Source organism: Pseudophryne corroboree, chromosome 4 (genome assembly GCF_028390025.1).
Source record: "Pseudophryne corroboree isolate aPseCor3 chromosome 4, aPseCor3.hap2, whole genome shotgun sequence".
NCBI lineage: Eukaryota > Metazoa > Chordata > Amphibia > Anura > Myobatrachidae > Pseudophryne > Pseudophryne corroboree.
The window spans coordinates 94,564,957-94,637,045 of record NC_086447.1 but is presented as its reverse complement, the minus strand read 5'-3'; the positions used below and the strand labels follow the sequence as shown (position 1 = coordinate 94,637,045).

General features: G+C 46.2%; 1 protein-coding gene across 1 annotated transcript; it reads right to left on the bottom strand.

The window, feature by feature from the left end:
* Positions 1 to 38,221: 38,221 nt before the first annotated feature.
* LOC134910844 (WD repeat and coiled-coil-containing protein-like) lies at positions 38,222 to 68,965 on the bottom strand. The gene is made up of 3 exons (XM_063919228.1): positions 67,112 to 68,965; positions 61,086 to 61,200; positions 38,222 to 38,382 (listed from the first exon to the last, which is right to left on the bottom strand). Exons 1-3 carry the CDS (start codon positions 68,963 to 68,965, stop codon positions 38,222 to 38,224), a joined length of 2,130 nt encoding a protein of 709 aa, XP_063775298.1.
* Positions 68,966 to 72,089: the final 3,124 nt, after the last annotated feature.

The window sequence follows — 72,089 nt, the reverse complement described above, 5'->3', positions numbered from 1 at the left end:
ATAGAATCCGAATCTCGCGAGAATCCGACAGCGGGATGATGATGTTCGGGCGCGCTCGGGTTAACCAAGCCATACGGGAGAATCCGAGTATGGCTCGGACCCGTGTAAAAAGAGTGAAGTTCGGGGGGGTTCGGTTTCCGAGAAACCGAACCCGCTCATCACTACTAGCTACTGTATGACCTCCACGGCGATAGCCACACTCATGGCACAGACCACACCCCCTATTTATACCAAACTGGTCACATCACTAGTCACACCACCGCAGCGCTTGTCACACCTCCTTCCGAGGCACACAATAGGCCCTTCATAAGTTTCAGCTCCAGGCCCATGTGGACCTTAATCTGGCACTGGATGTAGTTCAGCATGTAGGAAATGTAGTATAGTGATGTAGTGTAGCATATATGGTATGGAGTACAGTGCATAGGGGCGTGTAGTGATGTATTATAGTGATGTAGTGCAGTGGATAGAGGAATGTAGTGCAATGATGTGGTGTTATTATGATATAGTGCAATGTATGGGGACACACAGAGGAGCATGTAGTTGAACACGCTCGTCGGGCATGTAACACATAGGGCATCTGAGGCACATAGGGGAATAATGTCCAGTAGTATACCCTTTTTTCCAAATTTTTGATAATCTGATCATTTTAGTATGATAGGTTTTTTTTTTCCTGTGCTTTGTTTTCGTTTGTTTTTGTTTTTTGGGGGGGTGGGGGTGCGCGCCAAATTACTGCCTTGCCCCGGGTGACGAAAATCCTAGTTTCGGCCCTGTTTCCAGTTGACGCCAATATAACCCAGTCACTGGAAAACTCTCATTATCTCCCACATTGATTATTGCAATTACCCTGACCAGACTGTCACCTCTACAATCCATTTTCAATGCAGAGGCTAGACTGATTTTCCTCGCGAAAACATTCTTCTGCAGATCTGCTCTGTCAGTCCTTACATTGGTCGCTGGTATCTTATCGAATCCAACATAAAATACTTCTAACGTACAATGCCATATACAACACTACACCAACATACATCTCTTCACTCATCTCCAGATATCTTCCAGGTTTGCTCCCATTCATGGTTATGCTGTGGAATGCCTGCCCACACACAAAGAGACTGTCTTCTAGCCTCCAAACCTTCAAGCATTCCTTATAAACAGCCTCTCATATTCCAGAGTAGAGATGTGCAGCGGGCATTTTTCGGGTTTTGTGTTTTGGTTTTGTATTCGGTTCCGCGGTCGTGTTTTGGATTTGGACGCATTTTGGCAAAACTTCCCTTTCAAATTTTTGTCGGATTCGGGTGCGTTTTGGATTCGGGTGTTTTTTTCCAAAAACCCCTCAAAAACTGCTTAAATCATAGAATTTGGGGTAATTTTGATCCTATAGTATTATTAACCCCAATAACCATAATTTCCACTCATTTCCAGTCTATTCTGAACACCTCACACCTCACAATATTATTTTTAGTCCTAAAATTTGTACCGAGGTTGCTGGATGACTAAGCTAAGCGACCTAAGTAGGCGACACAAACACCTGGCCCATCTAGGAGTGGCACTGCAGTGTCAGACAGGATGGCACTTCAAAAAAATAGTCCCCAAACAGCACATGATGCAAAGATAAACAAAAAAAAAAAGAGGTGCAAGATGGAATTGTCCATGGGCCCTCCCACCCACCCTTATGTTGTATAAACAGGACATGAACACTTTAACAAACCCATAATTTCAGCGACAGGGTCTGCCACACGACTGTGGCTGAAATGATTGGTTGGTTTGGGCCCCCACCAAAAAAGAAGCAATCAATCTCTCCTTGCACAAACTGGCTCTACAGAGGCAAGATGTCCACCTCCTCCTCATCGTCCGATTCCTCACCCTTTCACTGTGTACATCCTCCTCCTCACAGAGTATTAATTTGTCCCCACTGGAATCCACCATCACAGGTTCCTGTGTACTTTCTGGAGGCAATTGCTGGTAAATGTCTCCACGGAGGAATTGATTATAATTCATTTTGTTGAACATCATCTTCTCCACATTTTCTGGAAGTAACCTCCTACGCTGATCGCTGACAAGGTTACCGGCTGCACTAAACACTCTTTCGGAGTACACACTGGAGGGGGGGCAACTTAGGTAAAATAAAGCCAGTTTGTGCAAGGGCCTCCAAATTGTCTCTTTTTCCTGCCAGTACACGTACGGACTGTCTGACATGCCTACTTGGATGCTGTCACTCATATAATCCTCCACCATTCTTTCAATGGTGACAGAATCATATGCAGTGACAGTAGACGACATGTCAGTAATCGTTGGCAGGTCCTTCAGTCCGGACCAGATGTCAGTTATCGCTCCTGACTGCCCTGCATCACCGCCAGCGGGTGGTTTTGGAAATTTTATCCTTTTCCTGGCAGCTTTAGTGGCGGGAGAAAATGAAGGAGTAGCTGTTGGCGGGTCACGTTCAGCTTGACTTGACAATTGTCTCACCAGTGGGTCTTTGAACATCTGCAGACTTGTGTCTGCCGGAAAGAGATATAACGTAGGCTTTAAACCTAGGATCGAGCACGGTGGCCAAAATGTAGTGCTCTGATTTCAACACATTGACCACACGTGAATCCTGGTTAAGCGAATGAAGGGCTCCACAAGTCCCACCTGCCTAGCGGAATCGCTCCGTTTTAGCTCCTCCTTCAATCTCTCCAGCTGCTTCTGCAAAAGCCTGATGAGGGGAATGACCTGATTTAGGCTGGCAGTGTCTGAACTGACTTCACGTGTGGCAAGTTCAAAGGGTTGGAGAACCTTGCACAACGTTGAAATCATTCTCCACTGTGCTTGAGTCAGGTGCATTCCCCCTCCTTTGCCTATATCGTAGGCAGATGTATAGGCTTGAATGGCCTTTTGCTGCTCCTCCATCCTCTGAAGCATATAGAGGGTTGAATTCCACCTCGTTATCACCTCTTGCTTCAGCTGATGGCGGGGCATGTTCAGGAGTGTTTGCTGGTGCTCCAGTCTTCGGCACGCATTGGCTGAATGCCGAAAGTGGCCCGCAATTCTTCGTGCCACCAACAGCATCTCCATTATGCCCCTGTCGTTTTTAAAAAAATTCTGCACCACCAAATTCATTGTATGTGCAAAATATGGGAAGTGCTGGAATTTGCCCACATGTAATGCACGCACAATATTGCTGGCGTTGTCCGATGTCACAAATCCCCAGGAGAGTCCAATTGGGGTAAGCCAATCTGCGATGATGTTCCTCAGTTTCCGTAAGAGGTTGTCAGCTGTGTGCCTCTTATGGAAAGCGGTGATACAAAGCGTAGCCTGCCGAGGAACGAGTTGGCGTTTGCGAGATGCTGCCAATGTTGCCGCTGCTGCTGTTGTTGCTGCGGGAGGCAATACATCTACCCAGTGGGCTGTCACAGTCATATAGTCCTTAGTCTGCCCTGCTCCACTTGTCCACATGTCCGTGGTTAAGTGGGCACTGGGTACAACTGCATTTTTTAGGAAACTGGTGACTCTTTCTGACGTCTGTGTACATTCTCGGTATCGCCTGCCTAGAGAAGTGGAACCTAGATGGTATTTGGTACCGGGGACACACTACCTCAAGCAATTCTCTAAGTCCCTGTGAACTAACGGTGGATACCGGACGCACGTCTTACACCAACATAGTTGTCAAGGCCTGAGTTATCTGCTTTGCAACAGGATGACTGCTGTGATATTTCATCTTCCTCGCAAAGGACTGTTGGACAGTCAGTTGCTTACTGGAAATAGTACAAGTGGTCTTCTGACTTCCACTCTGGGATGATGATCGACTCCCAGCAGCAACAATGGCAGCGCCAGCAGTAACAACACCAGCAGTAGGCGTTCGACTCAAAGATCCATCGGAGGAATCCCAGTTAGGAGAGGACTTGTCAGACTTGCCAGTGACATGGCCTGCAGGACTATTGGCGTTCTTGTCTAAGGAGGAAATTGACATTGAGGGAGTTGGTGGGGTGGTTTGCAGGAGCTTGGGTACAAGAGGAAGAAGGGACTTAGTTGTCAGTGGACTGCTTCCGCTGTCACCCAAAGTTTTTGAACTTGTCAATGACTTCTGATGAATGCACTCCAGGTGACGTATAAGGGAGGATGTTCCTAGGTGGTTAACGTCCTTACCCCTACTTATTACAGCTTGACAAAGGCAACACACGGCTTGACACCTGTTGTCCGCATTTCTGTTAAAATAATTCCACACCGAAGAGGTGATTTTTTTTTGTATTTTGACCAAGCATGTCAATGGCCTTATTCATCCCACGGACAACAGGCGTTTTCCCGGGTGCCTGACTTAAACAAACCACCTCATCATCAGAATCCTCCTTGTAAATTTCCTCCCCAGCAACAAACATATCCTCAGCCTGGTGTACTTCAACAGTGACATCTTCAATTTGAATATCAGGAACTGGACTGTGGGTGCTCCTTCCAGCACTTGCAGGGGACGTGCAAATGGTGGAAGGAGCCACCTCTTCCCGTCCAGTGTTGAGAAGGTCAGGCATCGCAACCAACACAATTGGACTCTCCTTGGGGATTTGTGATTTAGAAGAACGCACAGTTCTTTGCTGTGCTTTTGCCAGCTTAACTCTTTTCATTTTTCTAGCGGGAGGATGAGTGCTTCCATCCTCATGTGAAGCTGAACCACTAGCCATGAACATAGGCCAGGGCCTCAGCCGTTCCTTGCCACTCCGTGTCGTAAATGGCATATTGGCAAGTTTACGCTTCTCCTCAGATGATTTTAATTTAGATTTTTAAGTCATTTTCCTGAACTTTTGTTTTTTGGATTTTACATGCTCTTGGCAGATGACGTTGATGGCATTTCATTGTCTCTGCCATGACTAGTGGCAGCAGCATCAGCACTAGGTGGAAGTGGAACTTGATCTCTCCCTATTTTACCCTTCAATTTTTTGTTCTCCATTTTTTAATGTGTGGAATTATATGCCAGTAATATATCTGGAATTAGACGGCAGTAATGTGTGGAATTAGATACCACTAGATAGATACCAGATACCACTGTGACTGGAATGAAGATGACCTATGCACAGTGACAGGACACTACCACAGCACCCTACAGCAGCAAGATGCAGCACAAGACACTGGACTTTTATCAATGTACTGTAGTATACTGGTCACCACAATGCAGCACTGATACTGAGCACAGATATTGAGCACTGATGAGGATACTAGAACTGACACGGAGCAGCAAGATGCAGCAATGGACTATTGTACTGTAGTATTATATACTGGTCACCACAATGCAGCACTGATACTGAGCACAGATAATGAGCACTAATGAGGATACTAGAACTGACACGGAGCAGCAAGATGCAGCAATGGACTATTGTACTGTAGTATTATATACTGGTCACCACTATGCAGCACTGATACTGAGCACAGATATTGAGCACTGATGAGGATACTAGAACTGACACTGAGCAGCAAGATGCAGCAATGGACTATTGTACCATAGTAGTATTATATACTGGTCACCACAATGCAGCACTGATACTGAGAACAGATATTGAGCACCGATGAGGATACTAGAACTGACATGGAGCAGCAAGATGCAGCACTGGACTATTGTACTGTAGTATTATATACTGGTCACCACAATGCAGCACTGATACTGAGCACAGATATTGAGCACTGATGAGGATAGTAGAACTGACATGGAGCAGCCAGATGCACCAATGGACTATTGTACTGTAGTAGTATCATATACTGGTCACCACAATGCATCACTGATACTGAGCACAGATATTGAGCACTGATGAGGATACTAGAACTGACACGGAGCAGCAAGATGCAGCAATGGACTATTGTACTGTAGAATTATATACTGGTCACCACAATGCAGCACTGATACTGAGCACAGATATTGAGCACTGATGAGGTTACTATAACTGACACGGAGCAGCAAGATGCAGCAATGGACTATTGTACTGTAGTATTATATACTTGTCACCACAATGCGGCACTGATACTGAGCACAGATATTGAGCACTGATGAGGATACTAGAACTGACACGGAGCAGCAAGATGCAGCAATGGACTATTGTACTGTAGTAGTATTATATACTGGTCACCACAATGCAGCACTGATACTGAGCACAGATATTGAGCACTGATGAGGATACTAGAACTGACCTGGAGCAGCAAGATGCAGCAATGGACTATTGTACTGTAGTAGTATTATATACTGGTCACCACAATGCAGCACTGACACTGAGCACAGATATTGAGCACTGATGAGGATACTAGAACTGACACGGAGCAGCAAGATGCAGCAATGGACTATTGTACTAGTATTATATACTGGTCACCACAATGCAACACTGATACTGAGCACAGATATTGAGCACTGATGAGGATACTAGAACTGACACGGAGCAGCAAGATGCAGCAATGGACTATTGTACTGTAGTAGTATTATATACTGGTCACCACAATGCAGCACTGATACTGAGCACAGATATTGAGCACTGATGAGGATACTAGAACTGACCTGGAGCAGCAAGATGCAGCAATGGACTATTGTACTGTAGTAGTATTATATACTGGTCACCACAATGCAGCACTGACACTGAGCACAGATATTGAGCACTGATGAGGATACTAGAACTGACACGGAGCAGCAAGATGCAGCAATGGACTATTGTACTAGTATTATATACTGGTCACCACAATGCAACACTGATACTGAGCACAGATATTGAGCACTGATGAGGATACTAGATGCAGCAATGGACTATTGCACTAGTATTATATACTGGTCACCACAATGCAGCACTTATACTGAGCACAGATATTGAGCACCGATGAGGATACTAGAACTGACACGGAGCAGCAAGATGCAGCAATGGACTATTGTACTGTAGTATTATATACTGGTCACCACAATGCAGCACTGATACTGAGCACAGATATTGAGCACTGATGAGGATACTAGAACTGACAGGGAGCAGCAAGATGCAGCAATGGACTATTGTACTGTAGTATTATATACTGGTCACCACAATGCAGCACTGATACTGAGCACAGATATTGAGCATTGATCAGGATACTAGAACTGACACTGAGCAATAAGATGCAGCAATGGACTATTGCACTAGTATTATATACTGGTCACCACAGTGCAGCACTGATACTGAGCACAGATATTGAGCATTGATGAGGATACTAGAACTGACACGGAGCAGCAAGATGCAGCAATGGACTATTGTACTGTAGTATTATATACTGGTCACCACAATGCAGCACTGATACTGAGCACAGATATTGAGCATTGATCAGGATACTAGAACTGACACTGAGCAATAAGATGCAGCACTGGACTATTGCACTAGTATTATATACTGGTCACCACAATGCAGCACTGATACTGAGCACAGATATGGAGCACTGATGAGGATACTAGAACTGACACGGAGCAGCAAGATGCAGCAATGGACTATTGTACTGTAGAATTATATACTGGTCACCACAATGCAGCACTGATACTGAGCACATATATTGAGCACTGATGAGGTTACTATAACTGACACGGAGCAGCAAGATGCAGCAATGGACTATTGTACTGTAGTATTATATACTGGTCACCACAATGCGGCACTGATACTGAGCACAGATATTGAGCACTGATGAGGATACTAGAACTGACACGGAGCAGCAAGATGCAGCAATGGACTAGTATTATATACTGGTCACCACAATGCAGCACTGATACTGAGCACAGATATTGAGCACTGATGAGGATACTAGAACTGACCTGGAGCAGCAAGATGCAGCAATGGACTATTGTACTGTAGTAGTATTATATACTGGTCACCACAATGCAGCACTGACACTGAGCACAGATATTGAGCACTGATGAGGATACTAGAACTGACACGGAGCAGCAAGATGCAGCAATGGACTATTGTACTAGTATTATATACTGGTCACCACAATGCAGCACTGATACTGAGCACAGATATTGAACACTGATGAGGATACTAGAACTGACATGGAGCAGCAAGATGCAGCAATGGACTATTGCACTAGTATTATATACTGGTCACCACAATGCAGCACTTATACTGAGCACAGATATTGAGCACCGATGAGGATACTAGAACTGACACGGAGCAGCAAGATGCAGCAATGGACTATTGTACTGTAGTATTATATACTGGTCACCGCAATGCAGCACTGATACTGAGCACAGATATTGAGCACTGATGAGGATACTAGAACTGACATGGAGCAGCAAGATGCAGCAATGGACTATTGTACCGTAGTAGTATTATATACTGGTCACTACAATGCAGCACTGATACTGAGCACAGATATTGAGCACTGATGAGGATACTAGAACTGACACGGAGCAGCAAGATGCAGCAATGGACTATTGTACTGTAGTATTATATACTGGTCACCACAATGCAGCACTTATACTGAGCACAGATATTGAGCACTGATGAGGATACTAGAACTGACACTGAGCAGCAAGATGCAGCAATGGACTATTGTACTAGTATTATATACTGGTCACCACAATGCAGCACTGATGCTGAGCACAGATATTGAGCACTGATGAGGATACTAGAACTGACACGGAGCAGCAAGATGCAGCACTGGAGTATTGTACTGTAGTATACTGGTCACCACAATGCAGCACTGATACTGAGCACAGATTTTGAGCTGATATCCAGCTTTCTACTCGGAGAACGTAGCCACGTCCTCTCCGCTCAATCTACAATGCACGAGTGAAAATGGTGACGACGCGCGGCTCTTTATATGGAATCCGAATTTCGCGAGAATCCAACAGCGGGATGATGAAGTTTTCCCTCGTTCGGGTTTTCTGAGCAAGGCGGGAAGAACCGAGGCTGCCTCATCCGGTGTAAACCACGTGGAGTTCGGGGGGGGGGGGGTTTCGGTTCTCGGAGAACCGAACCCGCTCATCTCTATTCCAGAGCCACCCATATAACCTCCATAAGCTATTCTACCCAATTACATCCCCTTTGTACAGTGCACACATAACTATACGCACTGTATTTTCTCTTTCTACACGGACACATTCCGTACCGTGAAGCCACGACCCCTTTAGGAACCTGCCGCACCGGGTGTCCAAGGGGTAAGTGACGCCCCTTGTATATCAATGCCTTTTTCCCTATAGACTGTAGAGCATGGCCCTCTTAACTGTATAGGGGAATTCAATTGGGCGCAAGGTTTTGTGAGGTAAAATACCTTGAGTATCTCCCGCCCAATTTTTAACCACTATTTTATATCTACCGTATATACTATATGAAGCTTTAAAAAAAAAAAAAAAAGAAAACAGTGGGAAGCAGCAGCTTCTTTTAGCAGCCGTGCAAACGCATAGTCGCCGCCCACTGGGGAGTGTATTTTTGCTTTGCAAGTGTGCGAACACGTGTGCAGCCGACTGGGACGAAAAAGTTTTTTGCAGTTTCTGAGTAGCTCTGGACTTACTCAGCCCTTGCGATCACTTCAGCCTGTCCGGTCCCGGAATTGACGTCAGACACCCGCCCTGCAAACGCTTGTACACGCCTGCGTTCCTCCAAACACTCCCAGAAAACGGTCAGTTGACACCCATAAACACCCTCTTCCTGTCAATCTCCTTGCGATCGGCTGTGCGAATGGATTCTTCTTTAAATACATCGCCCAGCAATGATCCGCTTTGTACCCGTACGACGCGCCTGCGCATTGTGGTGCATATGCATGCGCAGTAGTAACCTGTTCGCTGTGCTGCGAAAAACGTCAGCAAGCAATCAACTTGGAACGACCCCCTTTACCATAAAGCGGACATAGGTCAGCATGACTAATGTACCCCTGACTGTAACACGAGGGCCACAAAGTCTATAGGCCACATAGCTGTGTATCCGCTGCAGATCAGAACTCATCAGAACCCCAGGAGATTTATTTTCACAGGATTTAATGTGTTAATGCAGCAATTGCCAATGTCCTTTGGTGAAGATAGATCAATAGAAAAGATAACAATGCAGAGATAATACTAATGCATAGTAATTCTATATATATGCATACAATTCTACTCAGTAGAAAGTAGAGTTATGAGGCTGTATAATGACTTCTATTGTATTCTTATGATTTTACCTTGAAACATTCAAAAAACATTCAACTGAACATAAAGTAATAGTACCAGTATAAAGTAACTAGGATTGATACGCTGCTGCTGCAATTTAATATAAGTCTATGTAAAGAATTTATCTTGTATTATTTTTCTCTTCAGTTTTGGCATCGCGAATCCAACCTCCACACATGAAATTTCAAAACATGAAATAAGAATATACTGAGTCCCTTTGGATAAAAAAGTTATAAATATAACATGAAAACATATTTATTTGGAAGATGGGTGCAATCTCCTGTTCATTTATCTCAGACATAACGGTTGCGGTTGCCCTTTTCTGATCACAAAAACAGCACCCCCCCCCAAGAATTTTCTATAGGGGATGCTAAATTGCAGGATTTACCAAGTTCCGGAATGTGAAGCCTTCCAGAACTTGGCCTTGGTGGCTAGCTCCATCTTAGATGGTCGATAGCCCTAGGACTACTCCACCTTATGTGGGACCCAATGGCTGCGCATGTACACTAGGCCCACCGGAGTCCGAACCCAGACAGCAAAGTTATAGCAATAACTATGACTTTGCTTCTGATCCTTCGCCGGGCACGGACTTGATGGCACTCAAAGGTTAATAAGTGCAAGCGGTAATTTACATCATCTCTGTCACAACGCTGGAATTTGATTGACCATGTCAGGCACCCTAGGGTTGGCTCCCTTAATAGACGAGTGAATGAAGCTGGAAGACTTAATGAGACTCTTCCACATGCAGACTGACTACTGGAGAATAACATGGGAAAGTGTGAAGAGCAGACTTGAGTGGCTGACATATCTGGAGACAGTGGAAGCTAATACTGGATCAGATACCGGTAGAGATGGAACAAACAGTCTGGCAGAAAATATCAGAGGCAGAAGATTGGTCCAGAAGGATTATAGAGGACAACTAAAGATAGGTGTCTTCCCACTGGAAGCCAGCTCTCTGCTAATCGCAGCCCAGTCTGACAGTCCAAGAGGGAGTAAACACCTCCCAATGCGACTGCCTGTCCTGTGGGTGACTGGCAGATGGGACATCCAATAGGAAGTCACTGCCAGTCACAGTGAAACCAGTGCAGTCACGGACTGGATCTGGCTCACTGATATGAGCTGAGGTGGCGGATTTTACCTGGGGGGCTGCAGCGCTGCAGCTCATAGGTACAATCCGCCACTGGATATCTGTGTGCACTGGTGCCTTCTCATTGGATATCTGTTTGCACTGGTGTCTTCTCATTGGATATCTGTGTGCACTGGTGTCTCCTTATTGGATATCTGTGTGCACGGGTGTCTCCTTATTGGATATCTATGTGCACTGGTGTCTCCTTATTGGATATCTGTGTGCACTGGTGGTAATGTTGGTGGTGGTGGTGGGGCACGCCAAACTACTGCCTTGTCCCGGGTGGCATAAATCCTAGTTTTGACCCTGCAAAGAAGAACTGGAAACTAGATCCGCTAGGAGAGGGATGCTGATCCTGCATGCAGTGTAGCAAACACCCCCCCTCAGGGATCCCCCGCTTAGCCTGGACGGACTCGGACAGCATTCAGGATGCTCCGCTGGATCAGGTCATGGAGACTACATCCCAGATGTGTGACAATCTCATTGTGATTATGGGTGATATTTTAACATTTCGACCATGTGGGATGGGATAAATAAGCCCCTAAACCCTTTCATTTTTTGCAATTCTAACACAGGGGAAAATGTAATAGCCTGCAAGAGGCAGGATGTTCGGGGATTCCTGTGAGTTTACCTATATTTTAAAGCGCCAATTATTTACAAGGCAAAACCAGTTCGGTTTTGCCTGGTAAATTATTGCCGCTTTAAAAACACTCAGGAATTCCTGAGCAGCCTGCTTCTCACAGGCTATAAAATTTTGCCCCAGGTGTCATTAGGTATAAATAAATCTCTGGAATTCTCTGTTCTGATAAACGTGTAGTCCTACAAGCGATCACCCACACTGCATTGGTTAGACTACAAACCCTGCATTTAATAGCGTTTAAAATTAGGGTGAAGAACTCTGTGCAATGGAGGAGGTATTTTATAGAATAATCCAACATTTTATTTTACTGTGTTCACTTGTGGTCCCTAGTGAGGAAATAATAGGTCTATAAGGGCGGAGGTGGTAGTGGGATCAGTTGTGGGATGTGCTTAATCATTGCACCGTTTATTACTTTTGTAATACCCAAATAATGAGAAGTTAAAAGCGCACACGATATTGCTCTGCTGCATTGCTCTCCTGTGGTTCTGCCTAGCACCACATTCAGAGTTAATGTTTCTGCTTATCATCACAGCAGTTACGTATAAAGCAAAATAAAGCTACAAGACTCTCCTCTGCCTGCAGTAAAGCGGCGGGGCTGTAGTACCGGAGTGCTACATATAGGTCACCTCTCAGCAGGCCGCCGCCGCTGTCAGCCGTTGCTGTTCCGCTCAGCATATGGAGTTCACGTTTCACATAACCGTCCTGACACCACTTTATAAGAACCCTCCAGGATCGATGTCAATCACTCTCGGAAATTCCTGGAAGCACTTCCCAAAAAAGACACAATGTAGCCCTGCGGGGTCTTAATTATATGGCTGTTTTTCATGGAAGCAGGAGATGTACGCGGCAAGCATAATTGTAACAACTGTAGGGTGTTTAAACAGAGAGAAAGGCACCTTAAAGGAATTCAGAAGTACCCTTTGCCTGCAGGATTGTTTGTAAAGCGCAAAGAAGTATGCCGGCGCTATATAAACAAATGTGATTAATAATAATAATTATAGCGCTGCATTGATTCCATTATTGCCTAGCAGTTGAAAGGACGCTTATTCTCCCACATTTGGCTACATGCTGATCCTTATTTCAAAAGTGTGATGCCTGCTAGAAAAGCACAATGCGTTCCTGGAGAAGGCAGTTAGGGGGATATTTTTCAAAGTTTGTAGAGCGATAAAGTGGAGAGAAAGAACGCGCCAGCCAATCAACTCCTGCCATGTTACAGGCTGTTTGAAAATGGCAGTTAGAAGCTGATCGGTTTGTACTTTATCTCTCTCCAAGCCTAGATAAATATCAGTTATATATGCTAATTTATCAATGAGTGATAAATTTCACTGTGATTGATAAATTGCACCAGCCAATCAGCTCCTAACTGCCATGTTACAGACTGTTGCCCTTATTTATCAATGAGTGATACATTTCACTGTGAGTGATAAATTGCACCAGCCAATCAGCTCCTAACTGCCATGTTACAGACTGTTGCCCTTATTTATCAATGATACATTTCACTGTGAGTGATAAATTGCACCAGCCAATCAGCTCCTAACTGCCATGTTACAAGCTGGGTTTGAAAAAAGACAGTTGGGAGGTGATTGGCTGGTGCAATTTATCACTCACAGTGAAATGTATCTCTTATTTTTAAATAAGGGCAATAGTTATCAGTCAAGAGTAGCATCTAGCCAGTGACGTATGACACTCGCCAAGATGCAACCCAACCCCTGGCCCTCACTTCAACTTTGTCCAAGTGCCAGAAGTTAATGAGGTAGATTAATGTATACAACACAGCCCACAACAGCACTGCAAGATACCCCCACCCAAAATACTATCATATTATTTTGTACCTGATAGAAGAGATCATATTGGAGGGTATGGCACACTGCCAAATACTGGAGTACCCCCTTAAAGAGTAATACAGTTAAGCAGCATTAAGTGCCACCAGTATGACATGATAGTCCTTTGAGCAGGGGTATCCGCCACTGCTGTAGAGGACAGTATTTGTAAGCAGTAGTCTTCAGCATTAAATGCCCCACACCTGCTTCAAAGCACTGTGAGATGTGTTGTCAAGTTGTGTGGGGGGCATTTAGAGCCACTATAAATTTTGAAGACATCTTATCCTTTAAAAGAACATATACACCCCAAACTTTATTTATTTCACACTTGCCGAAAGGGAAGATCATTCTTGTAATAAACCTCTTTATACAATTGTGTGGTAAAAGCAGAAGAATCTGGTGTAACTATCTTACTTTGGCCAAGGCACACTGATGGGGAAAATACTTATTTTACAGTTTGGCTAAATATGTCTCCTTACTCTCATTTGCATACTGGAGTCACTGGCTCCAGCTGATTGGTTGGTATTTCACCTCTCTCCACGATCTCTCCCTTAATCAGTTTTGGAACAAATGGCAAGGTTGTTACGGAGGCATAAGCTAAGATGAATAACACATGTAAAGTGTGTTGCAACACACAAAACAGTCACCCGCCAATTTAATGGCTTTCTGGCAGCATTGCCAGCGCAACAAGTGTCCCAGATTTACATCCTAGACGCTGGAATGACAGAAGAGTTCTCAGCATAGATGCAGGAATATAGTGTTAAGTGTACTTGTCTCCTCTCCAAGAGAAGCTAGGGATAGCCATTGGCCATCGATGTTTGCAAACATTGATTGTTGACAGCTGATGTCAGATCATTTTGCCATCGATGCTGGAGAACCTATGGTTCTCCTCCATTGATGGTACAGATCCCCCTGATGTTTCATTTTCTTCTTAATGCCGGGACACAGTGCCTAGTTCCGCCTCCCTGACACACCAACAAAGACCTCCGCCCCCCTCCTGGTTCTGATTGAACGGTGGCCCAGCATGTCATAGAGCAGGGATTACCATCTGTGGGGGAAACCATTGATGGTTTCTCTGTGAATGGGTTTATATCGATGGTAGCCACTGATGGAACCAATGGACGGTTAATCCACTGATGGCCATCCCTAGGAGAAGCCTGGAGAGGAGATGCTGCTGGGCACTTTGACAGGTGGGCTCTGACATTATCTGCGTCATTTAGCCCCTCCACCTCCCCACGGCTCTGCGATTGCCAGTGATCATTATCTTCCCATCCTGCCGCATCACTAGGAAGCAGGTGGGATGCGGGAGATCTGCCTTCTCTTCCAGGGATGTTGGCGACTATGTTGGAAGAGTTGCCAACTACAGTATGGTGTACATATCACCTTACCACAACAGAGGCAGACACTTTTGTGGGCTGAATTCAGCCTATCCATTCACTTGAAATTTGTGACATCACTGAGGCATGAGGCATAATGTGCCTCACGCCCTGGCAATGCCACAATCCGCAAGTGAATAGACAGAATAAAATTCAGAGTGTGATAAACAGCCTGGATATTGGTTGAGCCTCCACCGTGTATAGGCGACAGATACGCCATAATGAATTCTAGTACTGGTAACCTCCAATCTCCATTTACAAAGGGGATCACGTTAGTCGTTAGCATGTAGACAGCTTTCCGCTTTAATTTATTTCCAAGGAGATAAAACAATGACATCTGCTAAGGTTTTACAAGCTCTGGCACCTGCTTATGTATTATACAAGAGTCAAGGAGAAGATTAGAAAAATGCAGAAGCATGCCTAGCAATCATTCACCCTCATTGCAAGCTGCCTTTTATAAGAAACATTACATTCTAATTGCAGATAGGAATGTTATCATTTCTGGACATGCTGAATGTATACTATCAGAAGAATCATTTGTTTATTGAAAGAAGACATTCTCTCTCTCTCTCTCTCTCTCTCTCTCTCTCTCTCTCTCTATATATATATATATAATTATCACTAAGCAGTCTAGGTTTTATTTCTCTATAAAGTTATGCTCAGTCCACTTTTACGGGGTTTTGCCAAAAATATTTTCTTGACAGCTTTTTTTTTATTTTAAAAAGTGAAAAAAGTGGTGAAGAGCAGAGAGGTTGCCCATAGGAAACAATCAGCTTCTACCTATCATTTTATAGAGTGTACTAGATAAATGCTACCTTAAAGTTAGGATTTTAAAGAGGAGATAAAGGGGCAGACGCCACTAGTGCCACTTCTCGCAGAACGGCGCACAGCCATTTTCACTAGCGTAGGGGATTGTCCGATACCTTTAATAGGACTCATTTTACATTGCTATGCATTGGGAGGACTATGTAAGTACACTGTTGAATAGCAATGCATCTTGTGGTGTGTATCTAACGCACTGATGAGACATGTTGTGGAGTTTTATATTCACCATTCAGCAACCTATCACTTCACCTGCCTGATCACTGGTTCCTAGTGAATATCTAGGCAGTACGGACGGGGTAATGGTTAGCATTACTGCCGCACAGCACTGAGGTCATGGGTTTGATTTCCACCATGGCCCTAACTGTGTGGAGTTTGTATATTCTCCCCATGCTTGCGTGGGTTTCCTTCGGGTGCTCTGGTTTCCTCCCACACTCCAAAAATATACTGGTAGGTCAATTGGCTCCCAACAAAAATTAACCCTAGTATGGTTGTGTGTGTACGTGGGCTGATCAGATGGGCCAAGTGGTTCTTATCTGCTGTCAAATTCTATGAAACCTCACAAAAATCCGCGCAGCCCACAAAATGTCTGTCTCAGTTGTGGGTAAGTGACTGGGGCACTTCAAACAAGCATAAGACCTCCTCTCAGGTTCCACACTACAATAAAGGGGAGATAATTTACACAACCTCCTCTCAATGGCTTTATGTGGATCAAGTGTCCCTCTGCACAAAGCCTGGAGTCAGATAACACCAGAGTTACAAAGCTGATGTATGCCATTTCTAGGGTATGCCAGCTCCGCAGGCTATAAAGCAGAGAGGTCGGCGACTTTGCTGTCACGGTGACACATGTATTGGACTTGTAAGGTGCCTGGAATGGCACCTGGCAGCCTGGAGAGCCACCTTAAGACACACATGACACTCATATTTTCTGGTCCCAGCCCCGTCATTGTGATGTCATGATGTTACATTCGTGGTGTGGAGGTTCCAGCCCAGGGTGCATTAGTGCTCTGTTGTGGCATTGTGCGCATTGGGATAAACTGCCTTCTCTTAAGCAATGTCTACGAGACTCCTGAATTTCAGAGCGTTCTCCTGGACTCCCAAAAGAGCAGGACACATTATGTCATGCCTTCAGCATTTGCTTTGTGTAGATCTGATTACCTTTACTACAGAAAGTTGTATTATTGCCCCATCTGGTGGTCAGTCCCATCAATTAATTTGACCCTCATAGCCTCTTGTAGCCAGTCTTGCAATGCATTCTGGGATGAAGAAGCTGGGATCAGCCTTTCTACTTCCCTCATGGTCCCAGACAGTCATGCTTTACATGGGTCCAACTCTCATATAGCATTCGATGGTGAGTTTGTATATTAAATGTCTCATCTCAACCTGTTTAGCCAGTGAGTAATGTTAGCTGCACTGTAGTTTATACTTGCACATGTAATCACATGTTTGCACAGCCCATGTTATATGTACTTGTGTATATCCATTTTGCTTTTCACATGCATATCATAATTGCATATTCTTGTTTCATTAACAGTTTTACCTCATTATCACATATCATCATATCGTATTGTACATCAAATCAACGCATCATATCTGTGATCCCTTTACTGAATAATAAAACACCGTTCTACAAACACCTCTTCTGAACAGATTATTGAAAAGTAAAGGTGGTTATACTGTAGGCTTCAAATTTGCCAGAAAGGGCTTAGTGAGAGGCTGAACAGTAAAACATCGAATGCTACAAGCAGATGGACTCTCTTACACTGACTCCGTCAGTAAATCATTGCCTGTCAGCAGTGGGGACATATACTGACTTACAGAGCCGTTACACTGCCAGCCACAGCTATCTGCATATGACAGCCACACAGTTTCTATACAGTCTACCAACTATGGCAGCTCAGCAATAGGAGTACCGCCATTTGACTACACAGAAACCTGTACAAGTCAGTGCAGCCACGCTTATAAGGCAACACAACAGTCTCTTCACAGTCAAGCAGCTTCATAACAGTTCAAAGATACTGACTCCTCAGAGATCTGCGACACAGTCTGAACAGTTACTTGCAGACAGCATTACAGCAGTCTCTACACAATCAAACATCTCTACCAGATCACCATGTCACAGAAAACGATATCCTCATACAAAACAAGGTCCCAAGTCTCTGGTTCCTCCAAATCCTTGTCTGTCAGTAATGCAGCCATCATGGCACGTGCAAAAGCGGAAGCCGCAAAAGTAAGGGCTAACTTTGCCGAGCAGGAGATGCAATTAAAAATCGAGAGCAAACGCTTAGAAGCAATCGGCGAGAAGCTCGCTGCAGAGAAGGAGGCAGCGGCTGCCATAGCTGAAGCAGAAATCTTGGAGACTGCAGAACTCCCTGATATAAGAAGAACCAATGTACTTGACACAGAGAATGGATCTCAGGATTCACTGCAACGCACATCAGAATACGTACGTCAAGTCTCAAAAAGGAGTAGCAACCCTCCATCTTTACAAGGTACGCATTCAGACCTCATGCAAACAAATCAAGTACACTCTACAGCGCCACCACCAGTGGACAACAGACCACACATTTGCAAGCAAGAGAATCCTAGACACTGTGAACCTATGAGGGACAACTCTTCCCCACCTCAGATGTCTGAATCTGCAAACTCCAAGAAAGACACAGCCTACTTCACACAGAAGCGGTGTGATACCAACCGTCGGGAACCAGACAACATTAACAGGTATGACTACACACCATATACCTACCGTGTTAATGTACCGACATCTCCAAGAGCCAATCAGGACACATTAGACTTTGCTAAATTTCTCACCCGCCGTGAATTAGTCACGATTAGTATTTCAAAGTTCAATGATCGCCCTGAGAACTTCAGAGCCTGGCAGTCCTCTTTTCAAAATGCTATCAGAGGAATAGACCTTTCACATAGTGAAGAGATAGACCTCTTAATTAAATGGCTTGGGAATGAATCTGCAGAACATGCTAGAAGGATAAGAGTGATTAACATTAACCACCCTGAGAATGGACTTAGGATGATCTGGGATAGACTTAATGAGTGCTATGGCTCACCAGAGATAATAGAGAGTGCTCTGTTCAAAAGAATAGACGATTTCCCCAGGTTACCCAACAAAGGCTATCAGAGACTCAGAGAACTAAGTGACTTACTAAAAGAACTTCAAGTAGCTAAATGTGAGGGAGATTTACCAGGACTTGCCTTCCTTGACACAGCCAGAGGCGTTAACCCTATAGTGCAGAAACTACCGTATAATCTGCAGGAACAATGGATCAACCATGGCTCCAAATATAAGCGGCAGAACAAAGTGCAATTTCCACCATTCTCAGTTTTCGTGGACTTTGTACACCAGCAAGCTATGACCAGGAATGATCCTAGTTTTGCCTTTACATTGACAAATACTGCACCTATGGTACCTAACCCCCGCAAAACATCAGTTGCAGTTCACAAGACTAATGTGCATTATTCAGATTCTTTCCGCAGGTCTACCAGCTTTAATCGCCAAGAGACCACAGACAAAGATCCAGCCAAGCAATGTCCTCTGCATCACAAACCGCATCCTCTCCTGAAATGCAGAACCTTCAGAGAAAAGTCCCTGGAGAACCGCAAAGCCTTCTTAAAGGAGAATAGGATCTGCTACAAGTGCTGTTCCTCCACATCACACCTCGCCAAGGACTGCAAGGTTAGTGCTAACTGCACAGAATGCCACAGCACAGACCACAATACCGCTCTACACCCTGGTCCTCCCCCATGGGCTTTGCAACACAGTTATACCGATACAGAGCATGGCGGGGAGCACAGTGTAGAACAAAAAGACACTGTTGCAGTCACACCAGAAATAACTTCACAATGTACCGAAGTCTGCAAAGATGCCATTAGCGGTAGATCCTGCTCCAAAATATGTTTAGTCAAAGTTTACCCCAAAGGCCATCCAGACAAAGCCGTTAAACTTTATGCAATCCTAGATGACCAAAGTAACAGGTCTCTAGCCAGATCAATCTTCTTTGAGACCTTTAATGTTAAAGGACCCAGCACTCCTTACTCCTTAAGATCCTGCGCAGGGAGTTTTGAGACAACAGGAAGGAGAGCAACTGGCTATCAAATTGAGTCCTTGGATGGGAAGACATGTCTCTCTTTACCAACTATCACAGAGTGTGACGAGATTCCAGACAATAGGAGTGAGATTCCTACACCAGATGTAGCTAAACACCATACACATTTGAAACGCATAGCACATCTGATACCAGAACTGGATCCACATGCCCAAATAAATCTACTCATTGGGAGGGATATCCTACAAGTCCACAAAGCCAGAAGTCAGATTAATGGTCCACATAACGCACCTTACGCTCAAAGACTGGATCTGGGATGGGTAATAATAGGAGAAGTATGTCTTGGAGATGTGCATAAACCAGATTCTGTCAACAGCATGCTTACCTGTACTTTAGAAAATGGACGCCCTTCTCTATTCCAGCCATGTCATAACCATTTCCTCATAAAGGAATTACCACACTGTACCTTCATAGACTCAACTAGTGACAACCATATCTGTGACAACTATCAAGATCATCTGGGACACGCAGTCTTCCAGAGAACAAAGAAGGATGACCAGGTGGCAATGTCCATAGAGGACAAACTATTCTTGGAAATAATGGAGAAAGGACTAGTCAAGGATGATGCCAACAGCTGGGTTGCTCCTCTACCCTTTAGAACACCCAGACAACGCCTTCCTAATGACAGAGAACAAGTACTCAAACGCTTCTCTTCACTTAAACACAACTTTCACAGGAAACCAGAGATGAAAGATCATTTCTTCTCCTTTATGGCTAAAATATTTGAGAATGGTCACGCCGAGATAGCTCCCATTCTTAAAGACACAGAAGAATGCTGGTACCTGCCAATGTTCGGAGTATATCACCCGAAGAAACCAGGTCAGATAAGAGTGGTGTTCGATTCCAGTGCCCAGTTTGAAGGTGTTTCTTTAAACGACGTACTCCTGACAGGACCAGACCTTAACAACAAACTCCTAGGAGTACTCATCCGTTTCCGAAAAGACTCTATTGCCTTCACAGCTGACATTCAACAAATGTTTCATTGCTTTCTTGTGAGAGAAAAAGACAGGAATTTCCTAAGATTCTTCTGGTTCAGAGACAATGACCCCTCAAAAGACATCACGGAGTATCGCATGAAGGTACACATCTTTGGTAACAGCCCTTCACCTGCAGTTGCCATCTATGGACTCAGACGTTCAGCTCAAGAGGGTGAGCTAGAGTATGGTTCTGATGTTAGACAACTTGTAGATAAAGACTTCTACGTGGATGACTGCCTAAAATCTATGCCAACAGCCGAAACAGCAATCAGCCTCCTCAAAAGAGCTCAGGAAATGCTTGCTTGTTCAAACCTGAGGCTTCACAAAATAGCTTCCAACAGCAAAGTAGTGATGGAAGCCTTCCCTTCCCAAGATCATACCAGCGATTTAAGAGACTTGGATTTAGGAACCGATTCCCCACCAGCTCAACGTAGCCTTGGACTCTTGTGGGACTTAAAATCTGACACCTTTACCTTCCAAGTAAACAGCGAAGAAAGACCCTTCACTCGCAGAGGTGTTCTCTCTACTCTAAACAGCTTGTACGACCCCTTAGGATTTGCAGCTCCTGTCACTATCCAAGGTAAAGCTTTGCTCAGAGACCTAACCTGTGAGTCAATTGACTGGGATGCCCCACTGCCTCCCCAGAAAAGAAACTTGTGGCAAGAGTGGAAAGATTCTCTATCTACCTTAACCAACCTCCGCATTACACGTCCATATGCCCCCGTGCCTTCTACAGCAGTACAAAACCAGAGACTATGTGTATTCTCTGATGCCTCAACCCAAGCAATTGCTGCAGTTGCATATCTTAAGACCATGGACATCAAGGGACAATGTCATATTGGATTTGTCATGGGCAAAGCAAAGTTAGCTCCACGTCCAGAACACACAGTGCCCAGACTTGAACTTTGTGCTGCAGTACTAGCTGTAGAATTAGCTGAGCTCATTTCATCTGAGTTACCAATTGGACTCTCTGAAGCAGATTTCTACACAGACAGTAAGGTAGTATTAGGCTACATATGCAACGAGACCAGACGGTTCCATGTTTATGTCAGCAATCGTGTGCTAAGAATCAGAAGATCCACCAATCCAAAACAGTGGCACTATGTATCTACTGCTCACAATCCAGCAGATCACGCTACAAGAGCTGTCCCAGCCAGTATCCTCAAAGACACTACATGGCTCAGAGGACCTGAATTCCTGTACAAGGCAGATTCGAACAATCCTGAAAGTAGCATATTCAAGCTAGTAGACGCAGACTCAGATGTTGAAATTCGTCCACAAATAACTACAATCCATACCGTAACTTCAGATTGTCAACTTCAGCCTCACAGATTCCAAAGATTTTCAACTTGGAAATCACTTGTCAGAGCCATTACCTGCTTAACTCACATAGTCCATTCATTTAAACGCAACGCATCTGTAAGTGTGAATGGATGTAAAGGTTGGCACCACTGTCAAAATGTTTACGCACCAGAAGAAACACAACGATCCAAGAACCTTATCATCCGTGTTGTGCAGCACCAAATCTTTTCCGGAGAGATCGACTGCATTAACAGTGGAAATCCTATTCCCAAAGACAGCACCTTAAAAAAGCTAGACCCTTTTCTTGATGAAAATCATTTATTGAGAGTAGGAGGCCGTCTTCAAGAAGCAAACTTGGAGACAAATGAGAAAAATCCTTTAATCATTCCTGGGAGTCACCACATAGCTTCTTTAATTGTGCAACACTATCACAACGAAGTCAAACACCAAGGACGATTGTTTACCGAAGGAGCTCTACGATCAGCTGGGTTCTGGATTATTGGAGCGAAAAGGTGTGTAAGCAGCACAATCTTCAAATGTATCATTTGCCATAGACTTCGTGGTACTTCCCAAACTCAGAAGATGGCTAATCTTCCAACAGACAGACTTAGTACAGACCCTCCTTTCTCCAATGTTGGTCTTGATGTATTTGGTCCATGGACTGTCATCACACGACATACTAGAGGTGCGAATGCGAACAGCAAGCGCTGGGCGGTTGTATTCACTTGTATGAGCATCAGAGCTGTTCACATCGAAGTTATAGAATCAATGGACACTTCAAGCTTCATCAATGCCTTTAGACGCTTCATTGCTATCCGTGGCCCAGTAAAACACATCCGGTCCGACAGAGGTACCAACTTCATTGGAGCAGCCAAAGAATTACAAATTAATTCGAACATTGACACAAAAAGCATAGAGAGATATCTCAGTGAGCAAGGTTGTACATGGACCTTCAACCCGCCTCATTCTTCTCATATGGGAGGTGCCTGGGAAAGGATGATCGGCATGATACGCAGAATCCTTGATTCCATATTCTTGCAAGTGGGAACTGCAAGACTTACTCACGAGAGCTTAACAACCTTCATGGCTGAAGTCTCAGCTATTGTCAACGGAAGACCATTGACTTCAGTGTCTAATGACCCAGAAGACCCACTTCTACTTACTCCGGCTACTCTTCTTACACAGAAGACCGGGATTACCTATGCTCCTCCTGGAGAATTCAATACCAAAGACCTGTTCAAACGTCAATGGAGACAAGTTCAAAGCCTTGCAAACACCTTTTGGGACAGATGGAAAAGACAATACCTTTCTACCCTGCAGTCAAGGAGCAAGTGGCAAGTTGCCAAACCCAACTTAAAACCAGGTGACATTGTGCTCGTCAGAGATTGCCAGTCACAACGCAACGAATGGCCTTAAAGTCTTGTCACCAAGACGTTCCCAAGCAAGGATGGGAAGGTTCGTAAGGTTGAGGTCAAGATCTGTAAGCGAGGAGAGACTAAGTTGTTCCTCAGACCAGTGACTGAACTATTCTTATTGTTATCTGTTTAGAGTTTAAAATATGGTACCAGTGATACCAGACGGGGAGTGTCATGCCTTCAGCATTTGCTTTGTGTAGATCTGATTACCTTTACTACAGAAAGTTGTATTATTGCCCCATCTGGTGGTCAGTCCCATCAATTAATTTGACCCTCATAGCCTCTTGTAGCCAGTCTTGCAATGCATTCTGGGATGAAGAAGCTGGGATCAGCCTTTCTACTTCCCTCATGGTCCCAGACAGTCATGCTTTACATGGGTCCAACTCTCATATAGCATTCGATGGTGAGTTTGTATATTAAATGTCTCATCTCAACCTGTTTAGCCAGTGAGTAATGTTAGCTGCACTGTAGTTGATACTTGCACATGTAATCACATGTTTGCACAGCCCATGTTATATGTACTTGTGTATATCCATTTTGCTTTTCACATGCATATCATAATTGCATATTCTTGTTTCATTAACAGTTTTACCTCATTATCACATATCATCATATCGTATTGTACATCAAATCAACGCATCATATCTGTGATCCCTTTACTGAATAATAAAACACCGTTCTACAAACACCTCTTCTGAACAGATTATTGAAAAGTAAAGGTGGTTATACTGTAGGCTTCAAATTTGCCAGAAAGGGCTTAGTGAGAGGCTGAACACATTATCCCTAGGGGATAGGGGTGCGCCTTGCAGACGGGATTTGGGTCATCATGGTCCTGCCTAACGCTGCATGGTGCAATGGTGGGCAGGGCCATGGGTACTGGAATTACACTGCCACCCCTCCTTGCCCCCAGCACTTACCCCCTGGATCTCCCTTCCAGGAAATATGTATCTGACACCACACTAAGGGGCCTTTTCATTATGCTAATTATTGGGGCCCCCGATAATTAAGTATCCAACTTGCTGTGAGTAGCAGCGATGGGTGGATATAAATTCACCAGAGCAATTTAACATCCGATGATCAGCTGTCCCAGCGATTCCCTTTACCGCTAGTTTAGTAGACGTGAAACGTAGCACTAATGTGACTTCGCAATTCCACCGCGCATGTGGGAACTTGGTCTCACACACATGTGACTCCTGGCGGAAGGAGCCAAACAGGGGCGGAGAAATCTGACGGGATCCCTCTACGCAACCATAGGGAAGTAGCAGGGTCTGGGAATCAGCGCCATCTGAAGATAGTGAAGGTCCCCAAAGTTAGGATCTAACAATTTTGTTTTTTCTGAGCTTGATGAATTTAGGTCCCCGTACTAGTGTATGGGGACAGCGGGTCAGACCAGGACTGAAAGATAAGCAGGAGATATCTGTAATATCTCCTGCGTTACCTTTATAACTAATGCCAATGGGGGTAATTCCAAGTTGATCGCAGCAGGATTTTTGATAGCAATTGGGCAAAACCATGTGCACTGCAGGGGAGGCAGATATAACGTGCAGAAAGAGTTAGATTTGGGTGGGTTATATTGTTTCTGTGCAGGGTAAATACTAGTGATGTGCACCGGATATTTTTCGGGTTTTGTGTTTTGGTTTTGGATTAGGTTCTGCGGCCGTGTTTTGGATTCGGACGCGTTTTGGGAAAACCTCACCGAATTTTTTTTTTCCGGATTCGGGTGTGTTTTGGATTCTGGTGTTTTTTTTAAAAAACCCTAAAAAACAGCTTAAATCATAGAATTTGGGGGTCATTTTGATCCCATAGTATTATTAACCCCAATAACCATAATTTCCACTCATTTCCTGTCTATTCTGAACACCTCACACCTCACAATATTATTTTTAGTCCTAAAATTTGCACCGAGGTCGCTGGATGGCTAAGCTAAGCGACACAAGTGGCCGACACAAACACCTGGCCCATCTAGGAGTGGCACTGCAGTGTCAGACAGGATGGCACTTCAAAAAAATAGTCCCCAAACAGCACATGAAGCAAAGAAAAAAAGAGGTGCACCAAGGTCGCTGGATGGCTAAGTTAAGCGACACAAGTGGCCGACACAAACACCTGGCCCATCTAGGAGTGGCACTGCAGTGTCAGACAGGATGGCACTTCAAAAAAATTGTCCCCAAACAGCACATGATGCAAAGAAAAAAAGAGGCGCACCAAGGTCGCTGTGTGACTAAGCTAAGCGACCCAAGTGGCCGACACAAACACCTGGCCCATCTAGGAGTGGCACTGCAGTGACAGACAGGATGGCACTTCAAAAAAATAGTCCCCAAATAGCACATGATGCAAAGAACAAAAGAGGCGCACCAAGGTCGCTGTGTGACTAAGCTAAGCGACACAAGTGGCCGACACAAAAACCTGGCCCATCTAGGAGTGGCACTGCAGTGTCAGACAGGATGGCACTTCAAAAAAATTGTCCCCAAACAGCACATGATGCAAAGAAAAAAAGAGGCGCACCAAGGTCGCTGTGTGACTAAGCTAAGCGACACAAGTGGCCGACACAAACACCTGGCCCATCTAGGAGTGGCACTGCAGTGTCAGACAGGATGGCACTTCAAAAAAATTGTCCCCAAACAGCACATGATGCAAAGAAAAAAAGAGGCGCACCAAGGTCGCTGTGTGACTAAGCTAAGCGACACAAGTGGCCGACGCAAACACCTGGCCCATTTAGGAGTGGCACTGCAGTGTCAGACAGGATGGCACTTCAAAAAAATTGTCCCCAAACAGCACATGATGCAAAGAAAAAAAGAGGCGCACCAAGGTCGCACCACAGGTATAGAATGTAGATGGATAGTATACTTGACGACACAGAGGTAGGTACAGCAGTGGCCTTCCGTACCGTACTGCTATATATAGTATACTGGTGGTCACTGTGTCAGCAAACTGCAAAACTAAAATGCACCACAGGTATAGAATGTAGATGGTTAGTATACGTAATGACGACACAGAGGTAGGTACAGCAGTGGCCTTCCGTACCGTACTGCTATATATAGTATACTGGTGGTCACTGTGTCAGCAAACTGCAAAACTAAAATGCACCACAGGTATAGAATGTAGATGGATAGTATACTTAATGACGACACAGAGGTAGGTACAGCAGTGGCCTTCAGTACCGTACTGCTACATATAGTATACTGGTGGTCACTGTGTCAGCAAACTGCAAAACTAAAATGCACCACAGGTATAGAATGTAGATGGATAGTATACTTAATGACGACACAGAGGTAGGTACAGCAGTGGCCTACTGTACCGTAATGCTATATATTATATACTGGTGGTCACTGGTCAGCAAAACTCTGCACTGTACTCCTCCTATATAATATTATACTGGTGGTCCCCAGTCCCCACAATAAAGCAGCACACTGAGCACAGATATGGAGTGTTTTTCAGGCAGACAACGTATACTGGTGGTCACTGTCAGCAAAACTCTGCACTGTACTCCTGCTATATAATACAGCTGCTCCCCAGTCCCCACAATTAAGCAGTGTGAGCACAGATATATGCAGCACACTGAGCACAGATAAGGAGCGTTTTTTTCAGGCAGAGAACGGATAAAACTGGTGGTCACTGATCAGCAAAACTCTGCACTGTACTCCTCCTATATTATACAGCTGCTCCCCAGTCCTCCCCACAATTAAGCAATAAAGCACAATCAAGTTCAACAATAACGGAGAGGACGCCAGCCACGTCCTCTCCCTAACATTTCCAATGCACGAGTGAAAATGGCGGCGACGCGCGGCTGCTTATATAGAATCCGAATCTCACGAGAATCCGACAGCGGGATGATGACGTTCGGGCGAGCTCGGGTTAACCGAGCCATACGGGAGAATCCGAGTATGGCTCGGACCCGTGTAAAAAGGGTGAAGTTCGGGGGGGTTCAGTTTCCGAGAAACCGAACCCGCTCATCACTAGTAAATATACTGGCTGCTTTATTTTTACACTGCAATTTAGATTGCAGATTGAACACACCACACCCAAATCTAACTCTCTCTGCACATGTTACATCTGCCACCCCTGCAGTGCACATGGTTTTGCCCAATTGCTAACAAAAATCCTGCTGCAATCAATTTGGAATTACCCCCAGTATCCACAAAAGTAGGTGACAATGTTAATTGTAGAAATTATGGGTGATGAATAGACACCTATGTGACAAAAACAATACATGAAATATAATGCAATTTCTTTGCCTGTGTCCTTACATTTTCTACATTAAAATAAGGACGTTTTCATAGCTATTACCTATTTTTTTGCAAACTAAAAGCTTCAGTATCTCCCAATGAAGCCCACTGAGTTTTACTTGTGGCAATAAAGTCCATATACTTAGTTAGCAACTATTTTAATCTGCCCCATAATGTCCAGCGTGGATAAAGCAGGTATGTAATGGGTGTTTTTGTCAGTGATAGGCTATAAATTGGAGGGTTCTGCGCACTGAGTGTCTTTATTCTATAGCTAGCCGGGGTGTGCTGCTCGTTCTGATGGGTGTTCCAACCCACCTATATGTAAATGGAGAAGCTTAGTGGATATACCACAATAGAACTGCGCTCAACCCCTAAGGTGTGTGCGTTTAGCTAACGAATGCACATCAGATGTAATAAAGGATAATGTATGAACAGACCCAAATTTGAGTTTGCACTTGGATACAGAAATCACAAAAATAACAATATGATGCGAATTAATTGTTGTGAGCCACTGTATGTATTGTATACTGGCCAATCTAAAGGTGTGCGGTTAATGCCCAGGGTGGGCGATATTGTCTCTTATAAAGTTCATGCAGGTGGGCGATATTGTCTCTTATAAAGTTCATGCAGGTTATAATACAGCAGTTCTATTGTGGTATATCCACTAAGCTTCTCCATTTGTCAGTGATAGGGTTTTTCTCCTTGTCCTATACATGAAAGGGTAACTTTCAGTGATAACATTGGCCCTCATTCCGAGTTGTTCGCTCGTTAGCTGCTTTTAGCAGCATTGCACACGCTAGGCCGCCGCCCTCTGGGAGTGTATCTTAGCATAGCAGAATTGCGAACGAAAGATTAGCAGAATTGCGAATAAATAATTCTTAGCAGTTTCTGAGTAGCTCGAGACTTACTCCTACACTGCGATCAGCTCAGCCCGTTTCGTTCCTGGTTTGACGTCACAAACACGCCCTGCGTTCGGCCAGCTACTACCCCGTTTCTCCAGACACTCCTGCGTTTTCTCCTGGCACGCCTGCGTTTTTACGCACACTCCCAGAAAACGGTCAATTTCCGCCCAGAAACACCCACTTCCTGTCAATCACACTTCGATCACTTCAACGATGAAAATTCTTCGTTCGGACGTGAGTAAATCTACTAAGTTTTGTGCTAAATTACTTAGCGCATGCGCACTGCGTACCATGCGCATGCGCATTTTTGCCTTAATCGCTCCATTGCGAAAATCGGCAACGAGCGAACAACTCGGAATGACCCCCATTGTCAGCAATTCTCACCAGCTTCGCAAAGGCATGGGAAAGCCTATTTAACAGTAGGTTGACCACAGTCAAGGGTGTAGCTCCCATAGGTGCAGGGAGTGCAGCTGCTATGGGGCCCAGAGCTGAGAGGGGCCACCCTCCCCTTCACAGTTACATGTGTTATATACAGGGTGTAGCTCCCATAGCTGCAGGGAGTCAGGGGCGGAAGTCCCGGAGGCAGCGGAGTCGGCTGCCGCCGGGCTCCTAACCTGAAGAGGGCGCCTCGCAGCGCCCACTGACTTTACACAGATTGACACGCGGACGAGCGTCCGCATGTCAATCTGCGGTCTCCCTCCCTGCTGTGTTGGAGGGTCACGGAGCGCATAGAGCGTCTCTCCTGTGTCCCTCCCTGGCTCTCTCCCCCGGCGGTCTAATACAGGAAGTGCCGTTCGTGAGCTCTGATTGGCTCACGAACCGGCACTTCCTGTATTAGACCAGCCGGGGGAGAGAGCCAGGGAGGGACACAGGAGAGACGCTCTATGCGCTCCGTGTCCCTCCAACACAAGGGGGGGCAGGCACTGGGGGCATATACCTGGCACTGGGGGGCATATACCTGGCACGAGGGAGGGAGGGGGGGGGGGAGACCTGGCACTGGGGGGCATATACCTGGCACTGGGGGGGCATATACATGGCACTGTGGGGGAAGACCTGGCACTGGGGGGCATATACCTGGCACTGGGGGGCATATACCTGGCACTGGGGGTGAAGACCTGGCACTGGGGGGCATACACCTGGCACTGGGGGGCATATACCTGGCACTGTGGGGGAAGACCTGGCACTGGGGGGCATATACCTGGCACTGGGGGGCATATACCTGGCACTGGGGCGGGGGGCATATGTGGCACTGGGGAGAGGGATATATTTGGCACTGGTGGCATATACCTGGCACTGTGGGGGAAGATCTGACACTGGGGGCATATACCTGGCCCTGTGGGGGAATATCTGGCACTGGGGGCATATACCTGGCACTGGGTGCATATACCTGGCCCTGTGGGGGAATATCTGGCACTGGGGGCATATACCTGGCACTGTGGGGGGAAGATCTGGCACTGGGGGCATATACCTGGCCCTGTGGGGGAATATCTGGCACTGGGGGCATACACCTGGCACTGTGGGGGAAGATCTGGCACTGGGGGCATATACCTGGCCCTGTGGGGGGAATATCTGGCACTGGGGGCATATGCCTGGCACTGTGGAGGAATATCAGGCACTGGGGGCATATAGCTGGCACTGTGGGGGAGTAGGCACTGAGGGGGCATATGTGGCACTGTGGTGGAATATTTGGCACTGGGGGGAGCAGGCACTGAGGGGGCATATGTGGCACTGGGGGGGGGGGGTATATTTGGCACTGGGGGCATGTACCTGGCACTGGAGGCATATACCTGACACTGGGGGAATATCTGGCACTGGGGGCATATGTGGCACTGGGAGCACGGCCCTAGCAACAAGCACTACCCCCTAGCAACGAGCATGACACCCAGTGCATGAACCCCCTGGCAACGAGCATGACACCCTGAGCATGAAATCCCCTGGCACCGTGCATGGAACCGCTGGCAACGAGCATGACACCCAGTGCATGAAACCCCTGGCAACGAGCATGACACCCTGAGCATGAAAACCCCTGGCACCGTGCATGGAACCAAGAGCATGAAACCCCTGGCAACGAGCAGGTAATTTAAAAGTAATTAGAAGCCTTACTGTAGAACTTAATGTGTAATGGGCATTACGGTGTGTGGCATAATGTATCACGGACATTGCGGTGTGTGTCATAATGTGTCGGGCATTACGGTGTATGGTATACTATATCGCGGGCATTGTGATATGTGGTATAATGTCTCAGGCTCATTGTGGTGTGTGTTATACTGTGTCAAAGACATTGTATGTGCTATAATGTATCAAGGGCATTGCAGTGTGTAGCATAATGTATAATGGGCATTGTGATTCCTGTCATAATGTGTCACAGGCATTACGGTGTGTGGTATAATGTATCAGGGGCATTGCAGTGTGTAGCATAATGTATAACGGGCATTGCGATTCCTGTCATAATGTGTCGGGGGCATTACGGTGTGTGGCATAATGTGTCGTGGGCATTATGGTGTGTGCATATTGTGTCATGTGCATTATTGTGTGTGGCATAATGTCTAAGGGCCACTGCAGTATGTGGCATAATGTATACTGGGCATTACTATAAGGAGGAAAAATTACAAATAATGTAAGGGGCATGAATCAGGATTATTTTTCTTTCCCGTCTGGGCGTGCAGGTTGGAAAACTGGGGTATAACGCAGTCTTTTCCTGCAATGTCACGCCCCTTTATGGTAAGCCATCCCAACGAAGCCACACACTCTATACTGCCAATTATGGAGGGGGGGGGGGGGGGGCAAATAATTTTTTGGCTTGGGGGAGAAAAATTTCTAGTTACGTCACTGAACTGACTCATTCCTGTAAGCCGCCACCACAGCGCAAACCCCAGGAGAGTACGCTGGTGAGCGCCTGCTGTGGGAGGTAGGAGAGGAGCTGCTGCTACCGTTGCCCCGCTGCTGTGGGGAAGGGGGGGACGGGATGGATGGACACACGTGCGAGGCGGAGTTTAAGAGCTGGTACCACGCTTGCCTTGTATTCCACTTCCTAATTGCGCTCTGCCTCCGGTAATTGGGGAGGAGAGTAGAGCCTTCTTTCACTACACAAGGTATCCATCTATGCTCCCTTTCTCCCTGTATAAGTGCACTGCCAGTATACTGTATGTATGTTTGTATATATAGATAGAGGTAGGGGTCTGGCACAGCCACATAATAGACTAATACATTGGGTGCCCTCACAGCAAAGTAGTTTAGCAAAATAGAGGTGGTGCGGCACTCCAATGATTTGCACACTGACACCAATTGAAGTAGTGCAACGTTTCAATGCCCGTTTAATGAATCTGCATTTTTGTCATATATACAATGACCCCCATTCTGCCTCATCCCGCCTCATATATACAATGACCCCTCATTCTGCCTATATATATATAGCCTGCAGGATCAATATTGGTGTGGTGTGTGTGTGTATGTGTATATATATATATATATATATATATATATAATTTTATTTTTTTGCCTCTATATAGGGGGGCACCTGTATTTATATTGCCTCCGGGCGTCTAGGACGAACTTACGCCACTGCAGGGAGTGCAGCTGCTATGGGGCCCAGAGCTGAGAGGGGCCACCCACCCTGTCACAGTTACATGTGTTATATACAGGGTGTAGCTCCCATAGGTGCAGGGACTGCAGCTGCTATGGGGCCAGAGCTGAGAGGGGCCACCTTCCCTGTCACAGTTACATGTATTATATACAAGGGTGTAGCTACCATAGGTGCAGGGAGTGCAGCTACTATGGGGCCAGAGCTGAGAGGGCCCACCTTCCCTGTCACAGAAACATGTGTTATATACAAGGGTGTAGCTACCATAGGTGCAGGGAGTGCAGTTGCTATGGGATCCGGAGCTAGGAGGGCACACCTTCCCTGTCACCGTTACATGTATTATATACAAGGGTGTACATATCCTCCAACATGACCCATTCCATTAGGTACAAAATGCTCTGTTCCTGGACTTCCTTGCCAGTGGCAGTTGCAGAGATGAGGCTGCAGCACAGTCCAAAATTCATCTAGGGGAGCCACACCGGGTTCACTACGATATGCCGGCGGTCGGGCTCCCGGCGGCCAGCATACCGGCGCCGGGAGCCCGACCGTCGGCTTACCGACAGTGTGACAAGCGAAAATGAGCCCCTTGCGGGCTCGCTGCGCTCGCCACGCTAAGGGCACGGTGGCGCGCTACGCGCGCCACACTATTTTATTCTCCCTCCAGAGGGGTCGTAGACCCCCACGAGGGAGAATAAGTGTCGGTATGCCGGCTGTCGGGATCCTGGCGCCGGTATACTGTGCGCCGGGATCCCGTCAGTCGGCATACTGAAGACCACCCAGCCACACCAACTGCCAATAAGTCCCGGCAGGCAATGTTTGGCAGTTTGTGGTGGCAGTTGGTGTGACTCCCCATTGTGAATTTTGGACTATGCTGTAGCCCCATCTCTGGAGCTGCTACTGGAAAGGCAGTCCAGGAACAGAACATTTTGTATCTAATGGAATGGGTCATGTTGGAGGGTATGGGTGTAGCTACCATAGGTGCAGGGAGTGCAGCTGCTATGGGGCCCAGAGCTGAGAGGGGCCACCTTCCCTGTCACAGTTACATGTGTCATATATATTTTTCACCTTTGAGTGGTACATGGGGGCCATTATAAAGTTTTACCTTCTGTCATAGATATTATACCCTTGGACCTGCTCATTGTTTGTAACGTGGTATAAAATGAACTGGAGGGCATTAGAATGTGGCATAATTTGAACTTGGAGACAGTCATGTGGTACAGTATAAAGTGGAGGCACTATAGTGTGGCATAATGTGAACAGGGGGCACTGTAATGTGACATAATATGAGCTACTGTGTTAATGTGTACTTGCAGCCCTACAATGGGACATAATGTGAAGTTGGGCACTATTATGTTTCAGAAAATAAACTAGGCAGTACTAAGGGACATAACATTAGCTAAGGCACTACCATGATTCAGAAAATGAACTACAGTTAGGGCACCATTATGAGGCATAAAATCAACAACTGCTGTGGAGAGGTGTCTCTGTAGAAGCATTGGGATGGGGGCCCCTTCAAAATGTTGCTATGGTGCCCACAAAATTCTGGCTACACCCCTGATCACAGTGCCTGTTATATTACTGTCATCGCAGGATGGTGAGAACAGATGAAAAATGTAAAGTTCCTGGCCAGTATCCCTGCATGGGGATAAAAAAAATGTATAATCATATCTGGGATCCGGTCCGATGACCACCGCTCGGGATCCCGCCAGTCACCATGCCGACCCCAAGTTCTCGAGCGTTCACAAGCCTGACAGTTGGCATGCCGACTAACAGGGACTATTCCCACTTGTGGGTGTCCACGGTACCCATAAAGTGGGAATAGAGCCCGCAAAGTGCTCCGTTGCGCTCGCCCCCCTGCCGGCATCCTGCTGCCGGGATCCAGGGGTCGGTATGCTGACTGTCGGGATCCCCTACCCAACCCTCATATCTGATTGTTGGAATGTAGTATTTAATTAAATTCAAAAAAATTAGGAAAAAGTAGAGGTTGCACTGAGTGGCGTGAATTTGTTAAGCAAAACTGGATTATCCGGGGAATATTTACTAAGATGGGGTTCTATTTAAGATAGGATGTTACCCATAGCAACCAATCACATTCCAGATATGATCTTCTAGAAGGTGCTAGATAAATGAGAAGTAGAATCTGATTGGTTGCTATGGTCAACATCCCATCTTAAACAGAACTCCCATCTTAGTAAATTTACCCCTTGGCGGTGCACCAAAGTCTCTTTCTTGTGCCATTCACCAGCTGTCATATCCATCACTGCTACATACATTTCTTAAAAATTATGTCATCATTTTCCACCATACAAGTAATCTGCTATCAGGAAGTACTGGCACATCACTATTTAAAAAGTTAAAATCAATAATATCAGTTAGTGCTAAGAATATTTTATTATCATTTTATACAGTATAATATTATTTATGCATTATATGCTGAGCATGGTTTTAGTAGGGATGCTATAGCGTGGGGTGTACACTGCATGTGTGCACCAGATGTTACTACAGTATGTCCAGTCTCAAGCCCACTTACTAAAGAGCTAGTATTGCATCTAATATACAGAATTTCACTGTACAGTTGCTCAGAATGTAGGGACATTTCCATTCACAGATGTTTAAACTAGAGATGAGCGGGTTCGGTTTCTTTGAATCCGAACCCGCACGAACTTCACTTTTTTTTTCACGGGTCCGAGCGACTCGGATCTTCCCGCCTTGCTCGGTTAACCCGAGCGCGCCCGAACGTCATCATGACGCTGTCGGATTCTCGCGAGACTCGGATTCTATATAAGGAGCCGCGCGTCGCCGCCATTTTCACACGTGCATTGAGATTGATAGGGAGAGGACGTGGCTGGCGTCCTCTCCATTAGAATAGATTAGAAGAGAGAGAGAGAGAGAGAGATTGTGCAGACAGAGTTTACCACAGTGACCAGTGCAGTTGTTGTTAAGTTAACTTTTATTTAATATATCCGTTCTCTGCTATATCCGTTCTCTGCCTGAAAAAAACGATACACAGCAGTCACACAGTGTGACTCAGTCTGTGTGCACTCAGCTCAGCCCAGTGTGCTGCACATCAATGTATAAAAGCTTATAATAATTGTGGGGGAGACTGGGGAGCACTGCAGGTTGTTATAGCAGGAGCCAGGAGTACATAATATTATATTAATTTAAAATTAAACAGTGCACACTTTTGCTGCAGGAGTGCCACTGCCAGTGTGACTAGTGGTGACCAGTGCCTGACCACCAGTATAGTAGTATATTGTTGTATACTATCTCTTTATCAACCAGTCTATATTAGCAGCAGACACAGTACAGTGCGGTAGTTCACGGCTGTGGCTACCTCTGTGTCGGCAGTCGGCACTCGGCAGGCAGTCCGTCCATCCATAATTGTATAATTATATACCACCTAACCGTGGTATTTTTTTTTCTTTCTTTATACCGTCGTCATAGTCATACTAGTTGTTACGAGTATACTACTATCTCTTTATCAACCAGTGTACAGTGCGGTAGTTCACGGCTGTGGCTACCTCTGTGTCGGCAGTCGGCAGGCAGTCCGTCCATCCATAATTGTATTATTATAATATATACCACCTAACCGTGGTTTTTTTTTCATTCTTTATACCGTCATAGTGTCATACTAGTTGTTACGAGTATACTACTATCTCTTTATCAACCAGTGTACAGTGCGGTAGTTCACGGCTGTGGCTACCTCTGTGTCGGCAGTCGGCAGGCAGTCCGTCCATCCATAATTGTATTATAATATATACCACCTAACCGTGGTTTTTTTTTCATTCTTTATACCGTCATAGTGTCATACTAGTTGTTACGAGTATACTACTATCTCTTTATCAACCAGTGTACAGTGCGGTAGTTCACGGCTGTGGCTACCTCTGTGTCGGCAGTCGGCAGGCAGTCCGTCCATCCATAATTGTATTATAATATATACCACCTAACCGTGGGTTTTTTTTTCATTCTTTATACCGTCATAGTCAGTCATACTAGTTGTTACGAGTATACTACTATCTCTTTATCAACCAGTGTACAGTGCGGTAGTTCACGGCTGTGGCTACCTCTGTGTCGGCACTCGGCAGGCAGTCCGTCCATCCATAATTGTATTATAATATATACCACCTAACCGTGGTTTTTTTTTCATTCTTTATACCGTCATAGTGTCATACTAGTTGTTACGAGTATACTACTATCTCTTTATCAACCAGTGTACAGTGCGGTAGTTCACGGCTGTGGCTACCTCTGTGTCGGCAGTCGGCAGGCAGTCCGTCCATCCATAATTGTATTATAATATATACCACCTAACCGTGGTTTTTTTTTCATTCTTTATACCGTCATAGTCAGTCATACTAGTTGTTACGAGTATACTACTATCTCTTTATCAACCAGTGTACAGTGCGGTAGTTCACGGCTGTGGCTACCTCTGTGTCAGCAGTCGGCAGGCAGTCCGTCCATCCATAATTGTATTATAATATATACCACCTAACCGTGGTTTTTTTTTCATTCTTTATACCGTCATAGTCAGTCATACTAGTTGTTACGAGTATACTACTATCTCTTTATCAACCAGTGTACAGTGCGGTAGTTCACGGCTGTGGCTACCTCTGTGTCGGAACTCGGCAGGCAGTCCGTCCATCCATAATTGTATTACAATATATACCACCTAACCGTGGTTTTTTTTTCATTCTTTATACCGTCATAGTCAGTCATACTAGTTGTTACGAGTATACTACTATCTCTTTATCAACCAGTGTACAGTGCGGTAGTTCACGGCTGTGGCTACCTCTGTGTCGGCACTCGGCAGGCAGTCCGTCCATCCATAATTGTATTACAATATATACCACCTAACCGTGGTTTTTTTATACCACCTAACCGTGGCAGTCCGTCCATAATTGTATACTAGTATCCAATCCATCCATCTCCATTGTTTACCTGAGGTGCCTTTTAGTTCTGCCTATAAAATATGGAGAACAAAAAAGTTGAGGTTCCAAAATTAGGGAAAGATCAAGATCCACTTCCACCTCGTGCTGAAGCTGCTGCCACTAGTCATGGCCGAGACGATGAAATGCCAGCAACGTCGTCTGCCAAGGCCGATGCCCAATGTCATAGTACAGAGCATGTCAAATCCAAAACACCAAATATCAGTAAAAAGCCTCTTTTTTTCTTTGCGTCATGTGCTGTTTGGGGAGGGTTTTTTGGAAGGGACATCCTGCGTGACACTGCAGTGCCTCTCCTAGATGGGCCCGGTGTTTGTGTCGGCCACTAGGGTCGCTAATCTTACTCACACAGCTACCTCATTGCGCCTCTTTTTTTCTTTGCGTCATGTGCTGTTTGGGGAGGGTTTTTTGGAAGGGACATCCTGCGTGACACTGCAGTGCCACTCCTAGATGGGCCCGGTGTTTGTGTCGGCTTCTAGGGTCGCTTATCTTACTCACACAGCGACCTCGGTGCAAATTTTAGGACTAAAAATAATATTGTGAGGTGTGAGGTATTCAGAATAGACTGAAAATGAGTGTAAATTATGGTTTTTGAGGTTAATAATACTTTGGGATCAAAATGACCCCCAAATTCTATGATTTAAGCTGTTTTTTAGTGTTTTTGGAAAAAAACACCCGAATCCAAAACACACCCGAATCCGACAAAAATAATTCGGTGAGGTTTTGCCAAAACGCGTTCGAACCCAAAACACGGCCGCGGAACCGAACCCAAAACCAAAACACAAAACCCGAAAAATTTCAGGCGCTCATCTCTAGTTTAAACTCAGGGACTGCCACTGGAAATGAGGATCCGTTTGCAAATATGTTCTTCAGCCGCATTCTTACATGTTCTCTGAGTCCACTGTGGACCCACCAGAATCAGTGCTGAAGACGGAGGATTCAGACTGATCTTTTGCCTCTCGGATCGCAACCTCTTGATTGGCTCTGAAAGTTATTGGGACGAACCCGTCTCCATCTTCTGTGAGAATGATCCACTTGGAACCTATTAAAAAAAAGGCATAAAACAAAGATACATTACATTAGAAAGTGCTTTATTCCAACTTTATCTGTCCTGTTAGAAAATATATATATGACTGATATAGCAAGAGTGACCAACAAAGTTGCACCCAGTGTCTGCATAAAAGAAAGGCAGCCATTTTGCAAAGCCTGCTGTATCTATTCACTAGCAGTACCTGATGTCACTTAAGCCTGAGTTCTTAGATATCAGATGCGATTAGTGATTGGACGAGGTGAAGCTGCATGAGTATTCACAAAATGGCTGCCTCTGCAATGTCTAGATGACCTGATTATTGTGTATACATCAAACATTCTCACTTGGCCTAATGCACTCATTATCAATTGGGCATTTTGACAGATATGTAGTCAGCACATGGAATAATGATCCAGATACGGTGACTATTACATAATAATTCCTTTGTATCCATAAAAGTATTTATTTATTATTATTATTATTATTATTATTATTACTACCTTTTCTTTGTTAATTGCCACAACTGTTCCACAGCATCATACACAGTGCAGGAGCATAGCAACATTACAAAGTACAAAGGTAATAGAGGGGCTTGATGGACAAGTGCGCACAAGTTGTCCACAATTACATCACTATTGTGTTCAAGGAAGTAGATGCAGAGGTTTCCCCATATGCAGAATTTCCTTTCCTTTTTCAGATAGTCCAGTCTGTGACCATTTTGTTGCTTCAGTTGAAATGTGAGAAAAAAGGCCACCTGTGCGCATCAGGTGGTATTCAGTTTGCCGGCTGTCGGGATCCCGGCGCACAGTATACCTGATGCCGGAATCCCGACAGCCGGCATACCGACACTTTTTCTCCCTCTTGGGGGTCCACGACCCCCCTGGAGGGAGAATAAATAGCGCGCCACCGTGCCCGCAGCATGTCGAGCGCAGCGAGCCCGCAAGGGGCTCATTTGCGCTCGTCACTCTGTCGGTATGCCGGCGTTCGGGCTCCCGGCGCCGGTATGCTGGTCGCCGGGAGCCCGAGCGCCGGCATACCATACTACACGCGTGGGCATCAACACAAAAAGGCACAAAATCATTTTCCATATGGCAGGTTTTTATTCATTCTACAGTTGGCATGTGGCCATGATCTTCAACTTGCCATGGTTATTGATATGGACTCCATTGTGAGCTCCAATGAATAGGGTTCTTCTACTAGCCATCACCACAGTCTTTTGCTTCCAAGCTTTGGTGGAGTGGGGTCCGGCCTTCCCAGCAAAAGCTGGTTTTCATTCAAGCCAATAGAAAGGTTTTCCTGCATAAAGATATCCTTGCAAAGCCGCCCAGTAGAGGCCCCACCTTATAGAAAATACAAGGCCCTGCTAAATAGAGTGATGTGGTCTCAGGGAACACATCACTAGTGTGGGGAAGGACAATGGTTAAAAATGTCAAGTAAAAACAACTTTTTACATGTAAGATAATTTTTACTGTACTCTGAAAACTTCAGTCTATAACTTTGATATGGTTGTGGTTGTGGCATTATGAGCATAGCAAGCAGTAGTCAGCCAGTAGTGTGGGGTAGGAGGGATCCACCCAAAACAGGGATGAAAAGGAAGGTGTTACCCTAATGGCTGCAGAGTGAAGACAGTCCATTATTATTATTATTATTATTACATTTTATTTATAGGGCACCACAAGTGTTTCGCAGCGCCGTACAAAGGACAGTACAGGGAGACAAAACTTAGCATAACAGTAAATAAATAACAAAAATGGAGTGCAGGTAACAAAGAGCACCACAATTCTCAAAACATAATACAGCTTAGAAGTAAGTAGCGAAGGAGTAATCATTGTACTACTTGGGGCTGGCGGCCATAGATAGAGAGGGGCCATTTACCAGCAGGAGAAAAAGCAGGTAAAGATGGTCGCTGAGTGAAATGTGTCAAGAAGAGGGCTTAGACAAGAGGAAAGAGGGCCCTGCTCTGAAGAGCTAACAATCTAGTGGGGAGGGGCAACAGACAGATGACATGAGGTGCAAGCAAGCAGGTAGAAGCCTGATGGTGGTATGCGAGCAAAGCAGAGATGTCCAAGGCATGGGGCAGGGGGATGGAGGAGCAGCCTAAGGACTAGGTTATGCATTGGAGGGGTACGCTTTAATAAATAGGTGGGTTTTCAGTGCTCGTTTGAAGCTTTGCAAGGTCGGGGAGAGTCTAATGGAGCGGGGGAGCGCATTCCACTGAAGGGGTGCAGCACGCGCAAAATCCTGAACTCGTGCATGGGAAGCAGTGACCAAGGCAGAGGAGAGGCGACGGTCATCAGCCGACCGTAGTGGGCGGGAGGGAGTATGAAGGGAGAGGAGGTTGGAGATGTAGGGAGCAGTGGAATTAGAGATGGCCTTGTATGTGAGGGTGAGGAGTTTGAAGAGGATTCCGTAGGGGAATGGGAGCCAGTGTAGATTTTGTCGAAGGGGAGTGGCAGAAGTGGAGCGGCGGGAGAGGAAGATGAGCCTAGCTGCGGAGTTGAGGACAGATTGGAGGGGAGCGATGTGGGAGCAAGTGAGGCCAGTGAGGAGCACAATGCAGTAGTCGAGTCGTGAGATGACCAGTGAGTGGATGATAAGTTTAGTTGCACTCTGGGAGAGAAATGGCCTGATGCGAGCAATGTTGCGTAGCTGGAACCGACAAGATTGCGCCAGAGCTTGGATGTAGGGTGCAAAGGAGAGGGAGGAGTCAAGAGTGACGCCTAGGTAGCGGAGTTGGGGAACGGGAGAGATGATAGTGTTGTCAACAGTGATAGAGATATTTGTAGGGGGTGTTGCTCTGGCTGGGGGAAAGATAATAAGTTCAGTTTTATCCATGTTGAGCTTCAGAGAGCGCTCAGACATCCAGGAGGAGATGGCAGAGAGGCAGCTGGAGACCTGAGAGAGGACAGAGGGGGAAAGATCAGGAGAGGAGAGGTAGAGTTGTGTGTCATCAGCATAGAGGTGGTATTGAAGGCCAAAGGAGTTAATGAGCGCACCCAGGGAAGAGGTGTAGAGGGAGAACAGAAGGGGGACTAGGACAGAACCCAGAGGGACACCAACAGGAAGGATGGAAGGGTGTGAGGTGGTTCCGGAGGCAGACACAGAGAAGGAGCGGTTAGTGAGGTATGAGGTAAACCAGTCAAGGACGGTGCTAGAGAGGCCAACATTTTGGAGTGTGCGGAGGAGGAGAGGGTGATCCACGGTGTCAAAGGCAGCAGAGAGGTCCAGAAGGATGAGCAAAGAGAAGTGGCCCTTGGATTTGGCCGAAAGCAGGTCACTGGTGATTTTCACCAGGGCAGTCTCGGTGGAGTGGAGTGGGCGAAAGCCAGATTGTATTGGATCAAGGATGGAGTGGTCAGAGAGGTAGCTTGTGAGACGGCTGTAGACCAGTCGTTCAAGTAGTTTGGAGGCGAAAGGGAGAAGAGAGATGGGGCGGTAGCTTGTGAGTGATGAAGGGTCGAGGTTGGCTTTTTTGAGAATAGGGGACACCAGAGCATGTTTGAATGGTGAGGGAAAGATGCCAGTAGAGAGCGATAGGTTAAAGAGGTGAGCAAGGTGGGAGCAGGCAGTGGGGGGGAGGGAGCGGAGAAGACGGGAGGGGAGGGGGTCCAAGTGGCAGCTTGTGGGGGGGATAGGATAAGATGAGGGAGTGGACTTCCTTGTCTGAGGTGGGACGGAAGCAGGACAGAGTGGGATATATGGACGGGAGGGATGGTGGGAGCAGGGGGGCAGCAGAGGGGTGACGGGAGGAGATGTAATTTTGAATATCCTCAATTTTGGAGATAAAGAAGGAGGCAAAGTCAGTGGGAGTGAGGGAAGAGGGGAGGGGAGGAGGAGGGGGGCGAAGGAGAGTGTTGAAAGTTTCAAAGAGTCGGCGTGGACTGGAGGACTGAGAAGAGATGAGTGTTTGGAAAAAGGATTGCTTGGCGAGAGAAAGAGCAGAGCTATAGGAAGAGAGGATAAACTTGAAATGGAGAAAGTCCGCCAGAGAGTGGGATCTCCTCCAGGAGCGTTCTGCGGACCGTGAACATTTTTGTAGGAATCGTGTAAGTTTGGTGTGCCAGGGTTGGGGTTTGGAGCGGCGGAGGGGGACAGATGAGAGGGGGGCCATAGAGTCAAGAGCAGCAGTAAGGGAAGAGTTATAGAAGGAGGCTGCCTGGTTGGGACAAGTCATAGTGGAAAGAGGAGAGAGGAAGGTCTCGAGGGAGGACATGATAGCGGGGTTGAGGGACCCGAGATTGCGTCTGGTGATGGTGGGTCTGGGTGTGGAGCAGAGAGGGGAAGATGAGAGGGTGAAAGAAAGCAGATGGTGGTCAGAGAGAGGGAAGGAAGAGTTAGAGAAATCAGAGAGATCACATCAGTGGGTGAATACAAGGTCGAGGGAGTGGCGGAGATTGTGAGTAGGGGTGGAGGACCATTGAGAAAGTCCAAAGGAGGTGGAAAGAGCAAGAAGGTTAGAGGAAGCTGCATTAGTGATATCGATAGGGATGTTAAAGTCACCGAGGATGATAGAGGGGAGGTCGGAGGAGAGTAAGTGGGGAAGCCAGGCAGCAAAGTTGTCAAGGAAAGGTGAACAGCGGCCAGGGGGGCGGTAGATCACTGCCACATGAAGGTGAATGGGGTAGAAGAGGCGGATAGTGTGGACCTCAAAGGAGCAGCGGCACAGGGGTAAGGAGGAGGAGGGAGGTGGAGGAGGGAGCCGCAGCAGCGCTTTACTACTGGTTGAGGCGCTGCTGCTGCTGCTGGCCCTCTGCTTCACTATAGGCTGTCTTCCGAGAACAGCCTATAGTGAAGCAGAGGGGCAGCAGCAGCAGCGCCTCCACCAATAACACAGCGCTGCTGCGGCTCCCTCCTCCACCTCCCTCCTCCTGCTCTCCTGCCCGGGAATCGTCAGAAGCTGCACCGAGGAGCCTGAGCCAGCGGAGAGGGTAGGTATAATTCTTTCTTTCTTTCTTTCTTTCTTTCTTTCTTTCTTTCTTTCTTTCTTTCTTTCTGTCTTTCTTTCTGTCTTTCTTGGGACTGCCTGCCGCAATGTGTAAAAAGGGGGAATCTGCCTGCTGCTATGTGTAAAAAGGGGAAATCTGCCTGCCGCAATCTGTAAAAATGGGGAATCTGCCTGCCGCTATGTGTAAAAATGGGGAATCTGCCTGCCGCTATGTGTAAAAAGGGGGAATCTGCCTTCCGCAATGTGTAAAAAGGGGGAATCTGCCTGCCACTATGTGTAAAAAGGTTGGAATCTGCCTGCCGCAATCTGTAAAAATGGGGAATCTGCCTGCCGCTATGTGTAAAAATGGGGAATCTGCCTGCCGCTATGTGTAAAAATGGGGAATTTGCCTGCCGCAATGTGTAAAAAGGGGGAATCTGCCTTCCGCAATGTGTAAAAATGGGGAATCTGCCTTCCGCAATGTGTAAAAAGGGGGAATCTGCCTGCCGCTATGTGTAAAAATGGGGAATCTGCCTGCCGCAATGTGTAAAAAGGGAATCTGCCTGCCGCAATGTGTAAAAAGGGGGAATCTGCCTGCCGTAATCTGTAAAAATGGGGAATCTGCCTGCCGCTATGTGTAAAAATGGGGAATCTGCCTGCCGCTATGTGTAAAAATGGGGAATCTGCCTGCCGCAATGTGTAAAAAGGGGGAATCTGCCTTCCACAATGTGTAAAAATGGGGAATCTGCCTTCCGCAATGTGTAAAAAGGGGGAATCTGCCTGCCGCTATGTGTAAAAATTGGGAATCTGCCTGCCGCAATGTGTAAAAAGGGAATCTGCCTGCTGCAATGTGTAAAAAGGGGGAATCTGCCTGCCGTAATGTGTAAAAAGGGGGACGCTGTCTGCCGTAATGTGTAACAAGGGCACGCTGCCTACCGTAATGTGTAAAAAAGGGGACGCTGTCTGCCGTAATGTGTAAAAAGGGGGACGCTGTCTGCCGTAATGTGTAAAAAGGGGGACGCTGTCTGCCGTAATGTGTAAAAAGGGGGACGCTGTCTGCCGTAATGTGTAAAAAGGGGACGCTGTCTGCCGTAATGTGTAAAAAGAGGAATCTGTCCGCCGTAAGGTGTAAAAGGGTCTCTACCTGGTGTAGTGGTGCTACTGTGCGGCGTAATTTGAATAATGGAGACTACTGTGCACCGTTTTATGAATTGGTATTATTTTGTGGCCACACCCCTTCCCCACGAAGCCACGCCACTATGTATTTTTGCGAGCGCCTACGGCGCGCAGTGCCCCTGTTTTGCATGCAGCGGTGGGGCTCCGATGCCGTTTCTTGCACACAGTGCTAAAATGTCTAGTTACGGCACTGTTGCTAGGTATTCATTTATCTGGCCCTGAGCAGGTCCTCCTCACCAGATCCTCTCCAGGGGTGAGGGGGTGGACTTGGATGGGATGGGATGGGGGGGGGGGGGGGGAAAGCATTTTGTCGCACCTGGGCCCGCCGCTCGCTAGTTCCGCCACTGAAGAGCACTATATATCATAATGTGAATTGGGGGTACTGTGTGGCATAATGTGTACTGGCAGCTCTGAAATGTGACATCGGGTGAACTTAAGCACTACTACGATTCATAAAAGAAACGAGGGCACTACTATGGGGCATAACATTAAATAAGGCTCTACTATGGTTCAGATAATGAACTGGGGCACTATTATAGGCAGGGTTGCCTACTTTAAATAGCTCCTCTCCGGGAAAAGCCCGGAGAGGAGACGCAGCAGGAGACTTCAGGGGGCGGGCTGTGACATCATTAAGCTCCACCCCCACATCAGGAAATGCAGCGATTCGCGGGTCAGCGGAAAGGGGGCGGGGCTGAAATGAAGTGATTCGCGTCATTTTAACCCCTTCCCCACCCCACGGACTCGCGAATATGGCAGTGTATCTCTTCATCCTGCCCGCATCACTAGGGTGCGAACACGATGCGGGAGACCTGCCTACTCTTCCGGGGGTGCGGGGGGCTACCCAAAAAACGGGAGCCTCCCGCAGCTTCCGAGAGAGTAGGCAAGTATGATTATAGGGCATAAAATTAACAACTGCTGCAGAGAAGTGGGATGGGTGCACCTTCAAAATGTTGCTATGGGGCCCACAAAGTTCTGGCTACGCCCCTGCTAGGAGAGACTGCTGCCTGTGTAAACAGCCCAGGTGGGGTTGTGAAAGCTAGTCAGGCTGCAGGGGCAGTCAAAGAGCCCAGTGTGTCTGGAAGTCAGTTGTTTTGTTCATACGTTTGTAAATCCAGTCATCAGGACACAGAGACATTTGAGTTCACTGCTGTGCTGTTTATTCCATCACCAACTCCAGGCGCACTGCACACTGGACCACCCACTTCCCAGCATCCCCCTGGTCCCAGGGACCATCACTGAAGATTCAAGCTTACACAGATTAGTAAGGGAGTGTCTACAAATATAAGCATTCTAATACACTAACATCACATCCTCTTTTCTTTAAAGATAAGCCCTGTACGCTTCAATGCAACAATTAACAATGTCATATTAAGAATATCATCTAACACGTTTCAATGAGTCTCGCAGGTCTGCGTATTTCCCTTTTGGGTCTTTCATACACAGTCTGTGTTTCATCTACCATGTTGGACCTTTCTAGAATTGTGGTTTGTTCACCATTATGAGGATCATCATACATGTCAGATGAAGGGTATTCTTCAGTCATGGGGGGAAATTTACTAAGCTCCCGATTTTGACCGAGATGCCGTTTTTTCATCAAAGTGTCATCTCGGTAATTTACTAAACACTAATCACGGCAGAGATGAGGGCATTCGTAATTTTTTGCAAGTCCAAGTAAAAAATTACGAATGAATACACCATCGGTCAAAACGCGGCTGTTTAAGTATGAATCTCGGTCATTTACTAAGAAGTGCAAAGCAAAAAAAAACCAAACACTGCCGTGAAAAATTACAACTCGTAAAAAAGTGCTAAAAAAAAACAGACCTTTTTTTTTTATTCGTGATTGGATAGGCATGCACGGATCCATGAGATCCGTGCATGTATATCAGTGGGAAGGGGTGGGAAAGTGCTTATTTTTTCAAAAAAAATTGCGTGGGGTCCCCCCTCCTAAGCATAACCAGCCTCGCGCTCTTTGAGCCGATCCTGGTTGCCGAAATATGGGGAAAAAAATGACAGGGGTTCCCCCATATTTAAGCAACCAGCATCGGGCTCTGCGCCTGGTCCTGGTCCCAAAAATACGGGGGACAAAAAGAGTAGGGGTCCCCCGTATTTTTAAAACCAGCACCGGGCTCCACTAGCTGGACAGATAATGCCACAGCCGGGGGTCACTTTTATATAGTGCCCTGCGGCCGTGGCATCAAAAATCCAACTAGTCACTCCTGGCCGGGGTACCCTGGGGGAGTGGGGACCCCTTCAATCAAGGGGTCCCCCCCCCAGCCACCCAAGGGCCAGGGGTGAAGCCCGAGGCTGTCCCCCCCCATCCAATGGGCTGCGGATGGGGAGGCTGATAGCCTTTGTTGTAAAAGAAAAGATATTGTTTTTAGTAGCAGTACTACAAGGCCCAGCAAGCCTCCCCCGCATGCTGGTACTTGGAGAACCACAAGTACCAGCATGCGACGGAAAAACGGGCCCGCTGGTACCTGTAGTACTACTACTAAAAAAATACCCAAAAAAAGACAAGACACACACACCGTGAAAGTATAATTTTATTACATACATACACACATACATACATACTTACCTTAAGTTCCCACGCAGGTCGGTCCTCTTCTCCAGTAGAATCCAAGGGGTACCTGTTGAAGAAATTATACTCACGAGATCCAGGGGTCCAGGCTCCTCGGGAAATCCAGGGGTAATCCACGTACTTGAAAAAAATAACAAAACGGTGTCCCGACCACGAACTGAAAGGGGACCCATGTTTGCACATGGGTCACCTTTCCACGAATGCCAGAAACCCACTTTGACTTCTGTCTAAGTGGGTTTCTTCAGCCAATCAGGGAGCGCCACGTTGTAGCACTCTCCTGATCAGCTGTGTGCTCCTGTCCTCACTGACAGGCAGCACACGGCAGTGTTACAATGTAGCGCCTATGCGCTACATTGTAACCAATGATGGGAACTTTCTGCTCAGCGGTGACGTCACTTTAGGTCAACCGCAGGGCAGAAAGTTCCCATCATTGGTTACAATGTAGCGCATAGGCGCTACATTGTAACACTGCCGTGTGCTGCCTGTCAGTGAGGACAGGAGCACACAGCTGATCAGGAGAGTGCTACAACGTGGCGCTCCCTGATTGGCTGAAGAAACCCACTTAGACAGAAGTCAAAGTGGGTTTCTGGCATTCGTGGAAAGGTGACCCATGTGCAAACATGGGTCCCCTTTCAGTTCGTGGTCGGGACACCGTTTTGTTATTTTTTTCAAGTACGTGGATTACCCCTGGATTTCCCGAGGAGCCTGGACCCCTGGATCTCGTGAGTATAATTTCTTCAACAGGTACCCCTTGGATTCTACTGGAGAAGAGGACCGACCTGCGTGGGAACTTAAGGTAAGTATGTATGTATGTGTGTATGTATGTAATAAAATTATACTTTCACGGTGTGTGTGTCTTGTCTTTTTTTGGGTATTTTTTTAGTAGTAGTACTACAGGTACCAGCGGGCCCGTTTTTCCGTCGCATGCTGGTACTTGTGGTTCTCCAAGTACCAGCATGCGGGGGAGGCTTGCTGGGCCTTGTAGTACTGCTACTAAAAACAATATCTTTTCTTTTACAACAAAGGCTATCAGCCTCCCCATCCGCAGCCCATTGGATGGGGGGGGACAGCCTCGGGCTTCACCCCTGGCCCTTGGGTGGCTGGGGGGGGGACCCCTTGATTGAAGGGGTCCCCACTCCCCCAGGGTACCCCGGCCAGGAGTGACTAGTTGGATTTTTGATGCCACGGCCGCAGGGCACTATATAAAAGTGACCCCCGGCTGTGGCATTATCTGTCCAGCTAGTGGAGCCCGGTGCTGGTTTTAAAAATACGGGGGACCCCTACTCTTTTTGTCCCCCGTATTTTTGGGACCAGGACCAGGCGCAGAGCCCGATGCTGGTTGCTTAAATATGGGGGAACCCCTGTCATTTTTTTCCCATATTTCGGCAACCAGGATCGGCTCAAAGAGCCCGAGGCTGGTTATGCTTAGGAGGGGGGACCCCACGCAATTTTTTTTTTTAAATTTACAGTGTTTAATTAAAAAAAAAAAAAAATAGAACCCCAGCACGGATCACACAGATCCGGCCGAGATTAATTGTAAAAAAGCCGGCAGTGTTTTGCTAATCACTGCCGTAAAAAACACAAAAAAAACACGAATGACATCGACATCGGAAGAAAAGAAAAACCCGAATACGACAGCTTAGTAAATCCATCGTAACAAATTCAAAAAGTTGCAGTTTTACACTTTCGATGTCATTCGTGATTGAACTTTGACCTGAAACGGGAAAATACGAATCTTAGTAAATTTACCCCATGTTGTCTTCATTATGGTTAGGTTGAGATCTTAAATCCACCCGATTTCTTCTTACTTCCGTTCCACGCTCTGTACGTATAGTATAAGATCTTGGTGCTACTTGTGCTTGCACAATACCTTTCTGCACCCAAATACCTTTCTCGTGATCTCTGAGACGGACTTGGTCATCCGATTTTAGATCAGATAAGCTTTTTGCTCGCCTGTCATGGAACAGTTTCTGTTTCGCCTGTTGACGTTCCTTACTCAGTCTGACCAACGCTGAGTTATGTGTATTAAGCAGTTCATCGTGTATCGGGAGATTTGCTCTAATCCTCCTTCCCATCAGCATTTGTGCAGGAGAAAGTCCATTCTGTTAAGGTGTACTGCGGTAGATTAAAAGACTTTTGTAGAAATCTTCTTTACCTTCTTGAGCTTTTTTCATGAGACTCTTTGCGTTTTTTACTGAACTTTCCACCAACCCATTTGAGCGTGGATAGTGGGGACTTGACGTAGTATGGACAAATTCCCACTCATCAGCAAATTGTCTAAATTCAGCACTGGAAAACTGAGGACCATTGTCAGTGAACACTTCCATAGGAACACCATGCCTTGCAAAGATTGACTTCATGCAATTGATTACGGCTTTACTAGTAGTTGTATGTAGTGTCTTCACCTCAGGGTAGTTAGAGTAATAATCAGTCATGACAATGTACATTTTCCCATTACAATCAAACAAATCTGCGCCAACTTTCTGGTACGGTCTCTCTGGCACTGCGTGAGGACTCAGTGGCTCGACTTGTTGTTTCGGTCTATACATAAGACATAATTCACATGTAGCTGTAGTCTGTGCTATGTCTTGGTTCATTCTTGGCCAATACATAACTTCACGCGCTCTCCGCTTACATTTTTCTTCTCCTAAGTGGCCTTCATGTATCTTGCACAGCATAGTTTTTCTTAGTCGTGCAGGTATGACAAACCTATTGCCTTTGTAAATAATACCATCGACAACTGTAAGGTCACTGCGCTACCTCCAATAATCATGGATAGACAGCGGGCACGCATGTTTTTCTGCTGGCCAACCTTTCAGAATGATATCTTTCAACACTTTCATTGTGTCATCTGTCTCAGTTTCTTTCCTAATCTGTTCTTGTCTTGCAAGAGACACTGGTAGAGAAGCTACGATCAAATTAACATAGGCTTCTATCTCTTCATCCATCAGACTTTTGGAACCTTCACTTTTGTCCACAGCACGAGAAAGTGTATCAGCAATGTACATGTATTTGCCGGGACAGTACAGCAAGTGTACATCATATTTCTGTAGTATGATAAGCATTCGTTGAATTCTCATGGGACATTCATGTAATGATTTAGTCATGATAGCTGCCAATGGCTTGTGGTCAGTTTCCACTGTAAATGTTTGACCATACACAAACTGATGAAATCGCTCACATGCATATGTGATCGCTAGAAGTTCTTTTTCTATCTGAGCATACCTTGTTTCAGCACTTGTCAGTGCTCTTGATGCATAGATTACTGGTTGCCATGTATCCTCATGTTCTTGTAAGAGCACTGAGCCTAGGACAAATTGCGAAGCATCTGCTGAAATTCTTATTCTTTTCGCAGGATCAAAGAATTTTAGCACTGGTTGCTCTGTAATGATCTGTTTCAAGTTTTGCCAACTTTCTTCTTGTTCATGTGACCACATCCACTCGTTATCTTTGTCCAACAACCATCTAAGAGAGGCTGTTCGCTCAGAGAGTTGAGAAATAACCTTTCCTAAGTAAGTAATCATCCCTAGTAATCTTCTGACGTCGTCTTTGTTGTTAGGACGTTCCATGTTCACTATGGCTGATATTTTCCTTGGATCTGGTTTTACACCTTGATCCGAGACCACGTCGCTCATAAAGGTAAGTGTATGCACGCCACATTCACATTTGTCCTTGTTTAGCTTTAGATTCACTTTCTTGACAAGTTCCATTACTTGTCTCAATCTAGAATCATGTTCTTCCTTTGTAGATCCCCAGACAATAATGTCATCCATCATTGTTTCAACACCTGGAATATGTTCAAAAATCATGTGTATCTTTTTGTGATATACTTCTGGAGCAGACAAAATTATATATGGTAGTCTAAGAAATCTGTATCGACCTTCTGGTGTATTAAATGTACAAAGCTTTGAGCTGGCCTCATCTAGCTTCATTTGCCAGAATCCTGAAGATGCGTCCAATTTACTGAACCATTTTGCACCTGCAAATTGCGACATGATTTCATCTCTGGTTGGTAGTTTGAAATGTTCTCGTTTAATAGCTTTGTTTAAATTTCTGGGGTCTAGACATATTCTGAGTTGTCCATTTTTCTTTTCAACAGTTACTAAGGAGCTTACCCATTTAGTAGGCTCATCAACTTTCTGTATCACACCCAAGGCTTCCATGCGATTTAACTCTTGTTTCAGTTTTTCTCTCAGCGCAAACGGCACTTTTCTACAGGGGTGTATCACTGAAGAAACTTGCGTGTCTATATTTATTTTATGCTCTCCAGGTAAACAACCTAGACCTTCAAACAAGTCTCTGTATTCTGTAAACATCGATTTGCAGTCATCTTCTACTTGTGATGTCACCATAAAAACTTTCTTTAGCAAGCTTAGTTTCTCACAGGAACTTAATCCTAGAAGCGGTTGCACATTTTTATCCACAATCAGTAGAGATGTTTTAAACTGTTGTCCCTTATATTTCAGAGTCACTAAGCATGTACCTTTCACAGGAATTTCCTCCCCAGTGTACCCTGTAACTTTCACTTTGGCTGGATGAATTTTAGGTTTTACTCTAAAAGTCTTATAGTCTTGAAATGATATTAAATTCACCTGCGCGCCAGTATCAAGCTTAAAGGGAATGACAATCTCATTCACAGTTAAAGGGACAATCCATTCTTTCTTATCTGCACTGCAAAGTTCAATGCAATCCACAAAGAATTCATCTGTTTGTTTAACAGCATGCACTTTGGTTGTTTTACTTTTAATTTTACAGCATTTGGCAAAGTGATTAAGTCTACCACATTTCATGCAGGTTTTACCATAAGCAGGGCACATTTTAGGATTGTGAGCATTTCCACATCTACTACACATTTCCTTATTAGACTGTGGCTTAGACTGCTTCATTCTTGAAAATGGAGGTTTGCTTTGCTCTGTTTTCTGCACTACATATACAGCAGCATCAGCGTCCTTGTGTAACGTTTTGGCTTGAAATCTAGTTATTTCTGCAGATCTACACATAGTCACAGCCTTTTCTAGTGTTAGGTCTTGCTCTCTCAGCAATCTCTCTCTGAGTCCATTATCAGGTATTCCATAGACAATACGATCTCTAATCAGTGAATCCTTTAAATCACCAAATTCACAGGTTTTACTGAGTGATTGCAGCTCTGTAACATACTGATCAAATCCATCTCCAGACTTCTGATCACATGTGAAAAACTTATATCTTTCATATGTCACATTTTTCCTTGGCACAAAGTAATCTTCAAACTTTTGCATTATTGAAGATAGCACCATATTCTGCCCCTCAGCAAACTGAAAACTATTATAAATGTCCAGCACATCCTCTCCTATCACATGGAGGAAAATGGATGCCTTAGTTTTGTAAGCCTCTGAATCAGCTCCACATGCAGCAAGATATATATTAAACCTTTGTTTAAATCTTTTCCAGTTTTCAGACAAGTTACCAAACATCAGCATGCCGGTTGGAAGAGCTAATTTATCCATGGTTACTCACTGTTTGAAGATAGCACACGGCAGACTTTGCAGACACAGAGTATCACAGCCTTACAGACTTCTGCAAAATTCTTTCACACTCTGAGAGCACTAGCAGTCCAAGTTAAACTTCTTCTGACACCATGTTTCCATGTTTTGTTCATACGTTTGTAAATCCAGTCATCAGGACACAGAGACATGTGAGTTCACTGCTGTGTTGTTTATTCCATCACCAACTCCAGGCACACTGCACACTGGACCACCCACTTCCCAGCATCCCCCTGGTCCCAGGGACCATCACTGAAGATTCAGGCTTACACAGATTAGTAAGGGAGTGTCTACAAATATAAGCATTCTAATACACTAACATCACATCCTCTTTTCTTTAAAGATAAGCCCTGTACGCTTCAATGCAACAATTAACAATGTCATATTAAGAATATCATCTAACACGTTTCAATGAGAGAGTGTCTACAAATATAAGCATTCTAATACACTAACATCACACAGTGGAGTCCAGGAGGCTAGTGTCTAAGAGGGACATTTACTAAGCAGTGATAAGAGCGGAAAAGTGAGCCAGTGGAGAAGTTGCCCATGGCAACCAATCAGCACTGAAGTAACATCTATAATTTGCATACTATAAAATTATACAGAGCTGCTGATTGGTTGATGGGGCCACTTCTCCACTGGCTCACTTCTCCACTCTTATCACTGCTTAGTAAATGTCCCCCTAAATCTGCAGGAGAATAACACAAATCTCTGACTGAGTTTATGCTATTGAGAAGAAGCCAGGTCAGTGGGTCTTGAGTCTGAGAAGGCCAGGAGCCCATGTCTAAGCCTACAAGAGGCAGGGAGGACCTTAAGACGGCTAGGAGGTGCTTTACCTGTGAGCAGGGCCAGACTGCCTATGTGGCACTTCTGGCAAAGGCCAGAAGGGCCCGTCTGGGCACACAAAGAGACAGGTTGACCAAGTGGCGCAGCCTCTTTGCGTGCTGCTTGGCTGGTCAGCACATAAAAACAGGGTCTGGCCAAGCAGCGCAGTCTCCCGGTGCTCTGTTCTGCCATCCAGCATAAAGATGCTAGGGCATGCTGTGAGGCCACAGCCCTGTGAGCTGTAACCATTCCCCTTTTCATGTCACATCATTGCCAGGGCTGTAATGCAGCCGGTATCCGGTCTCTAGGTCGACAAAACTTAGGATGACAGTGTCTAGGTCGACCACTATTGGTCGACAGTAACTAGGTCGACAGGGTCTCTAGGTCGACGGGGTCTCTAGGTCGACAGGTCAAAATGTCGACATGAGTTTTTCACATTTTGCCCGAAGCATGGCGAGCAAAGCGAGCCATGCGAGAGGACGCGGTGCATTAATTGGGGTTCCCGGTCACTGTACGGAGAAAACGACACCAAAAAAGATGAAAAAAAGTCATGTTGCCCTTTTGACCTGTCGACCTAGACCATGTCGACTTAGAGACCCTGTCGACATAGAATCCCTGTCAACCTAGTTACTGTTGACAAATAGTGGTCGACCTGGACAATGTCGACCTAAGTGTGGTCCACCTTCAATACCACACCCAATACAGCCCTAGTCCATCCCTGCCTGTGAGAGACAGGACTGAGACTTTTAAGTGAGACTTTGCATGCAGACTACATACCTCCCAACTGTCCCGATTTTCGCGGGACAGTCCCGTTTTTTTGGGGACTGTCCAGCTGCCCCACCCGCGGGCCGCAGTGTCCCGCGGTGGGGGGGGGGGGCTGATGGGAGGCCCCTGCACTTCTGCTCTGATAAGCAGGGCAGCGGTGAATAGACGCTGTGCGCATGCAGTGCAGACAGGAGGAGAGGGGGCATGCCAGCAGCTCACGGAGCGTGGCTCGCGATTGCTGGTCCTCCATGAAGCCACGCCCCCTTTTCATAGGCCATGCCCCCTTTTCAGGAGCGCGCACGGCTTTGCCGCGCGTGTGTCCCTCTTTCCTGAGGACGAATGTTGGGAGGTATGAGACTATTGGGGTCATTCCGAGTTGTTCGCACGTTGCCGATTTTCGCTATGCTGCGATTTGTTGCAAATTGCGCATGCGCAAGGTACGCAGGGTGCATGCGCTTAGTTATTTAACACAAAACTTAGCTGTTTTGCTGTGGCTTCTGCGGCGCTTTTCAGTCGCACTGCTGTTCGGTAAATGATTGACAGGAAAGGGACGTTTCTGGGCGGCAACTCAGCATTTTCCCGGCGTTTGCAAAAAAACGCAGCCGTGTCAGGGAAAAACGCGGGAGTAGCTGGAGAAACAGGGGAGTGGCTGGCCGAACGCAGGGCGTGTTTGTGACGTCAAACCAGGAACTAAACAGACTGAGCTGATCGCAATTCGTGAGTAGGCCTGGAGCTACTCAGAAACTGCAAAGAATTATTTAGTAGCAATTCTGCTAATCTTTCGTTAGCAATTCTGCTAAGCTAACATACACTCTCAGAGGGCGGCGGCCTAGCGTGTGCAATGCTGCTAAAAGCAGCTAGCGAGCGAACAACTCGGAATGAGGGCCATTATGCCCAGAATAGTAAGGGGTCAAGCAGTGGGATAGTGCCCTGAATGAGGGTAGGTTGTTTGTTATTTTCTGTTTCATTTATGCTGACAAAAGTAGAGCTTCATATGTTTAATTTACCTGAAAAGCTGTGTGACCCTGCTTAAGGTAAAGAGGCATAGGCCCTCATTCCGAGTTGTTCGCTCTTTATTTTTCTTCGCATCGGTGCGATTTTCCGCTAACTGCGCATGTGCAATGTATGCACTGCGGCTGCGTCAAGTAAATTTGCTAAGAAGTTTGGTATTTTACTCACGGCATTACGAGGTTTTTTCTTCGTTCTGGTGATCGGAGTGTGATTGACAGGAAGTGGGTGTTTCTGGGCGGAAACTGACCGTTTTCTGGGTGTGTGTGAAAAAACGCTGCCGTTTCTGGGAAAAACGCGGGAGTGGCTGGAGAAACGGGGGAGTGTCTGGGCGAACGCTGGGTGTGTTTGTGACGTCAAACCAGGAACGAAACTGACTGAACTGATCGCAGTGGCAGAGTAAGTGTCGAGCTGCTCAGAAACTGCTAAGAAATTTCTATTCGCAATTTTGAGAATCTTTCGTTCGCAATTCTGCTAAGCTAAGATTCACTCCCAGTAGGCGGCGGCTTAGCGTGTGCAATGCTGCTAAAAGCAGCTTGCGAGCGAACAACTCGGAATGAGGGCCATAGTCTGATCTTTAAAGGGTGCATGGTCTGCCCTGCAAAACGTCATAGCCTTATCCAGTCTAGACATAGATTAGGCAGATTGTGTGCACTGAAAACCATGTTGCATTTTACTTTGTAAAAATTGATAATTGATAATTCTTTTGTGTGAGATCTATCAAGCCATCAGAGAAATAGTGGTGAGAGATAAAGTACCAGCCAATCATCTCTAAATATCATATTGCATACCTCCCACCTTTAAAGGGGCAGGAAGAGGGACCCCTGCGCGGCAAAGCCACGCGCGACCCGAAAAGGGGGCGTGGCTTACCACGGAAGGGGCGTGACCTCGGTCGAGTGGGCGTGGTCGAGCGCCACGGGCCTATTTTCGGCATTTTGGGGGGCGTGCCCAGCGCTCCCCGAGCAGCTGGGCAGCCCCCTGCTCCCCTCCCAGCATTGAATAGATGCCATGCGCGTGCGCATGGCATCTATTCAGTGATCACCGGCTGCTTTGCAGGGCAAAGCAGCGGGTGATCAAAGCCTCCCCCAACTGCCCCCCCCCCCCCCCCGCCCACGGGACACTGCGACCTGCGGGAGGGACAGCGGGACAGTGTCCGAATAGCGGGACTGTCTCGCTGAAATCGGGACAGTTGAGAGGTATGATATTGCAGACTTTGGGGTCTATGGAAAAATCGCAAAACTACAACTCCTTTCCCTAGCATGCGGGGGGGCGCCGAGCACAGGGCAAGGCTGGCCCGCACGCCGGGTCTTCCCCCCTCCCAGCTGAAATGCCCTCTGCCATGCTGCATTGTTTTGGGTCGCAGTGGCTGTGTGTGACGTCACACAGCCGCCGTGGCCCGCCCCGCAAATGGTCCGGATACGCCTCCGTTGTCCGGACCATGCCCCTCCCCCACGCCACGTCCCCACAACCAAAATGCAGCGTCGCCGCCCCCTGCCGGCACTTAAACTACGATCGCAGTTTAAGTCCTTCCGCATGTGCAGAAGTGTGGAAATAGATGAATAGCGATTTCCGCACTTCAGCGATCCATGCTGAATTAGGCCCTATGTTCTAAGCCCTGGAGAGAAATAAAGTGGAGAGAGATAAAGTACTGTACCAACCAATCAGCTCCTATTATTTTTCAAACACAGCCTGTAATATGGTAGTTAGGAGCGGATTGGCCGGTACTTTATCTCTCTCCACTTTATTTCTCCCCAAGACTTAGTACATAGACCCCTGTCTTTGAAATGTGACAGGCATGAGCTGATTGTTTGGTACTTTGGGGGCAGATTTAACAGCAAGTAATATTCTTGTTTTGCTCGTTATGAATGATCAATGCTGCTTCAGCCAAACCGCGCCTGTCGTGTTTGAAAAATGCCAGGAGCTGATTGGCTCGTAACGAGTGATAACAAGAGGATCACTCATAGCATACCCCACATCTGTCCTAATTTTCGCGGGACAGTCCCATTTTTTTGGGACTGTCCCGCCGTCCCACCCGCGGTCCACAGTGTTCCGTGGTGGTGGTGGTGGGGGGGGGAGGTCAGTTGGGAGGCTCCTGTCAGTCACTGCTGAATAGACATCTATTTACGGGAGACAGAGGGACTGGGGTCATGCCAGCAGCTCACAAAGCACTGGGCGTGCCCCCACAGTAATGGAAATCGTGACCGCGACACTCCTGTGAAGCCACGCCCCTTTTCTACAAGCCATGCCTCCCTTTTGTACAGCGACACTTTGCCAGGCCAAGGAGTCTGTCCTTACCATCTCCCAATGCTGGGAAGTATGCTCATAGGCGTTTCTATAATGGGTGCAGTGTGTGCTCTGCACACAGGCCCCTAGGTCTGGTGGGGCCCACACCGCACACATTGCACCCATATAGTATACTTACCCCTCCGGAGTCCCATGGCGGTGTCCCTGCAGTGCAGCACAAATCACTTGGAAAATGGCCGCCGCCATTCACCAGGAACAAGGTCCGGGCGCCATGTTCCCGGAGACCTGCGCATATGCAGTAGACTCTGGCTTTATGCCAGAGTCTACAAACTGCCGGAGAGGAGGGGGGCCCGCAACAGAGGCTGCACGCGGGTCCCCTCTTCTCTTGAACTGCCCCTGGTATCACTTGTTGTTAAATCTGCCCCGTTATCACTCTACCCCTAATCTGTGGTTTCTAGTTGTCTGTAAAACTCCAGCGGCTCAGCGTGATTTCATCAGATGTGTTTGTGCCTTTTAGGGTGATTATATAACGAACATGCACCTAACGAAGTGTTGTTTGTTTGCACCAGGCATTGTTCATCACTTTCTATGGGGAAACTGCAATCATTGAGGAATTTATGAGTAAGATGTATTTGAAGTCACTAAAGAAAGCTTTATGGCACAATGGAGAATATATTTATTTTGGTATCCGCCGGTCCCTAGGTCGACAAGACTTATGTCGACAGTGTCTAGGGCGACCACTATTGGTCGACAGTAACTAGGTCGACAGGTCAAAATGTTGACATGAGTTTTTTTTTAATTCTCTTTTTGAACTTTTTCATACTTTTCGATCCACGTGGACTACGATTGGGAATAGTAACCTGTGCCAAGCGCAGCGGTAGCGGAGCCAGGCACCTGGCCCGAAGCGAGCCATGCGAGGGGGCACGGTGCACTAATTGGGGTTCCCGGTCACTGTACGGCGAAAATGACACAATTTTATTTTTTAAATCTCATGTCGACCCTTTGACTTATCGACCTAGACCATGTCGACCTAGAAACCCTGTTGACCTAGAATCTCTGCCGACCTACTTACTGTCGACCAATAGTGGTCGACCTAGACACTGTCGACTTTTAGTGTGGTCGACCTTCAATACCACACCGATTTATTTCCCATTCAGTTTATTATTTATAGTTTATTTAGAATGTATTATTTAATGTATACTATAGGTGCTTCTTTTATAACTTATGCCTTTTGGCCCATGATTTCTGTTGTTGCTGAAAGCAGAAACTAGTCTCCCCTTGATCTATTTTCCCTGATCAACACCAGCAAGATCTGAACTGACACCCAGGCCCGCCATCAGGGGGGTGCTGCGGGCACAGCCGTCCCGGGCCCGGCCTCTCTGACAGAGAGGAGAGGGCCCGGGCCGCTCATGCCGCTGCCCTCCCGCCGCCGTCCGTCCGCCGCCACTGCCTCTGTTTTCCCACTACCCAGCGCAAGCAGGCTATTGAAAATGTCCCTCTTAAGATGGCCGCCGCCTCAGAGGAGACAGTTATTAAAGATACTAGAGGAGGCTCTAGTATCTTTAATAACTGTCTCCTCTGAGCCGGCGGCCATTTTGGGAGGGACATTTTCAATAGTTTTGCTAGAAGCAGCCTGCTGCGGTGGCAGGGTAGGGAGGAGGATCAACAGAACCCCTGACAAAGATTACAACTCCATTACAGGTACTGGGGCATAAATGTGTGGGGCATTAAATAATATGATGATGGGGCCATAGGAATTATTATTATTATTATTATTATTATTATTATTATTATTAATAATATATATATTTATTTTTTATTTTGTTTATATATATATATATCAGAGAATAAAACGGAAAGAGTAATCTGACATTTCCGTCATTCATAAACATGCTACTTCCAGCTGAGGAGGGAGATATATCAAGCAGTGGAGGGATATAAAGTACCAGCCAATCAGCTTCTAACGGCCATGTTACAGGCTGTGTTTGAAAATGGCAGAAGCTGATTGGTCGGTACTTTATCTCTCTCAATTTTAGCTCTCTCCAAGGCTTGATACACATCTTCCTCTCTAACTTAAAAATTCTGTAATAGATAAAGGAATTTCTACTGTGGTCAATGCATTCCTTTACACACAGCCAGCAGCTATGGGTGATCCTTGCAGATATCTTCTGCTCCCACGTACGTCTTTATTACTTAATTATATCAATCATATGAGTGAGCTTTATAAAAATGGGGTTAATGCCCTTAGGGCTCCAATGTATAGATCGGCAGTGTCTAGGTCAACAGTCAATAGGTCCACCCCATATGGTCGACAGGGTCGACAGGTAAAAGGTACACAGTGCTTAAGGTCAGCAGGTACAAAAGGTTGACATGGTCAAATATTGACATGACAATGGTCAACACAAATGGTCAACACAAGTTTTTTTGGGGGGTTCCATGTTTTTCCAACTTCTGCTTGATTTACTATCCACGTGAACTACGATTGGGAAAAGCAACCTGTGGTGAGCATGCAGCAGTAGTGCATATCTCCCACCTGTCCCGATTTTCGTGGGACAGTCCCATTTTTTTGAGACTATCCCGCTGTCCCGCCTGCGGGGCACAGTGTCCTGCGGTGGGTGGGGGCAGTTGGGAGGCTCCTGTCAAGCATGCGCACAGCGTCTATTCAATGGAGACATAGGGACTGGGGGCATGTCAGCAGCTCACAGAGGCATGCATGCTGGGCATTCCCCCTTAGTGATGAAAAATGGGGGTGTGGCTTGTGATAGCAGCACTGTCACAAAGCCATGCCCTTTCACATAGATCACGCCCCCTTTTGGCCGCACTATGTGCGCGCAGGAGTTCCGTTTTCGATCATTGAAATGTTGGGAGATATGGTAGTAGAGCAGGCAACCCGAAGTGTGGCGAGCTAAACAAGCCCGTGAGGGTACACGTTTCCACTAATTGTGCTTATATGGCTAAACATACAAAATGACACCCTGCAAAATGACATGCCTGCTGCCAGGGGCCTCATGCTTATTGCCAAGGGGTTTTCTGCTCTTTGCCAAGGGGTTTCCCTACTCGCTGCCTCTACAGAGAGCACCAGAGGCTGTAGGAGTACTGCATAAAAATAGCCCCCGTAGTGGCTTTAGACCACCGTTGGCTGCAGAGGAGCCCGCTGTGTTAAAAAAAGCCCACCCAAAATGGCCACCATGGAGCAGGAGACAGACGCTAGAGATCCTACTTGACCTCTAGCGTCTGGCTCCTGCTCTGCGGCAGCCGTTTTGGGTGGGCTTTTTTTTTTTTAAATAGCGGGCTCCTCCGCAGCCCCTGGTGCTTCCAAGCTACTACAGGGGCTATGGGGGCTATTTCTATGTGCAACCCCCGCACCAGCCGGCACCTGACCGCACCCAGCCACACACATAAAAAAAACTTTCGGCAGCCAGGAGGTTCCGGATAGATAGATAGATAGATAGATAGATAGATAGATAGATAGATAGATAGATAGATAGATTTTTTTTTCATGTATTTTCTTTTAAATGACATCTAGGAGGTATATATATATTCTTTTAAATAAAATAATACATTTCCCTGTACCTTTTGTTTCCCTATAAACCCAGCTTCCTGGCTAAGGTCTCTCTGTGTGGCCTAACAGTCAGTTTGACATTTGCTAAATGCGAAATAAATATTTTACCAAATTTCATTTCAATGTTGTCCAAGTGAAAGATCTCCCGCAGTGTTCTCAGGTGAAGGTGTCCATGACACAGGAGAATAGCTCTCATATCGTTCACTCCATGATCCGGCGATTTCTTGGAATAAATAGCAGAAAGGAATACAATTAATAAGTGTTCAAAAATAAATTCTTAATGCATTAGACCTGTGGTTTCCAAATGTTTTTGAATCACGGCACCCTAGAGTATTAGAATTATTTTCTCGTCACCCCATAAGTTTCTTACTGAGGAATTTAGAGAAATATTAAATTAAGTAAATTGTGTTTATATGTCATCTTTAGGTTCAGTTGTGTGGTGAAGGACTAGATTTGCTTCTGTTTGTCCACATAGTTTATTATGGATCAGTATTTGATCCCGCCGGCTGGGATGCCGAATGTCAGTGTTCGGACATCGGCATCCCGGGCGCTAGAATGCCGGCAGGGGGGAAGGCGCAACGAAGCTTGCCACAGGTTCTATTCTCCCTCTATGGGTGTTGTGGACAACCATAGAGGGGGAATCACCTACATCGCTGGAATTCTGGCGTCGGGATCCCAGTGTCGGTACTGAGACAGTCGGGATCCGATGGGCGGTATGTTAACCGCATACCGTCTATAAGTGGCAGCCACCAAGTCTGGTTTTGCCTATTGAATTGATCATAAATAATTTTAATTGGTCCTGGACCACCAGTCCAAGGCACCCCTGCAAATGCCCTGAGGCACCCTAGAGTCCCTAGACACACAGTTTGAGAACCATTACATTAGACATAGGGTCGCTTATAAAGACGCAGTTGTAGTGTTCATTCTAGCACCCTGCACCTTTCAAAACCCATGGGGTTCCTCTATTCTGCACAAGGTGTCGCTTTCTGCTGCGGTGCTTCTAGCACAGTTTGGTCTGCATCTCAGTACTGAGATTCAGACCAGACTGTGCTAGAAGAACCAAATCAGAGAGGGGCACCCCAGTCAAGAAAGAGGAACTGCACGAGTTTTGAAAGGGGCTAGAATGAACACTACAGTTGGATATGAAAAGGTAGTAAATTTTTCGAATATAAATCTACTTAAAACTTGAATATAGTATTACCCAGAGCATGTTAAAATTAAATCTGGTTAAGTGCATACTATTTTAAACCATTTACCTGATAGTAATGGGGGTAAATGTAATAGCCTGTGCAGTATGTAATAACATGCGCAATGCAGTCATCAGTGACTTTCTGGTGGGTTTGCCTAACGTTTTAAAGGGACAATCATTTGAAAGGCAAAACCAACCTGGTTAAATGACTGCCCCTTTAAAACATTGACCAGACTTGCAGGATCTGCACTTTGCAGGTTATTACATTTACTCCCTGGTCTCTAACCTCCAATGGCCCCACCCTGCTCTTTTATAAACTTCTAGATGACCGTAGGCTGGGCACTGACAACAACAGCACTAGGGGACAGGCGGAGATAACAGGTACAGTAAAGAGGACACTTATGTAATCATAGCATAATGACCTCCACTTAAAAAATGTTTAACAAGATCCCCTCATTGAGATTACAGCTAAAATATTTACTTTAGTTCATGTTTACGAGAGCTGCCATGTTTGTTTTGCCCGAGTGGGGCAACTCTTCCTGCTAAACAAAAAAATCTGCATTTGGAAATGTTGTAAATAATTTGTATAAATACAGGATGAGTCTCCCATACCCGAAAATCCAATATCCGAAATAAAAAAATTCCAAGCGCGACTGAGATGGTGACACCTCTGCTTTCTGATGACGCAATGTGCAGAAACTTTGTTTCATTGCCAAAATTAATAAAAAATATTGTATACAATCACCCTCAGGCTATGTGTAGAAGCTGTACATTAAACATAAATGCATTTTGTGTTTAGACGTGGGTCCCATCCCCAAAATATCTCATTATGGTATGCAAACATTCCACAATGCGGGAAAATCTGAATCCAAAATATTCCTGGTTCCAAGTATTTAGGATATGGGAGCAGGACTGACATCAGAAATTGTGGGGCCCGGGACTGAGGAAATAGACAGCCGAAACAAAAAAACATATAGACAGCTCTCCAGGTATTGGCGGTAGGAGCCAGGGGTGGGCCCCCTTTCTATAAGGGCCCGGGACTCCAGTCCCTGCAGTCCCCCACTTATAGCTCCCCTGTATGGGAGACTCAACCAATATAGCATTTTCAAGGCCTCTTGAGACATTTCAGGCCCGGATACTAAGGGGGGGGATGTAACCAGGAGTGTTGTTGTGCGACCACCCTACATAGTGAATATCAGGCCTCCTCGATGCTGCGGGCGGTAAAGGGGGAGTCACCCCACCATATTGGGGGAGTGGTTGCTTCTCTTGGGCACGCCTGGACCCTGGGTGGAATAATAACTCATGCTTCAGTGTTATTGCCCAGCTCAGTGTATACCACTTAGGGAGTTAAATATTTGAGCCGACTGATCTCAGTGAGAATTTACGCGCGCACAGGGTCGGACTTGCCCACAGGGGTACCAGGGAAACCACCGGTAGGCCCCACTGCCTGAGGGCCCACTCCTTCCTCTAGGGATCAGGTTCGAGACTGTGCACTTGTATTATACATGGTAGATGTGTTGCATTACACTGCACTAAACTATTGTGTATTTCAAGCCTCAATGGAGGCTGGCCTCACCCCCTTTGTAGGCTGGCCACACCCCTAAGTATGGGCCCATATCACTGCATTCCCCCGGTGGGCCCTTCATGCCCCAGTCTGACACTGCGCGCGCACAACAGAGGCGGAACCAGAGGCGTCACCAGGTGTGGTGACACCCGGTGCGCACCCCTGATGTACTGCCGCAATCGCGGCAAAAAGGGGGCGTGACCTTACAGCTAGGGGCGTGGCTTCGCGGGGATACTGGTATCGTCACTCTGGGGGCGTGCCCAGCATCTCCGGAGATGCTGGGCTTCCCCCAGAGACGGTCTCAGTGTGCTGTCGGCTCCTCTGCTATGACAGGAGCCGGGTGCTGTAGCGGAATTTCACACTGCAGCACCTGGCTCCTGTCACTACGGAGGAGCTGACATTTGGTGTCACCCCCTCCAGGTGTCACACCCGGGTGCGGGCCGCACCCCCCGCACCCGCCTTGTGACGCCACTGGGCGGAACTACCGCCAGTGCAACCAGTGCATTGCACTGGGGCCCGCCTCTGTCCAGGGGCCCAAAGCATGTAATGAGTCAAACTGACTCATTACATGCCGCTGTGTGCTGCGGGCAACCGCTGCCCGCAGCACACATCTGTGATAGCCGGGCAGCGGCCGGTCTATCAGTCATATTAAAAAGCATTGACCACCAGGCCGTTTCATCACATAAGCAAGCAGTTTATTCACAGTTCAGACAGGGTTATCACGACAGTAACATTTAACTTCTTTTTCTTCACTCCAGCACAATATTCATATGGGTTCCATCAGGTTACATCTCCTTTCATTTGCTTCACTGGCAATAACAGCATTTACAGTGATGTGGCAGCATTACAGTACAGTACATACCAGCGCAGTCTCTGGGAATCAGTAGTGCGGCTTCCGCAAACTGAGATTCATTTCAGTGTGCTCTCCCCCATTCGCTAGGGGCTCTATCTAAACGGGATCTCTCATGGACACGTTACTGGGGGCCTTCCGCCACACGTGATTTCCTATCACTCACCCAGCTCGTCCTGTCCCGCAGACTCACACCTCCCATCCTGCTTCTGGGGTACCCCTGAAGGTGAAGATCCCCTTTATTTCTTACACTGATTGTTCATGCTGTAACTTCTCTCACACTGCAAATCTGGATATCTCTTGCTCTTCCTAGCAGCACCTACATGCTGTTCCATAATGCCAGGGACTGTGGAGTTATAGATGCTTGTTCCACAGTCCCCAGACTGCGTTTCTCCTGGACACTAGCCTGTGCCCTCCATCTCAGTCCTCAGCTCACACTGAACTGTCCTGTGCTTTGTTCCTTTTGCTAAAATCCCCCTGCACTTCCTGTCCTAACCCCCTAGATGTGGCAGGGCCATAAAACTCCCCCACTCACTGATAAGAATTAAATGGCTTTTGGAACTTTCCAATATCTGTTAACATTCCAGTATGCCACACATCCGCCCCGGAGAGGAGAGGAGCGCACTGCAGCGGCGCGGGGGAGAAGGAGGAGGAGGGAGGCGGAGGAGGGAGCCGCAGCAGCGCTTTACTACTGGTTGAGGCGCTGCTGCTGCTGTCCCTCTGCTACACTATAGGCTGTCTTCCGAGAACAGCCTATAGTGAAGCAGAGGGGGGGCAGCAGCAGCAGCAGCGCCTCCACCAATAACACAGCGCTGCTGCGGCTCCCTCCTCCACCTCCCTCCTCCTCCTTCTCTCCTGCCCGGGAATCGTGACCAGAAGCTGCACCGAGGAACCTGAGCCAGCGGAGAGGGTAAGTATAATTCATTCATTCTTTCTTTCTTTCTTTCTTTCTTTCTTTCTTTCTTTCTTTCTTTCTACTGTCTGCCGCAATGTGTAAAAAGGGGGAATCTGCCTGCCGCAATGTGTAAAAAGGGGGAATCTGCCTGCCGCAATGTGTAAAAAGGGGGAATCTGCCTGCCGCAATGTGTAAAAAGGGGGAATCTGCCTGCCGCAATGTGTAAAAGGGGGAATCTGCCTGCCGCATTGTGTATAAAGGGTGAATCTGCCTGCTGTAATGTGTAAAAGGGGGACGCTGTCTGCCGTAATATGTAACAAGGGCACGCTGTCTGCCGTAATGTGTAAAAAGGGGACGCTGTCTGCCGTTATGTGTAAAAAGGGCACGCTGTCTGCCGTTATGTGTAAAAAGTGTACGCTGTCTGCCGCTATGTTTAACAAGGGCACGCTATCTGCCGTTATGTGTAACAAGGGCACGCTGTCTGCCGCTATGTGTAACAAGGGCACGCTGTCTGCCGTTATGTGTAAAATGGGGACGCTGTCTGCCGTTATGTGTAAAAAGTGCACGCTGTCTGCCGTAATGTGTAAAAAGGGGGACGCTGTCTGCCGTAATGTGTAAAAAGGGGACGCTGTCTGCCGTAATGTGTAAAAAGAGGAATCTGTCCGCCGTAAGGTGTAAAAGGGTCTCTACCTGGTGTAGTGGTGCTACTGTGCGGCATAATTTGAATAATGGAGACTACTGTGCACCATTTTATGAATTGGTATTATTTTGTGGCCACACCCGTTCCCCACGAAGCCACACCACTATGTATTTTTGCGCGCGCCTATGGCGCGCACTGCCCCTGTTTTGCGTGCAGGGGTCGGGCTCCAATGCTGTTTCTTGCACACAGTGCTAAAATGTCTAGTTACGGCACTGTTGCTAGGTATCCATTTCTCTGGCCCTGAGCAGGTCCTCCTCACCAGATCCTCTCCAGGGGTGATGGGGTGGACTTGGATGGGATGGGGGGGGGGCCCAAAGCATTTTGTCGCACCTGGGCCCACTGCTCGCTAGTTCCGCCACTGGCGCACATGTCTGTTCTCTTGCAAGTTTAATATGAGTTATGTCTTTCAGGTATAGTATTATTTTCATTATTTACTGTCTTTGACGATGAACCTTGACAGATGGGAGAGCGATGAAAATATAATTCTAATCTATTTACTATAAGGACTGGAAGACACTAAGGAACTATTTCTGGCATTATAAATACAATATTATAGTTTACAAAATTCCCAAATGACGTTATTCCACTCATGTTTTATGTCAACACTTCTATTAAACATAGCATACAGTTGTAAAAAAAAAAATATACTAGTAATCTTTCTAAAGGGGTGATGTACTAAACCTTAGAGAGAGATAAAGTGCCATCCAATCAGCTCCTAACTGCCATGTTACAGGCTGGGTTTGAAAAATGACAGTTAGGAGCCGATTGGTTGGTAATTTATCTCTCACCACTTGATTACTCTTCAAGACTTGGTACATCTTAAAGGAGACGATAAGGCACTGTAGAGCTAACAAACCAATCACACTAAAAGTCATGGATTTCTCTTATCCAAACATATTAATATGGCAAGTAACCAAGACATAATATATGGTGTACCTGGTGCCTAACGGATATGTAAGGAGGATCCTCAGAAGATGGGTGAGGCAAAGTTTTCAAGCAATTCTTTAAACTGGTATTTACTTCTGAAGAACACAGATGGGAATCTTTCTCATGAGGTTCACGATGCCCGAGGTCTATACTCCCCTGGCCACCATCTTTGTTGAGAGTAGGTAAATGGTTCTCCCTTGCTTCTTGAGAGTCACTGCTGCATGACCTCTGAGAACTCGACCTATGCAGCGTCCTCTTTGGCATGCTCAGTTGGACCTTTAATGTCTTTAGTATAGTTGGCTCAGACTGAAGTTTCTCTATAGTTACAGGGTATTCTGTCACCAACTTATTTTCATCCAAGTCATCCAAACTCGATGCTGGACTTTGCTGGCAGATTGTGCCCTGTGTATTATCTGCAGATTTTCGTCTGGCACATGGAGGTTCTGTCCCAATGTGGTTTGGCATCCAGAACTCTTTGCTTACATTGTGTTCATCGGAAGATTGTTTGCAGCCAGCAGTGGGCAAACTGGAGGGACCTGGTATTATATTTTGACCACAATTTGACCTTGCTGGTATGTATTCAGTGGGCATTATTGTTCTAGTCACTAACTGCACCATATATTTGTCTGAGGCCGACACTGGCAGAAATGCCACATCGTTGGATCTTTGTCTTCCGACTAAGATGAGTAAGAGTGTATCACTAAGAAAAGATACTCCCTTGGCGATTTCATTCTCTTCCAGCTTGATTTGTTGAATATTGGGCATGCATGATGGAGCTATGGGATAAATTAAAACTAAGTTGCAAGTATTAGATGCTACTGCAACTCTTTCACCATGAGAGTCAAGTACCAGTATATCTGGGGTGGAGATGCCTGGTAGGGACACTGTCCTTGTGGTTGTGGCATTCTTTTCAAAAGAAATGATTACAAGACTTGACAATTCTGGTTTGCTTTCAACCAAGACATTCTTTGGTTTGAAGTGAGTAAGTGGACTTGGGTCGGACTTGCGATGCCTGGCAAGGATCTGAGAAACATCTGGAACCAACGAGGAGACCTTCAGCATGTCTACTGGCTCCGACTTCCCTGACTCTATAGACATCCTTCTGCTGTTCCTAGACAACTCTTCGTCTAATGTCAGGAGTGAAGATTGTAAAGCAGATCCATCTGAATCCTTGATTTTGTTGTATGGACTTTTCGCCGCCATCTCCACAGTCACAACCACTTGGCAATCCATGATGGGTTGAATGGCGACAACTGCAGCATCAATATTAAATATAGGGCAAAAAGAACAAGGACTTAAGGTCTTTTGGTCATCATTCCATATATAGCTGTGAAGGGAATCATCCATGGCCACCACCATACGGTTGCCATCTTTCGCCCAGCAGGCACAACGAATCGCACTACTGCCCGTAATGTCTGCCTTGACGTTGTTATTGTTGTAGCATGCCGAGTACAAAACTGAGATGTCACGTTTTGTTAAAACTACCAAGATGTTCTTCTTTGGATGCCAAACACAGCCCTGTGGGAGAATGGGGAGGGGATCTCCATACTCACAGGTCTGTGAGACGACCAGTTTGTTTTTTTCCAATGGGTTATAATAGAGTTGCCATGTAGTGACACGCTTCTTGTGTTGTACGGCCAGGTGAGCCAGGGCATCAGTTGCCGGCCCCCAAGATAGACCATGAACATGCTCAAACTGTCCAATCACCACTGAGCTTCCAAACTCTGCTTCTTCCTTCTGAAGTTGTAAGGCTGTGAGTATGACCTGTCTGCCGTCTGTCCAGGCTAGACCGTGCACAGGGTGGATTGCTTGCTGCAGGGCGTTCACGCCGCTTCTCAGGAGCTTCACTCTTCCCAGGTCCATTACTTCTTTTTGTGTTCACAATTTTTAAGTTGACATTTTTTTTTTCTTTTTTCGGAAAGTCAACAAATGTCTGTACCCACAGCAGTCTCGGGATCTCAGCTGCTCTCAGTTCATGCTCCCTTCTAACCAGCTACTAGCATACTGTAGTTAGTAAATCTCTTTATCAGAATGATTTGCTGTGTTTACTATTATCCTAGGAGGAGTTAAACCCCCATGGACTCAAGGAAGGTTTTAGCTACTTACAATTCATTTACATTAGGTAAGAAAGCTGTCTATTGGTTTTACGAAGAGACATTGTCCCAACTAAATATAACTTTTTAATACGTTAACCCCTTTTGATAAGGTATTTCCTATTTAAAGGATTATGACATAACATTAGCCTCCTCCTCTACTAGCAAAACTGGAGAGGTAACGTGAGTTTGTTTGTAATTCTCTTTAATACTTCATTGAATTAACAGATGACGCTGAGCATTAATCCATAGCTTTCCCATAAAGCTTAATTTCATAAAAGCTATACAGAGTTCAGCCAGTAATTAGTATTGAACTTTATTGATGATAAAGTTTAATAAAAAAAAAGATATATTACCAGAGGATATGTGTGGAAACTGGTAACTTTGCAAACCATGTGGTCTATTTACTAAGCCCTGGATGGAGATAAAGTCGATGGAGATAAAGGGCCTAATTCAAGGGTGAGTGCAAAATAACATGTTCCCCTAATGGGCAAAACCATGTGCACTGCAGGTGGGGCAGATATAACATGTGCAGAGAGAGTTAGATTTGGGTAGGTTATTTTGTTTCTGTGCCGGGTAAATACTGGCTGCTTTATTTTTACACTGCAAATTAGATTTCAGTTTGAACACACCCCACCCAAATCTAACTCTCTGTGCCCATGTTATATCTGCCCCAGTGCACATTGTTTTTCACATGGGAAAATGTTATTTTGCAGTCAACCTTGAATTAGGCCCAAAGTGTCAACCATTCAGCTCCTAGCTGTCATCTTTCAAACACAGCCTGTAATGTGACAGTTAGGATCTGATTGGCTGGTACTTTATCTCCGTCCACTTTAACTCCATTCAAGGCTTAGTAAATAGACCCCTCAGGGCCTAATTCAACTTCAGTTGCAGTGTTGCTAAAGTTGCAAAACTGCAACTGCTTACGATTATATGCTGTGGGCCGCCAGCATGCTAATTACCACCCAGCGATACGATTACAATTCAATTGCGATTGCATTTCAAAATTAACAATTAGAAGTTGACCATATGCAGGTGCACCGGCACCATGTTTTACCTCGCAGCAAGTGCATGTGACGTCACGCGGCTGCCCCTAAAACAGTCCGGACATGCCTGCATTGTCTCTGGACCACTCCCCCCTAACACCGCATTGCCGCCGCCCACCATTGTCAATCACTGTGCGATCGAATCCTTCCGGGATGCAATCGCACTGTGAAAGCCAACGCATGCACTGTGCTGCCACAGCGTATGCGCAATAGTCCAAAAATCATCCTTTTTTTTTTCAATTTTCAGACTATTATGACTGAACCGGAATTAGGCCCCAAGTGCTATGACCAAGAGTAAGCAGATTAAGGGCCAAATGTAGACGGTTGAATTTTTTTTACGAGTATGAAATCGCTGCTAGATTCTGGTGACTTTGGCCTTAAATAATAGAAATCGATCTTGTGCTTTAGCATGAAAATCAATGGTGAGATTCAGTGATTTTTGCTAGGTAAAAGGACAAACTTGCAAGAAACTTGCTGAAAACTCTACAGAAAATGTTTTTGCTCAAACTACGGGGGTCATTCCGAGTTGATCGTAGCTGTGCAACATTTAGCACAGCTACGACCATTCACACTGACATGCGGGGGGACGCCCAGCACAGGGCTAGTCCGCCCCGCATGTCAGTGCCGGCCCCCCCGCAGAGTGCAAAGGCATCGCAAAGCGGCGATGCCTTTGCACTTCAAGAGTAGCTCCCGACCAGTGCAGCTTTAGTGTGCTGGCCGGGAGCTACTCGTCGCTCCCCGGCCCACAGCAGCTGCATGTGACATCACGCAGCCGCGGCGGCCCCCCCCCCCCCAATGGTCCGGCCATGCCTGCGTTGGCCGGACCACGCCCCCTAAACAGCGGCTTAACATCGCCATCCAGCCCCCTCCCGCCCAGCGACCGCCTCTGTCTCAGAGGTGATCGCTAGGCAATGACGGCTGCCATGTGACTGTGCACTCCGGCGTATGCGCAGTTCCGACCCAATCGCTGCGCTGCGACAAACTGCAGCGAGCAATTAGGTCAGAATGACCCCCTACATGCATTCTGAGTTATATCTCCAGGCAGAGCATAATAAAGACAGAACATATATAAACATGTGTATCATGTCATAACAAAGTTTTATGAGGGGAACTGGTTATGCTTCTTCATCCCCACTGGAGGTCCGCACTTTGCTCTCCTAGGAAATTACGGCCAGAACATGTGTAGCGAGGCCCTGTTCTTGGGTTGTGTCATTTTGTAATACGTGAGATAATTCACCTCGCTGGGACATATAATGATGTTAGAAGTCTTTTAGAAGTTCTGTAACTAGATACAGAGCACACATTTCTGAGGTGACTGTTAATATACAATAAATAAAGGGTGGAACTCTATACACTACAGAGGTGCGGGAATAAAAGGGTCACTGCTGTTGGTGTAGGCACAGATAAGTTAGGTGTAGATGGTACCTTGCAGCTGAGATAGCAGCTGATCTTCTTTCTTTACTGGCAACGCCTTAATAAGTTTTATCCACCTCAGGCTGTAGCTGACAGGCTAGCCACATACACACAGTAAAAGAACAGCTGACAAATAAAATAGTCAAGTAGATTTATTTAAGGGGGTAGGAAGATGTGAGTCCAGGCAGATCAGTGTATGAGTAAAATAATGATTGCCATACATATGACAAATATAACATAAAAGAAATATGGTAAATATAAGACAGCAATTTGCAATACAGTGATAAATTGGCAATAGGCAATAACTAGGGAAAAAATTTTTCTCAATTGCTTCAATATACTGTACTAGATTAAACACACAATAACCTTTACAAAATATGCATATGCATATATGTAGTAGCAAAACAGATTATTACTCAGCAGACTAGCAAAACT

Coding starts and splice junctions, on each gene's coding strand:
- LOC134910844 (XM_063919228.1), bottom strand. CDS start 68,965: ATGGACCTGGGAAGAGTGAAGCTCCTGAGAAGCGGCGTGAACGCCCTG. Junction 61,201..67,111: donor ACATATCCGTTAGGCACCAG/GTACACCATATA, acceptor ATTTATTCCAAG/AAATCGCCGGATCATGGAGT. Junction 38,383..61,085: donor CAACATTGAAATGAAATTTG/GTAAAATATTTA, acceptor TTTTTTTAATAG/GTTCCAAGTGGATCATTCTC.